The following is a 72,089-nucleotide window of genomic DNA, read 5'->3' as shown; positions in this document are numbered from 1 at the left end:
TGTGTGTGTGTATGCATTTGTGTTTGCATCGTTGGCCCTAGCAGTTTAAGATGATGGAGAAAGAAGGATGCAGCAAATTTAGTTCATGCAGTAAGAGATTGGTTGTTTCAGGGCAAAAGCTGCCAGGGCCCACCACCTCGGTGTTTTTGATCCCACTGTTCTTGGCTAAAAGAGAAACTGCTTATTGAATCAGGTCTTGACATTACAAGGCAACATATTTCCAGGTCCTGACATGCTGTGCAGCTTCCTGAGTGAAATTGCTGAACTGTATGTCAGATTGCATCACTAGACATAGGTTAATAAGTCCTAACATCTGCTGCATCCTTAAAAGATTAATTATGGGGGAAGGGGGGTAAATTAAACCTTAAAGCCTAATAGGTAGATATTCTGGCACCTTCAAATCAGTAATACTTGGGAACAATAGATTTTTAAAAACAAGATGTATTTTTGGTCAATATATGCACATACACACACCATTCTATAGCTCCATTATTAATAGGTTTAAGACTAATTTCTTAGTATAAACTCACCGTTTAAACTTATAAGGCTTGACAATTGACATAATTTATAAGTGCAAACCACAGTACACATATATGGCGTATATATTATGTAACTGACACTAAAATAATATTTATTCCTCTCCCTTAATTGCAAGTCTTTAAAATGATGGGTGACCCAACAGAAATAATTTAGGAGTAATGTCAGTAAGGTTCTGGCATCAGAAGAAAAATTGTATTGCCATTAAATCAAAGCTAAATTACAAATATGTAAGAGATACACATGAGGAGAAACCTCCCCAGCCTGGCTTTCAAGACTGTCCTCCAAGGCCGGGCACAGAGCCTTTCCCTCCCAACATGCACAGCCTACCCAAATTAAAAACATTACATAGATTTTGGCTGTTTTTTGTGGGCAAAGGCCAAAATAATGTTACTAGGCTATTATAAATCCTATTTCCTATTGAAGGGATTCACTTCCAATAAAAAAAATTAATCTCCAAAAGGCAGATCTTCTGTCACTTACACCCATAGGGATTAAATGTGGATAAAGGGCACAACCACTTCAGACAGAAACACTGATCTACCACAAAGACAAAAAGATGACAGACAATTCACTGTCCCTAATGCTTCTGTAGTAGGACTAGTTGGGATAGAGTTGTGGCGTAAAATTCTGGCCCCGTTGAAGTCTATGGGAATTTTTCTTAAAAACCTACCTCCATCTGCAAATGTAGAAATAAAGAGGTGTCTGCAGTGCCTTGAATAATATTTTCTTGTTTGGAAGTGCATATTAAATAACCTCTACCTTCTTCAGTTATTTAATATATAAACTGGATAGGAAAAAAAATCCAGCTGGCATTCTCAGTATTTAGGCACAAGGAAAGGAATATATTTTTGAAGTTTCTCAGTGCCAATTTGGCCTTTTTGTGTTCCCTTTAAAAATGTAGCCACAAAAGCTGACCACAAAATGATTTCCTAACTTGAAAGTTGCGGAGGTATGGGAAGAAGTTAGCACCAGCCAGCAAGAATATTGGAAACAAATAGTTACATATAAAACAAAATCATAACCCACTTTCCAGAGACTAATTAACTGACAGGTTAATCTGCTGCCTAAAGAAGCTTATCTCAACCAAAATTCTCTCTAGCATTTTCAACCAAGACTTGTTAAGACGCCTCTTTTCATGAAGCAAACACACTAGCCATTTACTTCCTTAAGATTACCAAGTATCTCCTTTGCACCTCAAGATAAGAGTCCCCACCCCCACCATTTGCTTCTTCCTCTTACTTTTTTCTCACTGCAAATTTTAAAAACCTTCATTAACATTCAGTTCAGGTTGATGATAGGAGACCCATTGCAAACTATACAATACTTAATTTACGTATAAACAGCCAGCTAGATAAACATTCTTTGACATTAAAACTGTTTTTCACCTTTGATGGTGACGCAGACCCACCTTAGACAGAGACCTTTAAGAAGATATTTTAGTATATATACATAACTCCTTACAAACATCCATACATGTGCTTCACAATGATATTGATGACCAGTGAGATACCAGTTTTTATTTGAGACCTCACATAATACTCTTTAGTGACCTAGAATGTCCATGCCAGACTCAAGAGATCCCTGTAACCCCTCCACACTCCCTTCGCAATTGGCATTAAGAGGTTCTTTTGGGTCACACCCACACTAATAAAATACCCAGATTGGCACTAAGCATCCAATACTTGTGGGAAAGGAGCAGAAGGGAAGTAGTATCAGTGTTTTCTGTAAATGGGGCTCTACGCTGCATTGTGCTGAGCTGACCTGAATGTAGGAATGAGCATGACCTCATTAGTGTCTCTTATCAGAGGTAAAGAGAGCCTCCTCTTTTGTAGTATTAGTGGTTTAGTGGTAGAATGAACACCTCCCTTGCTTGAGGCCCAGTCTGGACTCCCAACCACTGCATGGGGACTTACCTTGTTTTTCTCCTCAAAATTAGCAGATGGCTACTATTGAGTCCATTCTCGAAGGTCTTTTCGTTAAACCTCATGTCTCTGGAAATTTTCAGGACTTCAGGACAGGAAAGGAACAAACAACCTTATCAGGCTTTGCCAAATTTGCTTTTGTAATTTTCTGGTTTCCCAGCAGATATTTCCAAGGCCTAGGCTTTGAGCAAAAACACATGCTTTTCTGCCTGGGCTGCTCTTAAAAATGAATTCAGAAGAGTTTTTTTTTAAAAAAAGAGAACTGAAGGTGCTGTGCTGAAATGTTTCGGTTTAGCAGATTACCAGGGGAGCATTTTATATTGTTGAGTGGGCCAACAAAACTATTTTTTGCCTCCCTCTGCTTAAAAAAAAGGATACCTACCAAAAAAGAGGGATATTAGAGATTTCTGTCCACTATATGACATATGGCTGCTTAAAGATATGCTAGAAACTGGATATTTCCAGACCTGGATCTACATGTGTTTCAGACACTTAATATTTTGCTTCTCTTTAATACTGTTTTTCTACATGAGAAGTTGTCATAAACAGATAGCTAAGGGTTAATGTCTCTTTCACCTGAAGCACCTGACCAGAGGACCAATCAGGAAACCGGATTTTTTCAACTTTGGGTGGAGGGAACTGAGTGTTTTTGTCTTTGTTTTCTGGCTGCCTGCCTTCTCTGAGCTTTGGAGAAGTAGTTCTACTTTCTAGTCTTCTGTTTCTAAGTGTAAGGACAAAGAGATCAGATAGTAAGTTCTATGGTTTCTTTTCTTTGGTATTTGCATGAATATAAGTGCTGGAGTGCTTTGATTTGTATTCTTTTGGAATAAGGCTGTTTATTCAATATTCTTTTAAGAAATTGCCCTGTATTGTGTCATCTTAATACAGAGAGACTATTTGTATTTTTTCTTTCTTTTTTATATAAAGCTTTCTTTTAAGACCTGTTGGAGTTTTTCTTTACTGCAGGGAAATTGAGTCTGTACTCACCAGGGAATTGGTGGGAGGAAGAAATCAGGGGAGATCTGTGTGTGTTGAAGTGGCTAGCCTGATTTTGCATTCCCTCTGGGTGAAGAGGAAAGTACTTTTTGTTTCCAGGATTGGGAACAGAGAGGGAGATTCACTCTGTTTGGATTCACAGAGCTTGTGTCTGTGTATCTCTCCAGGAGCACCTGGAGGGGGGAAGGGAAAAAGGATTATTTCCCTTTGTTGTGAGACTCAAGGGATTTGGGTCTTGGGGTCCCCAGGGAAGGTTTTTCAGGGGGACCAGAGTGCCCCAAAACACTCTAATTTTTTGGGTGGTGGCAGCAGGTACCAGGTCCAAGCAGGTAACTAAGCTTGGAGGTTTTCATGCTAACCCCCATATTTTGGACGCTAAGGTCCAAATCTGGGACTAAGGTTATTACATGGTGTGCAGCTGGTGGGACTAGAATCCAGAAGCCAGTAGGAATATTATATTTTTCTTTTCTCTGCTAAGGGCTTTTTAGCAGAGAGAAACAGTTTGGTTTTAAAAGGGAACCAGAGAGAAATTTTTTTTTTCTGCTCTCTCTGGCAGTTTGTGGCTTGCATGTTAAGCAGAAGTCGTTAAGGACTATTAACAGTCTTTTGTCACACAATAGCACTCCCATTGAGAGTCGTACCAGCACTTATAGGCATGCAAATAAAGTGGTTTTTCTGGTTTCCCTTCATTGAACATTAGCTAGAGAGAGAAAGGGAAAAAAGCACTGTTGCTAGGCAGACTTCAGGAGGCAACAGAGAACCTGCAGTTCAGAAGATAAACACCGGAGGGCACCCCAACACAAGAAAACAGGAATCATGACTTCTAAGGCAAAAATTGAGGCCCAAGAGCAAGTCAGAGAAGCTGAACACAGGCGACAACTGGAAATAAAACAAACAGAGATGGAAATAAGAGAAAGAGAAAGAGAGGCGGCCCACCGCCGAGAAATGGAAAAGCACCAAAAAGAAATGGAAAAACAACAAAAAGAGAATGAAGAGAAGGAAAAACAGAGAAAACATGAACTGGAGTTGGCAAAAGCTGGGCTGCATGTGCCAGCCAACCCTAACAACCCGGCGCCAAATATTGCTCCACAGCACAGGAAATTTCCCACCTACAAGGCAGGTGATGACACCGAGGCCTTCTTGGAAAATTTTGAAAGAGCCTGTCTTGGGTACAGCATTCCCGAAGACCAGTACATGGTAGAATTGAGGTCACAGCTCAGTGGACCTTTAGCAGAGGTGGCAGCTGAAATGCCTAAGCACCAAATGAATGACTATAAACTTTTCTAACCAAGGCCAGATACAGGATGGGGATAACCCCAGATCATGCCCGTCGGCGTTTCAGAAACCAAAAGTGGAAACCAGAGGAGTCATTTCCCAAACACGCCTACTACATTGCAAAAAACTATGAGGCCTGGCTAACAGGAAACAACATTCAAACCTTGGAAGAACTGAACCTCCTCATACAAATGGAGCAGTTTTTGGATGGTGTTCCTGAAGACATCACACGGTACATACAAGATGGACACCCCAAGAATATCGCTGAGGCGGGGGAGATTGGAGCCAAATGGATGGAACTGGCAGAAAGCAAAAAAGCTACTGTCAAGGGGAACGATTACCCCAGGGGGCACACAGACCATAAACCCTACCACCGAGGACAGCCAAAGACCCCACATACCACCCAAGTAAAGCCACAGATACCCTACCCTTCAACCTCACCAGTCTCCAGTAACTCACCTCGGCCCAGTGACCCATCAGATGGAAGATGCTTTAAGTGTAATGAACTGGGACATATCAAGGCCAAGTGTCCCAAGAACACCATGCGAGTGCAATTCATTACACCACCATCACACCAAAGATCCCCAGGCCCGGATGCCTCTCAAATACCCTTGGAGCGAAGGGAAAATTTGAGAGTGGGCGGAAAGAAGGTTACTGCGTGGAGAGACACGGGGGCACAAGTGTCAGCTATCCACCAATCCTTCGTTGACCCCAAATTCATCAACCCAAAGGCCAAAGTTACAATTTACCCCTTCATGTCACAAGCTGTAGACTTGCCTACAGCTCAACTGCCTGTCCAGTACAAAGGCTGGTCAGGAATGTGGACTTTTGCAGTCTATGACAATTATCCGATCCCCATGCTACTGGGGGAAGACTTGGCCAACCAGGTGAGGCGGGCCAAGAGAGTGGGAATGGTTACACGTAGCCAAACCAGGCAAGCTTCCAGACCCATTCCTGTTCCTGAACCGTCCACAGAGGCCCCGTCTGTGTTACCAGAGACCCAGACAGAGGTAGTGGACCCGGATTCCATGCCTACCACTGAAACAGCCACAGCATCTCCAGTCCCAGGCCCGGAACTGGAACAGCAACCAGCACCAGCAAGTGCAACTACATCTTCAAACTCAACGCCAGAGGGCGCCAGCGAGCCAAAACTGGCAGAAGCACAAGACAGCCATACCCAAAAGGCTCAGCCAGAGCCTGAAATACCCTCAGGTGCACCAGCGGAGAGCGGTACACCAGCAACGGAAACAACCCCATCACCTACATCGCTTCCAGAGGGACCAAGCCCAAGTCCACAGTCTGAGGAAGAACTGGTGACCCCAGCCTCAAGGGAACAGTTCCAGGCTGAGCAGGAAGCGGATGACAGCCTTCAGAAAGCTTGGGCAGCGGCACGGAGCACCCCACCGCCTCTCAGCTCTTCTAATCGATCCCGGTTTGTTATAGACCAAGGACTTTTGTACAAGGAAATTCTTTCTGGTGGACACCGGGAAGAATGGCAGCCGCAAAAAGAGTTGGTGGTTCCAACTAAGTACCGGGGGAAGCTCTTAAGCTTAGCCCATGATCATCCCAGTGGCCATGCTGGGGTGAACAGAACCAAGGACCGGTTGGGGAAGTCCTTCCACTGGGAGGGGATGGGCAAGGACGTTGCCAAGTATGTCCGGTCTTGTGAGGTATGCCAAAGAGTGGGTAAGCCTCAAGACCAGGTCAAGGCCCCTCTCCAGCCACTCCCCATAATTGAGGTCCCATTTCAGCGAGTAGCTGTGGATATTCTGGGCCCTTTCCCAAAAAAGACGCCCAGAGGAAAGCAGTACGTACTGACTTTAGTGGACTTTGCTACCCGATGGCCAGAAGCAGTCGCTCTAGGCAACACCAGGGCTAACACTGTGTGCCTGGCCCTAACAGACATCTTTGCCAGGGTAGGTTGGCCCTCCGACATCCTTACAGATTCAGGGTCTAATTTCCTGGCAGGGACCATGGAAAAACTGTGGGAAACTCATGGGGTGAATCACTTGGTTGCCACCCCGTACCACCATCAAACCAATGGCCTGGTTGAAAGGTTCAATGGAACTTTGGGGGCCATGATACGAAAATTCATCAACGAATTCTCCAATAATTGGGACCTAGTGTTGCAGCAGTTGCTGTTTGCCTACAGGGCTGTACCACATCCCAGTTTAGGGTTTTCACCATTTGAACTTGTGTATGGTCACGAGGTTAAGGGGCCATTACAGTTGGTAAAGCAGCAATGGGAGGGGTTTACGCCTTCTCCAGGAACTAACATTCTGGACTTTGTAAGCAACCTACAAAGCACCCTCCGACACTCTTTAGCCCTTGCTAGAGAAAATCTAAAGGATGCTCAGGAAGAGCAAAAGGCCTGGTATGACAGACATGCCAGAGATCGGTCCTTCAAGGTAGGAGACCAGGTTATGGTCTTGAAGGCGCAACAGGCCCATAAGATGGAAGCATCATGGGAAGGGCCATTCACGGTCCAAGAGCGCCTGGGAGCTGTAAACTACCTCATAGCATTTCCCAATTCCTCACTAAAGCCTAAAGTGTACCATGTTAATTCTCTCAAGCCTTTCTATTCCAGAGATTTACAGGTTTGTCAGTTTACAGTCCAGGGAGATGATGCTGAGTGGCCTGACGGTGTCTACTACGACGGGAAAAAAAGACGGTGGCGTGGAAGAGGTGAACCTCTCAACCACCCTGGAACGTCTGCAGCGGCAACAAATCAAGGAGCTGTGCACTAGCTTCGCCCCATTGTTCTCAGCCACCCCAGGACGGACTGAACGGGCATACCACTCCATTGATACAGGTAATGCTCACCCAATCAGAACCCCACCCTACCGAGTGTCTCCTCATGCCCAAGCTGCTATAGAACGGGAGATCCAGAACATGCTACAGATGGGTATAATCCGCTCATCTACCAGTGCATGGGCATCTCCAGTGGTTCTGGTACCCAAACCAGATGGGGAAATACGCTTTTGCGTGGACTACCGTAAGCTCAATGCTGTAACTCGTCCGGACAACTATCCAATGCCACGTACCGATGAGCTATTGGAAAAGTTGGGACGTGCCCAGTTCATCTCTACAATAGACTTAACCAAGGGGTACTGGCAAGTACCGCTAGATGAACCTGCCAAGGAGAGGTCAGCATTCGTCACCCATGCGGGGGTGTATGAACTCAATGTCCTTCCTTTCGGCCTTCGAAATGCACCCGCCACCTTCCAGAGGCTGGTAGATGGTCTACTAGCTGGACTGGGAAAATTTGCAGTTGCCTACCTCGATGATGTGGCCATTTTTTCAGACTCCTGGCCCGAACACCTACTACACCTGGAAAAGGTCTTTGAGCGCATCAGGCAGGCAGGACTAACTGTTAAGGCCAAAAAGTGTCAAATAGGCCAAAACAGAGTGACTTACCTGGGGCACCAGGTGGGTCGAGGAACCATAAACCCCCTACAGGCCAAGGTAAATGCTATCCAAAAGTGGCCTGTCCCACGGTCCAAGAAGCAGGTCCAATCCTTCTTAGGCTTGGCCGGATACTACAGGCGATTTGTACCCCACTACAGCCAAATCGCTGCCCCACTGACCGACCTGACCAAAAAGACCCAGCCAAATGCAGTTAAGTGGACTGATGAGTGTCAAAAGGCCTTTACCCAACTTAAGGCAACGCTCATGTCTGACCCTGTGCTCAGGGCCCCGGACTTTGACAAGCCATTCCTAGTAACCACAGATGCATCTGAGCGTGGTATAGGAGCAGTGCTCATGCAGGAAGCAACAGATCACAACTTCCATCCTGTCGTGTTTCTCAGTAAGAAACTGTCTGAGAGGGAAAGTCACTGGTCAGTCAGTGAAAAGGAATGCTATGCCATTGTGTACGCCCTGGAAAAGCTACGCCCATATGTTTGGGGACGGCGGTTCCAACTACAAACTGACCATGCTGCACTAAAGTGGCTTCATACTGCCAAGGGGAACAACAAGAAACTTCTTCGTTGGAGTTTAGCTCTCCAAAATTTTAATTTTAAAATTCAACACATCACAGGAGCTTCTAATAAAGTTGCTTATGCACTCTCCCGTGAGAGTTTCCCATAATTCAGTAGTTAAAAAGTGTTCTTAAAATGTACAAGTCTGTTAGTTATATACTTAGGAGTATATGTAAAGGTGTATGTGTTGTATTAATCTGTTTATTTTCAAGTTCTAGAAGAAAATCGCCGCCAGTGAGCTTCCCCACTGTCTGCAATTTGGGGGGCGTGTCATAAACAGATAGCTAAGGGTTAATGTCTCTTTCACCTGAAGCACCTGACCAGAGGACCAATCAGGAAACCGGATTTTTTCAACTTTGGGTGGAGGGAACTGAGTGTTTTTGTCTTTGTTTTCTGGCTGCCTGCCTTCTCTGAGCTTTGGAGAAGTAGTTCTACTTTCTAGTCTTCTGTTTCTAAGTGTAAGGACAAAGAGATCAGATAGTAAGTTCTATGGTTTCTTTTCTTTGGTATTTGCATGAATATAAGTGCTGGAGTGCTTTGATTTGTATTCTTTTGGAATAAGGCTGTTTATTCAATATTCTTTTAAGAAATTGCCCTGTATTGTGTCATCTTAATACAGAGAGACTATTTGTATTTTTTCTTTCTTTTTTATATAAAGCTTTCTTTTAAGACCTGTTGGAGTTTTTCTTTACTGCAGGGAAATTGAGTCTGTACTCACCAGGGAATTGGTGGGAGGAAGAAATCAGGGGAGATCTGTGTGTGTTGAAGTGGCTAGCCTGATTTTGCATTCCCTCTGGGTGAAGAGGAAAGTACTTTTTGTTTCCAGGATTGGGAACAGAGAGGGAGATTCACTCTGTTTGGATTCACAGAGCTTGTGTCTGTGTATCTCTCCAGGAGCACCTGGAGGGGGGAAGGGAAAAAGGATTATTTCCCTTTGTTGTGAGACTCAAGGGATTTGGGTCTTGGGGTCCCCAGGGAAGGTTTTTCAGGGGGACCAGAGTGCCCCAAAACACTCTAATTTTTTGGGTGGTGGCAGCAGGTACCAGGTCCAAGCAGGTAACTAAGCTTGGAGGTTTTCATGCTAACCCCCATATTTTGGACGCTAAGGTCCAAATCTGGGACTAAGGTTATTACAGAAGTCTATCTGTGATTGGCTGTGTCCTGACTTAATGCTGACGTCCACTACATGACAAGAGAATGTTAAGACAATTTTTATGATGGAAAGTTGCAAAAGTATACCCTGGATCATTCCCAATCTAGTGTGCTTCAAAGAATCCCCAGACTGTAGCTCTACAGAAATCAAGTAATATGAGATAAACTCCAAACTTAATCAGTCCCTTAAGACAGATTTCATTGTAGTATTGTTCCGTAAATGCTCCCCCAGTCTAGACAAATTCACTAACACCATCAACTCTCAGAGAAGTCATCGGGCCAGTCTGTTCCATACTACTAACAAAAAATATTCACCCAGTTGAAAACTGATATCTGAGCACTTTCCTTGTGGATGGAGCTATGGGGGAGCACACCCTGGGAGTGGAGCAGCTCACCAGTGCTTTCACAGCCCCCATCAGGATGTGGATGGAGCATGTTGGAACACGAAGTTGGAGCATGTTGCCTCATCCTGCTCAGGAGATGGGGAGAAGATAGTGGAGCTACATCATATGGGAAGATATAGGTGAAGTGCACCCCAGTAACAGAGCAACTCATCATTCCTTTTTACTCCCTGCCTCAGTTAGCTAGGGTGTATTGTCTCTCCCTATTTGGGAAAGGGGGGAAGATGGCAAGTCTTTCTACCACTGGGAGAATGATGTGGGCGAGGGGAAGATATGCCCCTCTATCTAACTTAACTTGAGTTACCTTATACTTTGAAGCAATTGTTTCCTTAATGCCCTTGGCACCTTACATATATTATACATGATACGCTATACATAAACAGGTAATGGATTTGTAGGCCCCTTGAGATGACTGCATCCTCCTAGTTTCAAGTCTGATACCACCCTACTTGCACTGTAACTAATTTTTCCTATTGCAAAACTCTGTCCTATTAGCACAAGAAAGAAGTGTATTAGAGCGTCCCCTCTCTTCAGACAATTAACACTATCTCCAGTGCTGGCCACATCAACAAAATCTATAGCTCTGCTCAACTGTATGCCAAAGGCATGGCACATATTCTAAGAATGTAACAGGCAGCAGGTTTAAAACAAATAAAAGGAAGTTCTTCATGCAGCGCACAGTCAACTTGTGGAACTCCTTACCTGAGGAGGTTGTGAAGGCTAGGACTATAACAGCGTTTAAAAGAGAACTGGATAAATTCATGGTGGTTAAGTCCATAAATGGCTATTAGCTAGGATAGTAAGGAATGGTGTCCCTAGCCTCTGTTTGTCAGAGGATGTAGATGGATGGCAGGAGAGAGATCATTTGATCATTGCCTGTTAGATTCACTCCCTCTGGGACACCTGGCATTGGCTCCTGTCAGTAGACAGATACTGGGATAGATGGACCTTTGATCTGACCCGGTACGGCCATTCTTATGTTCTTATGAATCTAAGACCCTGGTTTATTTAATTACCAGAAATGGTTATTAAAACTGACCCTTGCAGTTTTTTAAGCCAGTTGAGGACACACCAATATTTGTTCTATATATAATTAGCATTTTATTACTAATTAAGTGAACAAAGCAGTCTTGTGCTCCATACAGAAGGAAAAGTGTAACACGGAATTCACTCTATGAAAATAAAGAAACGTGTAACTATTTATTTGAAAAGTGTCTTAGATCTGCTACACATAGAAACTGTAGGTAAAAAGAGTTCTGCTTGAACTTGAGTCTCCCATTTCAGACCCTAATTACCAGGCTGTAGAGTTATTCTCACTAGCTTTCTGCCCAGGGACTATCCATTGTCATTTGTAGCCATTCATGATGACAATGGAATGGATAGTCATTTGGCCATGGAGACCCAAGTTCAAATACCTTCTCATGAGACAGAGGGAGGAACTGAACCTGGGTCTCCCATCTCAGTGCCCAAACCACTTGGCTTCAGCCTGTAAGGGGGGAGGCAGCTCCACCACTTCCTCCTCCTCCTGCTGCTGTTTTGTGGCTTCTTTGCTTTTGTCAAAATTCTCAAAGTAAAAACAATTTTTTTTGACATTACCAAAAGATTTCAACTTTCAGCTGAAAGGTGTTCAGTGAACCTGACACAAATTCACTAATAATTTTGGTTGACCTGCAATGGACATTTTCAGTGAAAATGTATTTGTCCAAAAAATTTCACCTGGCTCTGATACTGAGTGCTTTTAGAAATGCATGACACTTAATTGCTGTACCTAGCAACTATGAGTCATCAAATCCCCTTTTTGCCTGGTGTTCCTATGCACCTGAGCTGTGCAGAATCACCTAAGGGTTTATACCGTTGGCCATCACTCTTCGTATCCAAGTGCTTTCCATTCAAAATCCATACCAATGGCAAAGTCCCAAGTGGACTGCATGGAGTGTCTGGCACTCTTCCTTTTGGAAGAAAAATCCCTGTTTGGGCTGGGGTTAGGTTTTTGGGGTTGAAGGTTGTTTGATTTGTTTTAGGATTTGGGATGGGTGGGGTTTTTTTGTTTGTTTTTCATGAGGGCAAGAAACCATATTTGGGTAGGTGGCAGTCTCAGGAATGAAGAACATAGCTTTCATTAAAGATGGCATTTAAACATGCTTCAGACACTTAACTATTGCTTTTGATGACAAAGATGGTATATTCCCATATCAAATTTCACTGTGTATAAACCTGATTCTCAACTCATTCTTTGAAAAGTTCACTCTTGAAATTAAGCAAATATTTAAATAGGGGAGTTTAAATAGAATGTAAACTAATTATTCATTCCTCCCCTTAAAACAGTGAGCTTATTCCAAGGAAAAGAGATAATCCTCTTAATATTGTGCTATAAGAAACTCTAGGAGCATTTAGATAAAATGTTATAAATAGGTAGCCATTGAGAATTAATTTGAGTTTCAGCATAAACAAGCATGGACAATGGAGTGTGGGGAGTGGGCTTTGACAATAAGCTTCTGAAGTATTTATAAAAAACAAACAAAAATAGATTGCTTCATAAATAGTAGCCTTTATCATTTCAAATGCTACCATGCAATCATTTAGCCACATCCTTATTGTAAGATGTGATATCCACTATTCAATTCCAATGGGTCCTTTTGTTCCATTCAAGATGATTTAAATGATTTGTAAGTTCAGTTTCTTGTTACACAAAAATCTCATTGCTCTTCAGCTGGCTTGCTTACATCAGATATTTTACTCTGCTCAAGAAGCTCAACTCCAACATGTTTCAAGGATTGGAGACTGCCAAGGTTTCTTCCCCCACTTTGAACTTTAGCGTTCAAAAAGTGGGGACCTGCATGATCACTTTTAAGCTTAATTACCAGCTTAAATTTGGTACGTTGCCACCAGCCAGAAGTCTGTACCTGGCACACTTCTGTTCCCCCCAAAATCTTCCCTGGGGAACCCAAGACCCAAACCCCTGGAGTCTTAAAACAAGGAGAAATTAACCATCCCCCTCTTTTTCCCCCCCAGACTCTCCCGTCCCTGGGTTGCCCTGAGAGGCTACACAGATCCAAACTCCTTAGATCTTAAAACAAAGAGGAATTAACCCTCCCCCTTCCTTTTCCCCCACCAATCCCTGGTGAGTTTAGACTCAAGCCCTTGGATTCTAAAACAAGGAAAAAATCAATCAGGTTCTTAAAAAGAAAGCTTTTAATTAAAGAAAGAAAAGGTAAAAATTATCTCTGTAAAATCAGGATGGAAAATGCTTTACAGGGTACTCAGATTCATATAGACTAGAGGGACTCCCCCCGCCCCTAGCCTAAGATTCAAAGTTACAGCAAACAGAGGTAAAAATCCTTCCAGCAAAAGACACATTTACAAGTTAAGAAAACAAACATAAGACTAATCTGCCTTGCCTGGCTCTACTTACAATTTTGAAACATGAAAGACTGATTTAGAAAGATTGGGAAAGTCTAGGTGTAGTCTGGTCCCTCTTAGCCCCAAGAGCGAACAACGAACAAAAAACAACACAAACAAAGACTTCCCTCCACCAAGATTTGAAAGTATCTTGTTCCCCCCATTGGTCCTCTGGTCAGGTGTCAGCCAGGTTCATTGAGCTTCTTAACCCTTTACAGGTAAAAGAGACATTAACCCTTAACCATCTGTTTATGACAGAGACAAAAAAATAGTTTGTAGGTGTATATTTTCCATTACCAACTGTGATGGGTAAAACTACTTAACAGCTAAAAACTGCATATACTCTTGCCTACATTTAGACATGTGTATGCTTACATATCCTGTCTCTTAATCCTGATTGCTAGCAAAAATCAACAGTTTATTACAGAAGGAATTTCTCTTCCATGTCACTTAAAAATTGTGCCTCATAGTACTGTAATTGTCCAATGACATTTCCTGTCACCTTCATTTATTAGTAAGTAGGTTTAAAAGTGAAAAAAATCAGTAAAGGAAAGCTCTCTCCTGGAACATCTGAACTTAATTTTTTTTTCAGCTGAATATCCTCCAGTATTTGTCAAGTGAATGAAAACTGATGTCTGTCTTACAGTCCACCTTAATCACTATTTGACTATTTTATTACATGCACAATTACAATATACATCCTATGTATTAATATCCATTGTGGCACTAACAAACATATCTTTCTCTCATTCCCTTCCCTGTGGATTTTGTGTTGCTAAAACAGTATCCAATTCTTAGTCTAGTCCTTTCTTACATTTACATTTTACACAGTGATAGGGAAGCCCAGTCCAATAACAGATATTCAGTTTTCCATACCAGTTTGCGTATAATATACTCTATCTCACTTCGTCCTTGACAGCTTGAGATCTGCAATGTAATATTTCTGTCTCATTTAAAGCACGATATTTTCTAATGTTCCCAGTGAGGAGCAGTGAAAAGCAGGACTTTACTGCTGGAGTATTTGGAGGGAGACACAGACTGACTAATAGAACGTGAAGAGTATGTCTACACTCTGAGCTGGAAGCATAAAATTCAGCTCAAGGAGACATACCCATGCTAGCTCTTGGGGAGACTAGTACCTTTCACCACTCACACTACCTATGCTCTGTTTTTCAGAGCCAGCATGGCTATTTCTCCTCCAGCTGAATTTATAGCCCCAGCTTGAAAGGTAAAAATAAGCTATTACACAGTCTGTTCTACGCAGACTAGAGTGTTTCAATCAGTCATGCTTCCCTTCTATCTCTGCTTAAAAATCTAAAACCATTTGGGTGAAGTCTGCTGAAACCGAAACATGTTCATGAGATGTTTCCAGTTTAAGAAAACGACATAATTTGACACACTGAAATTTCATTGAAAAATGTTCCAGCCAGCTCGGACATTCACGTTGTCCATCAGACCCATAAGATTGGTAGTATCTTCAGGGTTGGGGAGGGCAACAGATGAAACAAATCCCTGTGTCACTAATTCCTGTCAAGGTGATGATGTGTCAGCAATAGACTGGTCTAAGCAGGAACAATTTGCTCACACAGGGAACCTTGAGGAGGGTCTGTCCTATTGAAACAGAAAACCCAACAAAGCCCCGCACCTGTAAAGATCAAAGAAAGTCCTCCTCGGCCTACTTTAGCCAAAGTTCCATTAAAAATATTAAAAGAAAATAAGGCGGCTTACCAAGGATAACATGGTTTGTTTCAGCACAGTCCACCAAGTATAAGAGGGACTACATCCTTTAGCATTCTTTAGCCTTCATCCCAAACCATAGATTGACTCTCAACTACCTTTCTCTGGGATGTTGGAGGAATTCCTTCAATTACTCCCTCAGCTAGCCCCACTTCATATCCACAGACAGCTGTGGATTTTCTAAACGTAACCCTTTCCCTTCCAACCACAGCCCGGGGCCCACACGTACTTGTTAAAATGTCAGACAAGGTGTTGCAATTTATTGTGAAGCATCAGATGAACTGGTAAAGGGGTAAGATCCTTTTGCAAGTGAACATCCATAGCAATATTAAGAATATGGGGCAGAAAAGAACCAAGACTAGACAGACCAAATTGTCTCTAAAGAGAGTCCCCTTACCTCTCTGCATTTCTCTTTATCCACATGTAAAATGGGAGTGATGATATTTACCGCTCTGAAAAAAAGTTTTGAGATCCACAGATGAACACCATTATTTAAATGTTATGTATTGTTATTTTGAAAGGTTTTCCGGAGAAAGTTGGCCTTGTAAATTTGCCTCTGTAAAAGCCAGGAGTTTTTCTCTCATTGCTCACCCTGCTCCTTACTGTTCTGTCAATGACCGCTTTACTTAGTCCAGCTGTTGCCATATGTGAGCAAAACCTAAGAGGACGAGCAACAGTTAGTGGAATTGCTCATAGTTAAAGCTAATCATAATATTTACAATAAAAGTATTCTTATAATGTAGCCTTCTTTTGCTGTTCTCAGATCATTCATAAAAAAACACCAAAATATCATTTTGGCCACACTTTATATTAAGAGGATCCATTAATAAATAATCACTTATTCAAACATCTAATAATCAACTGTTAGAGTCCAATAGGCCAATAGGGTGTTTATAAGCATACATCCTACTTATGTCTGTAACACCTATTATTTATTACCCCTTTTAAAATAATTTATAAATGTATCATTAACAAAGTGTGACCCTCTTCTCTAGGGACATATTCAAAAGGGAAATGTAAGTTAGATAGGAAAAACTTTCTAACTATAAATCCTAAGGACTGTTAACTACTGGAAGAGGTTACCAAAGGAGGCTGTGGAATCCCCGTTGCTGGAAGTTTTTAAGAATACATTAGACCCGGGGTAGGCAACCTATGGCACGTGTGTCAAAGGTGGCACGCGAGCTGATTTTCAGTGGCACTCACACTGCCCGAGTCCTGGCCACTGGTCCGGGGAGATCTGCATTTTAATTTAATTTTAAATGAAGCTTCTTAAACATTTAAAAAACCTTATTTACTTTACATACAATAGTTTAGTTATATATTATAGACTTAGAGAAACAGATCTTCCAAAAACATTAAAAGGTATTACTGGCACGCGAAACCTTAAATTAGAGTGAATAAATGAAGACTCGGCACACCACTTCTGAAAGGTTGCCAAACTCTGCATTAGACAGAGGACTTGGTCATGCCTCCATGTGACGGGATGGAATAGATGACCTCTCAAAGCCTCTTCCAGCCCTATGACTATATGACCTGCCAAATGGCTTGCTTAGTGACAGCTAATCACTTCAACTCTTGTCCCTTTGTGGTGTCTTATCGGTCATCTAAGTTACATGATATTGTCTCTACTTCCTGTGTGGAAGCAGGAGAACAACAAGTGATGACTACAGGAAAAAAAGCATTTCAAGAAAGAATTTTCATCAATCACACAAGTCACTCATTCTAAAATTCTTGAAACTTTCAGTATTTGCAAAGATTGTCATGAATAAACTAGTGGTCGCTTCAATACTCACAAACAATGAATAATATGACCCCACAAATAACAGTAGAACTAACTTGTCATGCTTATCTGCAAAATTTATGGTCAAACACTGTGTTCCACAGGCTCCACTCAAAGAGACTGTAGTGACACTACATAAGGGAAAGAAAGGGAATGTGAATGAGCATGGGAACAACAGACAGGCACCTGGTAAAATTTACGGGCAATGATTCGCCTTCACAGTACAGTATTTATGTTATCTTTTCAATTTTTTTTTGTCTGGGCTCTTAAATGTTATTGGGAATGCATGCAGAACAATTATTGTGATAGGCAAAGTGAATAAATTGGAAAATAAATAAAGAGGGGGACATGTGATGAAGCTGGGCTATTTATTATTGAGAAAGATTCTGGAGTCAGAGGAAAAACAGAAACTTGGAGAGAAATCAACTTTAAAAACCACAGAGATTAATGGAGAATAGGTCACAGAGGGGAAAGAATGACAAGAGAAGAATTACAGTCCCAGAGGAAGCATCTGTAAAAAGGAGCCCCTCCAGTCAGAGGTGCAAAGCATGCTAATAAAGTCCACTGCCTTCCAGAAAAACTGCAAAGGATGGTGCATGCAGTACAAAAAGAAATATCAACTCAATGGTATAAAAATCTCTTTTTCTTCTTAGACCTAAGGGAAAGCAACTCTTAGATCATTATAATGCATATGTGACCCATGGCTAGAAAGGATTAAACAGCTTGCAGGACTAATGACCCAACACTCACCTTTAAAGTCATGTTAGAAAGGTCTGGGAATGACAATTAGGGCCATTCATGCTAAGTAGGCTAGAATTTTGAAATGCAAACCTATATTGCTAGAAGTAATACTAATTGTGTGTATCTTAGGGCTTGTCAATACTGGCACTTTACAGTGCTGCAACTTTCTCGCTCAGGAGTGTGAAAAAACACCCCCCCCAGAGCACAGCAAGTTTCAATGCTGTAAAGCGCCAGTGTAGACAGTGCACCAGCATTTAGAGCTATGCCCTTCATGGAGGTGGTTTTTTTAGCATGCTGGGAGAGCTCTCTCCCAGCGCTCTGCTGCAACTACACAAGCCACGTTAAAGTGCTGCCACGACAGTGCTTTAACATTGTCAGTGTAGACAAGCCCTTAGATGCTACCCTAAACAGACAGTTCCTGTCTCTCACTATAACTATTGATTCAGAGATCAAAAGGGAATATTAACATTTAGATGAATCTTGGGTAAAATAATATCATTGTCTATATGTCTTTTTAAAGATTATAATAGACTATCTAATGGATAAATTGCCCAGTGTTTGTGTAACTAATTACTGGTGATGTTTAGAAAGCAAAAGGTTACATCAAAAGCCTATTGTTTAACCAGGACTGCGTGGGGTCAAGTGGATGCTAGAACACTGTATAAAAAGACCCTTGGGTCCTAATCTTGTTCGTCTCAGATCTGCTTAAGCTTCATGGGGGGGAAGTCTGAGTTGCAAGACTGAGGTCTCAGTTATGCTGGTACACTCTGAATATGATATTTGGACATTGGACTATAACCTATGAATTATTTCTGAAAGAATTCTTTGCAACTGTAAAGCTCACAATCTCTGCTATGAATCTGGAACTCAATGAATTGAACTCATGTATGTATGTATATTGATCTTTTAACCATACTCTCTCTCTCTCCCTCATTTTTTAATAAACTGTAGTTTACTTAAGAATTGGCTGTAGAGTGTATTTGGGTAAGATCTGGAATATTCAATAACCTGGGAGGTAATGTGTCCAATCCTTTGGGATTGGTAGAACCTTTTCTTTTATATGATGAAATGAGATTTTCAGAAATCATCATATTTGACGTGGGTACTTGGATGGAGGCCTGAGGCTAGGTCACTTTGAGGGAACTGTGTTGTTTGGACTTCTGAGTAACCAGTGAGGTAATAAAGAAGCTGTTTTATGCTGGCTTGGTAAATCTAAGTATTGTAACATTCACCAGCTTTTGGGGGATTATCTGCCCCATTCTTTGCAGTTCACCCTAACTGAGTAACCACAGTTGGCCCCCACTAGGACCCTGGTCACAGCATATAATGTACATTGATACAACCAAAAGATTTGAGAACTCCTGTAGGGGAGTGGAACAAGTACACCTGTAGGGGAGTGGAACTAGAACACTCATCCCTACTGTTCCAAATACTCAGGCCTCTCTATCCCTGTAGCTAAAGAATGACACCTCTCTCTTTTCCCCAAGTGGGCAATAATTATCTGAAGCTTCTAAAGTTCACAGAAGTTAAAAAACAGCAGCTAGACATCAATCCATATTGTTTCTTCTCTGGGGGCCAGCCACTAGAGGGCAGCCTAACTGATTCATTGAGTCAGGATGTTACACCAGACTCAATTCACTAGCCAAAAGCAGGGTCTTTAAAAATGTCTAATGCATGTCTTCCTTTTCCCCCACCTTATTTTAATAGCACCTATCACCTCTCACACAGGTTATCAGTAACAAACTTTACCACAATCAGGTGAGCAACCACAGCAGCGCCAACACCATTGGGAGATAACATCTGTCTTTCTTCTGTGCTGCTTTCTCCAGGTGGTGTTGAGTAAGTAAGAAATGTGATTTATGATGTAAAAAGTTTTGTCAAAGCAATTGCTCTCAAGCAAAATGTATAACATAGGTAAAGAGTGCCATACAAAGAGGTGTCTCGTGTGTGTGTGTGTGTGTGTGTGTGTGTGTGGGATATCTTATCGTGTTAATATTCTAGCGCCATTAACTATAGATTCTGACTTTTCTTTCTGATTTATTAGATTTCCACTGTAATGCATATAATGTACTTTGATGTTCATACTTTCAATACCATTATGTACATTACCAGTCCCTGAATGTCAGATGTTAAGGGCAAAGTTCAGATTCTGTCTGAATACTGAGAGGTGTTTATCCTCCGAACAAAACAATCATCTGCATGATCTTCTGGACTGTGTATCCATCATGTTAACACTCTCCCAGCTCCCTTATCTCAGCCAGCGGGAAATTGTGTTTATGACAGTCTTTCATTATCCCAAAGTAACTGTGGTAAAAGGTGAAAGAGTTCTCAGTGAGACTGAACACACAATGAAGGGCATGTTGAACCAATATGCAGCCTGCTCTACAATTTGCTAAGTAGCTTCAAATGTCATAGAACAATTATACACTGAAAGCTGTTTGGAAACTGTAAAAATATTAATGGGTATGGTCTCACCACTTTGCATGAGGATTTAGCTAGAGAGGGCCCTTGCTTTGCATGTAGCTATGTAACTGTAAGGCTACCCCTGGCACGTCTGCTGCAGTATAGACTGCGAGTCCTTTCCCCTTTCCACAGGTGCAGCCCCCTGTGAATTAGCTCATGATGGACAATATCACAGAGTGAGTTATATAAGCAGGGACTGCACCTGCAAGAAATGATAAGTGAGTCTACTTTAAAACTTGATTGTGTAGAATAGAAAATCCATACAGCTAAACATCTGTTAACCTGCTCATATCAAAAAGCCTAGAGCAGCCTCCCTCAGTCATGCTGGGAGGGAGGGCAGAGGTAGGCACGGGAGGGACTCCCAGCACATGCCATTCTATTAGTGCAATGGGTCTTCTAGTCTGTAGAAGGAAATTACTGAGGGCTCAAGTGTACTGAATCAGCGTACGTTCACTCTGATAGTTCATTTGTGCTGTGGCTCGTACCACAGGTCAACTGTTTGCTTATCTCCATTTGATAGGAATACAATTTACTGGGGGATATGCAAATTTGGAGCATATTTCTCATTAGCCTACTAAAAACTCCATTTCCCACTAAACATTGCCAAACACTTGTACTTGTATATCCACCAATCAGTAGCCCTTTGGCCTCAATATGACTAACCCAAAAATAATCCAAGGAACAGCTTTATTGTGCTAGTCTAACTTGCACATCCATTTTCTTGGAGAATTCTATTGAATGGCCCACTTTACTGTAGTATCTCCTCATCTCACAATCTTTAGTATATTTATCTTCACTACACCCCTGTGCAGCTACTGTCCCCATGTTACAGAGGAGGAACTGAGAAAGGGAGAGGCTAAGTGCGCTGCTCAAGGTCACACTGAAAGTCTGTGCCTGAGAAAGGAACTGAACCTAAGTGCCTAGGCTAACCACAGAACCATCTTTCTTCATTCTGTTCGCTTTCCTGCATCAATACAACTTGCTTGAAAAATTCCTCAATGCTTCCTGAGTTTAGCAGGAATTAATGTCATTAGATTTCCAACACAGCACAAACCGATAAAGGAATTGCTTTTTGTTGCTACTAGAAACTGTACAGAAATACAATTGTCACTTATTAAAACCTATTTAAAAGATCCATCGATGTGAAATGAAGGAAACATTATTAAAACTCTTCCTGGCTGCAGAGTTAGAGGATGTTTGGATGTCAAGACTCACTCCATACATTATGCTTTAGAGGCACCCATTATAGTTAATCAACTATCAGTATTATCCCCATACTCAACCACTGTTTCATACTATGATGGAAAAAACCCAGCTTGATTATTCCTATGAAATTATGTAGACAATTTATCCATAGTGGGCCCATAAATCAGGTAGTTAGCACTCCAACGACTAATAGCACTTGCAATCAATTACAGAGGCTAGACTTTGGAAAACATAATCTTTCAGGTAAAAATTTTCTGATTAAATACTATTCCCGCTGCAAAAGAACTAAAAAATGATACCCAGGTCTTGCTTTAGATGGAAACTCCTACAAAATAGGAACCTGTACATTTGTAATATTGCCAGTCTCAAACTTTCAAAAATCCTGAGTTAGGCCCCAAAAGAATCACAAGATTTTTAAAAATAATACATCTGGAATTCTTTTCAAATGAAAATTGCCTTCTGTTGTTAGAACCTTTCAAGGTCATGTGTTCAAGATTTTCTTCACAGCCACAAGGGCTAGGAACTTTTTTTAAAATTGAATCTGGGATTCTCACATAATCACATAACTGCAGAATCTGGGGCCTGAAGAAAATCATCACATATTGAGAGACTTGTGAGAGCTGGCTATACTCATTCATTTATATATATATATATGGGCTATGGTCTTCTAAAACGATGTGCCTGCTCCATAATTGTCAGAACCCTCAGGATATATTCCTCTATGCTTTTAAACATCAGCTGCTCCATAACCCTCTTCTGGCTGAGGGAAACGACTCTTTCAGAACCTGTTAATTCCATTAATTCAGTCAGGTACTGCTGAGCAACAAGAGATTGTCCCTTTCCCCAGATATTAAGTGTGCTTCCCACATGACATTCACAGCCCCTGCTAGCATAGAAAATGAGCATCTGGGATCTGGAAATGATCCCCTGCTATTCTATGTGGCTGTGCAATGGATAGCTGAAATGTAATTGTATAATCAAGACGTGCTTGAGTTATAACGCTCCATTCCTGGTCTTTCAAAATTTCTCATTATTTGTGATAAACCAAGGGTTGGTTGACACTACAGACTGATGTCAATACAACTACGTCGCTCAGGGGTATGGAGTTCCACACACCCGAGCGACACAGTTATATCGAACTAACCCCCGGTGGACACCGTGCTATGTTGATGTGAGGGTTTTTCTCGCTGACATAGCTACCACCTCTCAGGGAGGCTGAGTACCTACACCAGTGGGAGAAGCTCTCCTGTCAGGGTAGTAGAGTTTTCACTAAGTGCTACAGCGCTGTATATATAGACAAGCCCCAATTAACATGCACAGTGTTTGCAACACAAAAGAGTAAGAAAGCCAACAGTGTTATGGGGCATTTATTCTGGAATCTGGAGAGTAAACAGAATTACTATTATTAGGAGTTAAGGTGCATGACAGACTATACTGAGACTAGTGCATTCGATTCTAGTTGCCGTATTATAGGAAGGAAGGACACTGGTGAGATTGAAAAGGTCAACCAAAATGATAGTAACTAATTCAAAAGCAAGATGTCAGGGACTGAAGTTATGAGAAAAGGATCAACCTATAAGCAATTCAGGCAGAATTTTTTTTAATACACAAAGGGTAGTTGAAATATAGCATGTAATAAATTGACAGGATCAGCACTGGCATCAAGTCATCTAAGAAATATCAAGAATGAACTGGAAATCATTTCCTGGAAAACAGAGAATTAAAATGTGCAACTATAAGCTAGAAGCATGTAGTGCCCTTGCTCCTGTGAGAAGTAGCATATAAAGCTACAGTGTCCAAATGGTGGGGCAGTGAGGTATTATTCTTACTCAGAGCAGAAAAGGCAGAATGTTTTACTGAGAACCAGTGGTCTCTGCACTATTTTGTACTGTAAAGTTGTCCATTCTTGCACTTGCTACAGAACTTAGCAAGTGCTCTCTTCTGTTCAGGCATTAAAACACATTGGGAGAAAATATGATGAGGGAAAACCATGGCCATGCCTTCATCCTCATCACGGACGTGGAGTGTTGCAGAATGTATTGCTCCCATGCTTGTGCTCAGGCAACAGTTAATCTGGATCCTTTGTGCGCCAGACACCAGGATGAGGTAGGGGCGGCTCTATTTTGTAGATCAGCCATCATTTTATTATATCTATTTGGCAGTAGAATAACAATATATAGGGTAATTTTTATATCCTAAGGTTGCAGGCCCAAATCCTGATGGACTTTATATATTATCTCTTAGGGCACGATCAAAAGCCCATTCAATACAATAGAGAAACTTTTGTTGACTTTAATGGGGTTTGGACCAAGTTTATATTGAGCCCTGAATATTCCTATTATATCACCATACAAAAAGTATTAGAAGAAAAAAATCTTATAAATGAGTTCCCAGAAAGTCTATAAAGAGCAAGTCAAAGTTACACTTGATTTATCAGCACCAACTGTTGCTTCTCCTGTTTACACTAATCTGATGGAAGCAACAGCTGCTGAATTTCTGGTGTATCTGATGGGTTTGTGTATTATCATCAAAAATACAAAGCCTAACTTACCTGAATAAAAGTTGCTGGTGATGAAGTACAAAGCACTTTCAAATGCTATTTGAGGAGGGGCAGGGCACTTTCAAGAGGTGCTAAACAGACCAACAGCACAACAAAACATTGATTTGGACAAAAAATTAAACACACAAAACCAGACATCAAAATATCTTGCACCGCAAACAAAGAATGAAAGATGCAATAAAAAAGGTTAAAACTGTGAAAGCTGCAGGTGAAAACCAAGTCACAGGTGAAAATGTTGAAAGCTTATGATGAGACCATCGAATTTTTCAAAAAATATGGTACAATGAAAAGCCTCCATAACACTGGAAAATGGCATCACTGTCAAACTTCCAGAGAAAGGTGATCTAAGCGACTGCAATAACTAACAGGGTGTTACACTCCTTTCAGTGATAGGCAAAGTCTTCTTTAGTATCTTAAGCAGAAAAAAAAGTGACTTGAGGTAAACTTAAGGGAAGAACCATCTAGTTTTTGATCTAGAAGATCACATCAACTAGATTTTCACCCTAAGAATAATCACTGAAGAGCACATTGAATGGAAAAATCACTCCTCAAACTTCACAGATTAAGAAAGCATCTGACAATATCCATCACGATTCAGTCTGGAACATCTTTAAATGTTATGGGATGCCAAAAGAAATAATTATCATCAAGGTGTGGCTTGCATAGTTACAATAAATGCACAGATGGATGGATGGTTTAAACAGAAAGTAGTGTCAAACAAGGATGCACTCTCATCTCTCCTGTTTGGCTTTGCCGTTGAGTTTGTTATGAGAAAGTGTAGTCAGATGCCACACAGGCATTGCATGGTTCAATGGCAGTACAATAGAAGGTTTTGATTTTTCTGACGGTATAGCTCACCAACATGCATGCAAAGACTAGTAAAGACTGTCCAGCATCACAAAAAAGACGGGGTTATTAATTATGAAAAACTGTAAGGAGAACCCCAGCAACTCCCAACTCAAGCATTATTGTTACAAGGCAAAAGAACGTGAGGGGTGAGTCAATTTACATACCTTGGCAGTCATGTGCTAGCCACTAGGCCTGTCCAGCAGGAAATAATGACATGGATTGGTAAGGCAGCAGCTGTATTCAGCAGCTTAGGCAAGATTTGGTCATCAAAAACCTTAAAATATGAATCTTCAGCAAAAATGTTATTTCCACCTTAACATATGGATGTGAAAGCTGGAAATCCACAAAAGGGATAGATGGATATCTAAATGCCTTTGAAAGGAAAGGCTTCAGAAAAATACTAAGTATTAAATGGAGTAAATTTATAACAAATGCTGAGATCTGTCAGAGAGTTCAGCAATCCCTTTTCTCCAAAGTTACCCAAAAAAGAAGATGAAAATATCTGGGACCTGGGTTAAGAATGAAGCCAGCATGGCTGCCATGGCAAGTGTGCCATTGCTTAGTTGGAGGATCATGTAAACGGGCATTGACTAAAAGAATCTCTCCACTGAACAGTACTCAAAGAGAAAATGTATGGGATTTTACAACCTGGGGGACATGCAAAGCACAGGCTGGGATAAACAGAGATGGTGGAACCTTATTTATGCCCTAAGTGACACTTGACATCACAGAAAGGATTCAGATTCAAATCAGAGAAGGAATTCTGCTAGGAAAATGTCTGTACAAGAAGTTTCTAAGCTAACTTGCTTCACCGAAAAGCGATCAGTCAGAACACAAATCCATATACCCATCATATGGTGGATGAATTAGAAATTCAGTGAAAAACAAAGATATAATCAAGTTGAAGCTTTGATGATCAGAAAATAGCTATTGCTACCCCGTGTTCCAACTCCAGTATGGTATTTGCCATAATGTGTGGTCATACAAGCAATTTAAAGGTGATTTTTACCTGACATAGTTATGTTAAATCTTCTGCTGGTGCTTCTCTTGGTATTAGTACAGTGCTGTAAGGGGAAAATAGATATGGGATGCATTCAGAATATCAGTTATGGGTTCTGTGAATAGTCAGAAAATATTTTTAAGTAAAGTTCTTACATGAATATTCTTATTAGAACTGGTCCAATGTGCCAATAAAATATTTTGACAGGAAATTACTTATTTTAAACACATTTTGGCAGAAAAATTCCCTTTTGGTCAAAGTTTCAGGGGCTTTTTTTAGTTTGTTTTTGCTTTTGAACTTTTGCCACTGGAAAGGGGGAGAAATATGTTTTGCACAAAACTGAAGTTTAAAAAAAATGTGTGAAAGACAATTTAAAATTTTCAACAAGCTCAGATTATTTATCTTCCTGTATGTCAGAGCCAGGGCATGAGCGGCTTGGCCTAGGGTTAGTATCACGTGCAGGCTGAAGATCTAGGGGCCAGAAGCCAGTTACACTAGCAATCAGGCTGAGTTAGAACACCAGGAGATCAGAATCAACTTACAAACCAGACGTCAAGGATAAAGAGTCAATTACCAATAGACAGATGAAGTCAAGATACCAGGTTCGGGTGGCAGAACCAGAGGGCAGTAAGCGGTAAGCAAGAGTAAAGCTGAGTCAGAATACCAGGCGGTCAGGGTCAGAAGGCGGGTAAACACCAGGTAAACACCGGATCAGCAACCTACAGTGGGATGAAGCCCACTAGTATCAAAAACTTTCTTTGCCTTTTCTGGCTTAAATAGGGGCTGCAGCCAATCAGCCAATTGGCTCTCTCCCAATCAGAGTGTAGGGGTGGGACTAGTGCATCCCTTGGGCTTCAGCAGTAGCAATTGCTGTCTATGAACTGCCGGGTGGAGGATTGGTGTGTGAGGACTCCCAAGGACCTGGGTTCTTCAAGACCTGTGGGGCCTGACATTGTAGCACCTAGATGCTGCTCCAGCTGAGATCAAGGCCCCATTATGCTAAGTGTTGTACCAACAGACAGTTCCTTCCCTAAAGAACATTCTAAATACTGAAGACAGTAAATTGAGTAAGAAAGTAGCAATTTTATGTGGCTATAACCACTTCAATGAAAGCAGCATGTACATGGAATACAGTGGAGATGAACAAACATCACAGTGGCACATATCCACAGTTGAAGACAGCAAGCATGCAGATGTTGTTTAATGTTAGTGGGAGTTGAAAGGCTAAACCCTGTGCACCTCTTGTATTTAGGTTCAAAATGAAGGTTTAGGCTGCAAATAAAAATAGGTTTGGTGATCTTACCTCATTCCTCAATGGGACTTCAGTCCTCTCAAGGAAGAGAAATCCAAAAAGAGAGGGTCAGATCCTGAAGTTGATGGAGATACACCAATGTACACCAGCTGGGGATCTGACTGAAACAGAGTAGTTTCTGAGGCAAAGGAAAGTCTTGATATGAGCAGAAAGGTGTGTAATTTTGCTACTTTCCCCAGGAATACTCTATACTAGTGATCTTACCTATTTAGCAATCACATACTCAGGTGTAGAGGTCAGAAAGCATTCACTGTACTCGCATATCTCCAAACAGTATAATGGTTTCCTAATTTATAGCCAAACTGTCTTAATCTAATTTTAACAGATACTGGAGAGAAAGGATGGTCTTGTGGTAGAAAATGAATTGGGACTAGAGAGATTTAGCTCTGCCATAACAGACAAGTTACTGTCATTCTGTGCTAAATTCTCTTACTATGGTTATTTTTTTCATATTTCTCAGTGTTTCAGTAAAGCGGAATGGGGGGAAATGCATACTGCATTCACTACAGAATGACATTATGAGGCAAATTAAAGTGATAAATTGCAAGTTAACAAGAAATATTTCATTGATTGGTACTATATATTTATTCAGAATAGCTTAATATGTTCCTGCATGTGGGATATTTGATTCTTCTGTAGCGTCAATCATTTACTAATGTTTTCAGCTTAATGTTTGCAATTAATGAGACATGAGTTCTGAATAAAAATGTTTAAGAATAAATGGTTGTTTTCAATGAGGCATATAAATCACAGCACTCAACCTTTTCAAAGGATGATTAGTGTCTGTTTTAGTTTTAAATATTGTTTTAGTGTTTAAAGCTTTAAAGTTGGTTTGCAATAACATCATAAATCACGTAGTCAAAGTAGAATGAAGCACACTGCAGATATTTACTCTGATGACTGAACTTGTTATGGTAAATACCAATGTCTCTTCAGCAACATTGCTCTAAATAAGGATTAAAAAAAAAAGAAAAAAGGACAAAGCCATCACCATGCATTTAGGTGGAGATTTCCATGAAGCCTCTGCCCAATTGAACATCACTGGAAACTGGGCATCTCTCTAATGCTCCTTTGAAAATCCCGGGCTTAACTCTTAAATATTTTTTTCTCAAAGAGAATTAAAGTGCCTGTAAATGGAGCTGGCTTGACTTTAGCTCTGACTGCAATACAGCTACAAACATAGCACAGCATATGCTGGAAAGTAAAGGTGCAGTATGGACAGTGTGCGAGCTTCTGACAGAATGCCTCACCCAGGTGTTCAACCTGGTTCAGGAGAGGCCTCCTCAATGATAATGAATTACTTCAGTTTCCAGGTCCATTTAGGCACTGGCTTCTGCTGAAATTGAAAATGAACAATGCCAACAGGGAGGATCCTTTCATGGCCTGGTGAAGTTGTTTCTCAGAACTGAATTCAGACCACCAACTAATGTCACTATGCCAAAGGTTGCCAAACAGATGGCAACTACTTACCCTAGACTTGATTTTTAAGAGGCAATTGTGAAGTAACTGTTAGGCCATATCGCAGCACCAATCAGATCCTTGCTGTATGTAATATTTTTTTAAATCGAAACATTCAGTTTGTATGGTAAAATAGAAAACATGCCTTCCAGACTACTCTTCTCTGGCTTTTTTACATCAGATAGGTGCAATCCTGACTTCTTCCTCATTCTCTACTCAGAGACAATAGTAGTTTGCTTAAGAAAAGACTGAGGACAAAAAATAGAGCTGGTCAAAGAAGGTGACCTTTTGTAGGAAATTTACAGTTCTTTTGATTTTTATTTTACGTTTTCTGAGAATTTTCCAATGAAAAACTGAAACAAACTGTTCAATTGTTTTTTTGTTTGTTTGTTTGTTTTTGTTTTCAGTAAAAATTGTTTCCAAAGACTTGAGTGTTTTAGTTTAGGCTTGTTAGAAAGGAGAGAGAAGCCAAAGTATGAGAGGGAAAAGCAATCAAAAGAAACTAGCCATTGATTCTACACCTTGCTTAAAAACCCTGTAACATGCCTATGAATGACTTAACTCATTTGCTGCATTGTAGTCCTTTAAGCAATGAGCTAGTGCAATCTCCTGACCTGTCCCGACTTACTATATTAAGACCTAAGCAACCCCTTAGTCAGACTGCATGTAGTTCATGAACTGTCACCTCCACCTCTTCTCCTAATGAATGAAAACTTCACTGAGAAACCTCATTCCTTTTATATCAATATCCAGACATCATCTATTCATCCTTTGTCCCAATTTCTTTCCCATTTGCAAATTTTTATTGTAAGCTTCCAGATTGGTTTAGGAATCTCCTGGATCTCATTTATACTTCACAGTGCATTGATGGGCTTTTTTTCCATTACATTTTTTAAAAGATCCAATCCCCAGAAAGCAGGGTCACAAGAACCACTAACTCGTGTGTTTAGTAACACAAAGGCAATGTTCTGCTCTTATAAAATTCAGCAAAGGTTTAGTCAGGCAGATTTACATACCAAAATCCCTAGGCAATACAATCCATCAGCCTCTGGAATTATTATAAATGAAGAAGGGCATGTGTTTATCAGGGCACACTACATCCTTTTTGCCCTGATACTGTAGTTCAGTAACAGTTTAATTTTAGCTTGTTGGAAAGCATGTATGACGCATGAAGTGTATAGCATTTAAACTACAGCTGGGCAGCAACAACAACAAAAATGAAGAGGAAAAAGATGTATGTCTCACACCGGGGAGTCATGTAAGTGACACACACTCTGCTTTAAATTCTGTATGCAGGCTATGTAGTTTATCATATGCATTAATATCTATTCACTTTGGTAGAGTTACTCCGAATTTATACCAGCTGAAGGATAAGAATCAGGCCTCAAGTTTTTAAGCTGTTACAAATCGAACACCATTTTAATTTAAAACCTTTGGCTCTTTTTGGGCTTTGCTTTGAATTCTTTTAAATTCAAGTAATGGGAGGACAATTGCACGATTTCTAAAATTAGTACTATTATCTTTAAGATCCTCAAATGGAAAATTTCTAGTAATTACTGAAAAATGCTCCCATAACGATCACTGCAACTATGACTCATTTGAGGTTCACTAATTACTTAAATCAACATCCTTATTTCAAGATTTTGCTTGCAGCAAACAGTATATTTTTCAAAAATTAATCGTTTCCTTTCTCAGTATAGTTATCTAATTGTGCTGCCCCTGGTTTAGCAAGGTACTTAAGCACAGGCATGAGTAGTAGTGCTCAAAGTTACACACACATTTAAGTACCTTTCTCAATCACAGTTACCATCCCTCTGATTATGGGGTTATTGTCATCAAGTATACCTTTTATAATCATATTAATTAACTGTTCTTCACCTACTGTACATAATAACTCCTCTGGGAAAAAGACACAAACTATAGATCAGGGGTTCTCAAACTGGGGTTCAGGACCCCTGAGGGGGTTGCGAGCTATCAGCCTCCACCCCAAACCTCACTTTGCCTCCAGCATTCATAATGGTGTTTGTCATAAACAGATGCTTAAGGGTTAATGTCTCTTTTACCTGTAAAGGGTTAAGAAGCTCAGTGAACCTGGCTGACACCTGACCAGAGGACCAAGGGGGAGACAAGAGACTTTCAGATCTTGGTGGAGGGAAGTCTTTGTTTGTGCTGTTTGTTTTGTTCATTGTTTGCTCTTGGGGCTAAGAGGGACTAGACGTACACCCAGGTTTTCTCCAATCTTTCTGAATCAGTCTCTCATGTTTCAAAATAGTAAACACTAGCCAGAAAAGGCGGATTAGTCTTTTGTTTGTTTTCTTAACTTTTAAATGTGTCTTTTGCTGGAAGGATTTTTACCTCTGTTTGCTGTAACTTTAAATCTCAGACTAAGTGCGGGGGGGGGGGGGGAGTCCCTCTAGGCTATATGACTCTGAATACCCTATAAAGCATTTTACATCCTGATTTCACAGAGATAATTTTTACTTTTTCTTTCTTTTATTAAAAGCTTTTTTTTTTAAGAACCTGAGTAATTTTTTTCCTTGTTTTAAGACCCAAGGGGATTGGGTCTGAACTCACCAGGGATTGGTGGGGGGAAAAGGAGGAAGGGAATGGTTAATTCCTCTTTGTTTTAAGATCTAAGGAGTTTGGATCTGTATAGCTTCCCAAGGCAACCCAGGGAGGGAAAGTCTGGGGAGGGGGGGGAAACGAGGGGGGGATGGTTTATTTCTCCTTGTTTTAAGACTCAAGGGGTTTGGGTCTTGGGTTCCCCAGGGAAGGTACTGGGGGAACAGGAAGTGTCCAAACACTATATTTTTGGCTGGTGGCAGCGTTATCAGATCTAAGCTAGGAATTAAGCTTAGAAGGGTCCATGCAGGTCCCCACATTTTGGACGCTAAAGTTCAAAGCGGGGAAAAAACCTCAACAGTGTTAAATATATAAAAATGTGTTTTTAATTTATAAGGGGGGGGGTCGCACTCAGAGGCTTGCTATGTGAAAGGGGTCACTAGTACAAAAATTTGAGAACCACTGCTATAGATAAACAAGAAAGCTAGCTCAGATTATAGCATTATCTTTGTGCAGCTTTTTCATTTCATAAAGTGAGATATTCCAATGATGTCATTTTGGGTGGTTATTAAATATCTTTGTGCTATATTAAGGCTCTATGGGCCTGAGTCTCCCATCATTTACAGCAGTTCCACACCGATGCAATTCCACTGGCTTCAGTAGTGTTACTATTGATTTTTACTTGGGTGACAGGAGAATCAGGCCCAAAATAACTTTCTAACAGCCCTGCTAATAAAAAATAAAACAGAGGATACACAACAAAAACAAAATCTTCATATTTCAGAATTTCAAAAATATTCTTTGTATTACAGTAGCACCTAGAGGCCCTAATCAAGATCAGATCCCTATTCAGCTGGGCATTTCTACAAACACATCATAAGAAACAGTCCCCTAGCCAACGATTGTCAATCTAAATTAATAAAGCAAAAGATGGGAGAATATACCATTATTCTCATTTTACAGATGGGGAACTGAGGTACAGAGAGATGAAGGTCCCATTTCAACAAAGCATTTAAGCACTAAGCAGGTATTAGGGGCTGTAAATGGCACCCTATCTGCACTGAACACTCCTCAGATACAATTCAGCATCAGGCTGCAAGATAAATATTAATCTGAAAATGGACTTAAGAGAATTAAAATCCTTACTTCCCTGAGCACTGTGGAACAACACTCCTCCACATCACCCCCACCTTCTTAGCTAGTGGATCTTAAGCTTCACTTTAAAAAAAAAGGGAGACAAAATATTTGAGCATTAATTTATAATCCAAACCTTGGCCTCTATGTATCATTTAATTCTTTGGGTGCACCATAAGCATCAACACAAGCTTAAATTAAAGCACTTGGTTTTCCTGCTCTATGTTATAAAACAGCATACAGGAATTAGTTTAAAATGGAAAAGGATGAAACTGGAAGTCAAAGTCCATGATGTTTTCATGCTTTGATATTTAGAGACCATATGTACTGTAAGGGAGAAAGTTACGTCACTCTGTGTTTAACCCTTTCTCTGATGTCAGTCTCTGATCTCTTTTTTATTAAGTAAAATTAGCCTATGAAATCTACACACAGAAGACACAAGTATAAAGAAAACAATGCACAACCCTACCAGCTCTACAAACACAAGTGTTGTGATTATCTTTGAATGATGATGAGAGGCAGATAATGTTGTAGAACTATTCTAAAAACAAAGGAACAAATCTTGAAAGGCCAATTATCCCATGGTTTAAGCTGTGCATTATGGGCTTAATAAACTAACTTCCTCCAAAATTTCAGTAGAAGTTAGGTCAATTGCTTGGTCTTGGATTTCATTAATGCAAGTGTGTTGACGACTCGATGAAATAAAGCGATCAGTATGCAGCACTCATAGCTTGTCCTGGGAGCTCCTCCTTGCAAAGTAGCCCACAGTTTGGAGGAAGAGTGATAAAAAACCGAGTGGGTTACAACAGCTAAACCTAAATAGCAAACATTCCAGGGTCATGTTGGCTTGGACACTAGGGACTGCCCACTTTCCGTGTCATTTAGAGATTGGCCCAGACCTTGAGGGAACTTGAGGAGAAGCCTGGTGCATCCTGCTCCTAACTCAGAAGCCGAGGCATTTCTCTAGTGTTCAACCATAATCTCATCACCATTACTAATGAACAGTAATGAAAGAGAAGAAAGTAAAAGAAGAATCAAAACTCTCTTGACAGACCATCAGGACCTGATCTCTGGGCAAGCCACGGCTCTGCTCTTTCAGACTGGCAACTCTCTCTCTCCACTCTTGGGAATGGAAGTGGTGGCTGCAATAGTGGTAAATTCACTAGTTAGCAGCAGTTTCTTCTTTCCCTGTGGTGCTTTTAGGATGTGGCAATACGTAACTGCACAAGCAGATGGCCTGGGATGAGCACTAATGTGACTAACAAGTGCTCTTTTTGGCAACGGAGTGGAGCAAGGCTCCTGCTTCTGCTCTGAACTGTACCTCTCCCACTCCTGCTCCATTTAGAGGAGATAATCTCACTTTGATGTCTATGTGTCCACATCTAGGAACCTTCTCTACCTATGCAAGTGTCCAACTGCCCCACACTCAGCCATTGGCAGGCACAGATATTAACAGCTTTTCTAATCTGAGTTGCAGAGCAAAGTAAATATTATGATATGGGTAGGTGTGCAGAGAGGCAAACTACTGTAACGTGCTGTAGACCACTGGATTGTAAACTTATGATTTTGAGCACTTACACTAGCAGCACAGAATTTGCAACTTATGCTTCCTTCAGACTTGCATCATGATGGATGAGAGATCATAAAAGCACCAACGGACAATATAACCCAACAATGTAAAGCATGAATTTAATAAAACTGTTGTTCTGAGCAACTTTTGGTGGAAAATGGGGATTTACAGGCATTAGGAATTATTTTGTTCTTTGTCATACTGAATGTTTAACGTAATAAGACTTTTTATTGCAGGATTTGTAATGGTGAGAATTTCTTACTGTTCGAAATACAGTTATCTTTATCTCTCAGACCCCTACTCTGATAAGTGCTCATTGAAAATGTGAGAAAAGCACATTTTGTGAAGGGGCAAAATGGGAATCTGTTTACCTCTAATCTCCTGGGGACAGAGGTGGATAGTGACATAAGTTTTATTAGACTAAAGTTTACATTTTAAAACATAGAATTTTAAGGCCTAAGAGGTCTTACATGTATTAAATGTAAGTATTAAGTAGGTAAAAATTGTCCAATTACCTGCTTTGTCCATTTTTTAAATTTAAATGGACCTATTTTCTTCATACTGTTCCCAAGGGGCCTAATTTTAATGGATGAAGGACTGAGACTTGTATCCCATTGAATCCAATGTTCAGACTCAGCATTAATTGTTATAAGTAGCTGCAGAAGAAGTCTCTGAGCATTTGCTAATATTAAAATGCTTCAGAGCAGGTAGCTGGATTTGTAATGCTTTGGAGCAGGTACATTGCTTTGTGGAGCCAAGTATCTTTAACAAATCTGGTAATGGCCAGCCAAGTACAAAAATGTCTTTGAGTGACACAGGTTATCTCCATGAGGTGATTTTTTGTTTGTTTGTTTGTGGTGCACTAAAAAACCCACAGCACTAAATCAACATAAACCATTTTATGCACATATAGTACAAGTGGAGTTCAATAGATGTTTGAGATGACTGAGGCTAGATCATCCAACCCCTATAAAAGTTATCCCTTTAAAACAACAGGGTAAAGGTGACAGCAGTGTAAAAATGGTACCTAGAGACCAGAAACAGGCAGAGCGCTATGCCTGTTTTACATCCACTCTGGGCTCTCTCTTTGTCCAGGCACTATATAAAGAGCCCAGAGATGCACTGTACTACGTGTCTTACTTCTGACTGTTACGGCTGTCATATAGGTTCATTTTTTAATAGATATCAAAACACAACAGCTGATAAGGAACTATGTCTCATTGATATCACGTGATCTGCTGTAATAGAATATAACATTCATTAAATTTGAATTTGTGGACATAAATAAACAAAATATTATGTACTTCTATCATGACTTTTTCACTATAATCTATTTGTAGTGTGGTAGAGCCTAGATGACCTAGCCCTACTGTACTCGGCCCTGTACAAACCCTAGGAATTTCCCCACAGTAAACCTCTTCACATCTACATGAGGTAGATAAATATTTCAATGTCCATTTTTCATGTAGTGACCCAAGAAAACACAATGAGTCTAGCAGAACCAAGTAAGGAGCCCAAGATTTCAGATTGCCATGCTCCTTCTATAACCACAGAAAGGACTGCCTCTTTGTCACACACAATGCCAGGCAATTCACAACAATCAACATCTTGTCTGAGAAAATGGGAGAATTTTCTGAGAAAAGAATTGGGTGCCTAGCCTAATTTTATAAAGTAAATATGTGGTTGAAAATAATAAATATTCAACACTTACAGACCATTTTGATGTTCAAAGTTATTTTTACTAATATCTAATTTAACTAAATATTGCAATTACTTTGTAATGGTTTTAAATACAAGTAAAATAAGAAAAGATAAAAGAAGCAAGAGGACATTGTAAACAATATCTAGAAACTTCACAGTCTTTCCTTGTGGTTTGGCTGAAATTCTTGGCTGTGGTTAATTTAGGGCAGGGAGCAGCACTAAGCTAGTTTTGGATAAGTGTAGTACTAACCACAGTGTACTTTAGTATTTTCATTTCCACTCTATACTCCAGCTTTCAGTGGTTTGTCAACTATGTGAAAATTCATGTGGGCTAAAATTCTGCATTTATCATAAGGTTAGAACCTTGGAAGAAAAAATGTTCTTGTTATTGTTGTTAAACCGATTTTGAACAGTGGATTATCATTTAATATTATGAGTTAAAAAACGCTAGATGTTTATGAATCTAAAATACTTACCATATATTGCTTGTACTGTACAGTATTATCTAGAGACTCCAACTGAGAATTGGGTGATGGTGTGCCAGGCCATGTTCAATCATATAGGGGCAGATCCTCAGCTGGTGTAAAATGTCACAGGCCTGCTGACTTTAATTGGACTACAACCGTTTATACCAGCTCTCTCTCAAAGTGCGAGATTCTCCACCCTGAAGAACTTACCATCCAAACAGCACCATTCAGAAACTGCAACATAGTGAAATCTACTGGATCCTAGGGAATCATAACAAGAACTTTGCCCAAGTTCACCCAGTACAGAGAGTTAAAGCTCTTCCCCACATTTAAGCACCATTTAGGGGCTGGGGTAGGGTCAGGTGTTTGAGCTGGCCTTGGCTTTCAAGCTGCAGAAGCATGCCATTAATCTCAACATTTCCCTAGTTACATCTTCTGCACTGAAGTGTGTAGGAGGATCACGCACATCTGAGAGAAGAATTGGTAACTGGAATTTCTGTTGTTAATGGTCTTATGCCGTCTACTGGAAATCCTTAGTACATACATTCATTGGTATAAAGATTGAGTAAATTAACCTCACTTACACGTACTGGACCATATTTGACCTGTGGCTATATAAAGAAATCTTGTTATTTAAATGGCAAATCCTTTAGCCTTTAAACAAACAGTATTATACTCACATTTCATGCACTAGGGAAAATGGAGGAAATTACTACAATCTAGTCATTATGCATGCTACTAAGGCTATTTTTTCAATGGTGTTAGATGATGAATTACCACTCTCAGGTTTTGCATACTAGTAACCATTACTAACTGAATACCTTGAGGTACCATAACCATGACAAGAAAATTACTATTTCTGATAGCCTTGCAACATAACATATAGCTGTATCTACCCACTGTGTGAACACCATGTATGGCGAGTCTAGACATAAAATGCCATTTCATTTTAAAATTGTTTCTGTAAATTCTAATTGTAATATAATTGTAGTCCTTGATTGGGAAAATTAAGATGAAATTAATTCTGTGATGGACATGGCGCTGAAGTGTAATAGTTTTATGAATACCATGTGTGACTTAATTATTGAGATAACTATATAACTAGATTAGAGTTAATGGAATGTTTATTATACAGGCTATATTGCTTAAATTCAAAGGGGGCTGTTGGAAGAACAGGCAGGAAGACGATATAATTGGCTTCAAAGGTAAGAATATCTTAGCACACACTTGAAAGACAACGGGAAAAGCCATTAGTTCGAGGACACTATATCCAGTCTCCGACAAAGATGCAAGGAACCTAGGAATCAAAAGGTCACTGAACAATTAGAAAGCCCCTCTGAGGAGAGAAGAGGTAGTGGGAGTCACCTGTCAGAGGCTATCCAGTGGGACAGGCTGATAGACAGAGGCTCTGGAAAAGGAAGTCTGAAAAAAGTTGGGCCCTTCCCAGAGCCAGGGAATAGTTAGCCTTAGGGAGAGGCAGGAGGGCGTATGGGCTGGTTTATTGTTTCAAGATTTCTTTAGTCCTCACTAAATAAAATTTTGCTTTAAGAAGGCTGTCTGGTCACTGTGGAATATGGTGAGGAGACAAAACTTTATATTGTTTTGGCCCAATAAATGACTCTGAGACAAAATAAAGAATTGTGAAACACAAACAAATACTGATACAAATATACTTGAACTCCAGATATGTACATTTGAATCCATGCACACAGTTACCAGCATCTCCAAGGTCCCTCAAGAACGTTCTGGTTGAACTCTCTCTACGACTGAGTTGGTAATTCAGTCCCCTTGGCATTCTATTGAGACTGCCAACAAAGATTCCTATTAGTCACAAATGGGATGGTTTTTTTTTTTTTTTTTATGATGTGGCTACTAAACTGTGACATGTTTTCATATATTTCACCAATATCCATGTTTTCAGTTAAATGGATCTGCCACATTTTTCTACACTGAGGCCCAATTCAAGTAAGCATTTAAGCACATGCTAAAGTATCTCTCTATTCAAGCATTTATGTGCTTTGCTGAATAAGGAGGTGCTGCTGAACTCAGCCAGGGATGTTTCTACACAGTTTAGATCCCTATTAAGATTAACAGACTGTTGTTGGTTAGAAGTACCTAGAATAAAGTAGTTTAACAAGCTGCATGCTATTGTTATTCTAAACTGTTCTGAGCATAAGAAAACCTATTAGAGACAGGAAATTTTGAGCTTCAAACTCAGATTTATGGTCCTGTAATATCTGGGTGTTGCTGTGGCTGAAAGCAGTGGGGGATAAGCATACAGAAACAACGCTTTAGACACACCAGGGCGCATTGCATATGAAAGTTGAGCTGGAACTCTGAATTTCTTCTCCTCTGCAGGTGTCCAATCACTAATGAATTTTATATGGTTTCTGTGATTTAATCTGGTGAAAAATGAGCACAAATCTGTGTTCGGAGATGTGGTTTGCCAAACCATAGTCAGATGCTACTACTAAATGGCATATATTCCAGGATTATATGTTGATGACTGCTGCACAGCCAACCCACCTGTCAAGAGGCAGAGAGAACTTACTTATAAAGAATGCCTACTGTAAATCACATATTGACGAAAGGACCCTTAATCCCCTCCTACCTATCTCCACTCCACAAGGCATTGTGATTGATAATTTCAGGCATATTTACTGAGTTCCTTTCACCTTTCTTCCCTTCATTAATTTGCTAGAAGAAGATAAATGGATAGATAGGAGCTCGTCTGAAGTATAGATTTTTTTATATATATACTGCAGATTCTGAATGGCATCTCTCATACCCCTCTACTTAAATTATATATATATATATATATATATATATATATATATATATATATATATATATATATGTACACACATATACAAACACACACATGCTGCATAGTGAAGTGAAATAGGTAGCTCACGAATGACATTACTTTTGCATTATATAATACCAGGATGTGTTGATTTACTGTTTTACCGGTTGTGTTTTAGACCAGCTGATAGGCCTGAGCTTCTCTTGCTCTACTTGTTCTTGGGAGATTCAAATTACAAGTAGAGTCACAAGGACTTTTTGTGCAAAGTCTCTCTCAAGCCAGATGTTTTTCTGATGGGAAATACATATATGAACTCACAGGGTTCTTTTCCTCTATTTTAGGGATCTGGCTACTGCCCAGACATACTATTTTGGCATTGTCCACAGTTATTTCTTTTAGTCTTGGAATACGACATATTCAAGGAGAGAGAGGGACTGTGAGGGACTGTGAGAGAGAAAGAGAATGGAATGAAAACAATGGTGTGTGTGTGGCGGGGGTTGTTAGGAATAACATGATCATGAAGCTGAGATAATAAACAGTGACCCATGGAGACTGACTGAACAGCTACAAAAGCACTGGGGAAAAAAGAAACAGCATTCAACTGCAGTGGAATCTCTTAGGACAGATAGGGGCCACCGGCGGCCAAGAGCTGCATCTAGTTTGCCAGATCATTTCATTGGTCCCACCACAGCCCAGCCCAGGGAAGGTAATCTGGGAGTGCCAGGAAGAGCGTGAAGTGGGATGGGACACTGCAGAGGGAGACCCCAGCCGTGCACATCATGTGATGCTGTGGTGACAGCCAACATGCTCGAATAGGGAGCTGAGCCCAGCCCTGCAGGACAGAAGCCACTGCTGTGGTGCAAGTGGGAGCTTGCTCTCCACTTGCCCCCAGGGCACCAGCCCCAACTCCCACATACTCCAAAGGAAGGACTAGACCCTGCCCACATCATGCACCACCAAGGGCAGGACCCAATCCTGCCGCCCACAAATCACATTCCCAGCCCGCCAAATAGTAGTAGTGGATTTTGCAGACCTTCACTACTTAAAGTTGCCCATGCCTGTAGGAGGAGGCAGTTCTATGAGGTGCTGAACACCCATCCAGATGGTTTGCAGATCAGGAGGGTGTGAGGGGGCTTGGCAGGGCACATGATTCTGCTATTTAAAAACAAGCCATCCTTCTTAATAGTGTATGTACAAACAGGCCAGAAGATAAATAGCATCAGTTCTGTTTCCTTATTTTAAAATCAAGTCTAGTCAGAGTACAGAAAACATGAACTGTTACACCCGCCCTGTGTGCTTCCTGACTGATACAGGATGCCGTCTCCCATAGCAATAAAGGAAATGATCGCCTCCCGTATATGTTCAAGTCCTATTAATAAAATAAGAAATACATAATTACAACCAGAGCCATATGAAATATGTACTTCCAAAATTAAGCTGGAGAAATGGCTAAGCATGAAAGGTCAGGGCTCATAAACTGAACATAATCTCTTGTGTTTTGCACACCCTCCTTCCCCGCAACAAATTAAATTCTAATGATTTTGGGAGCTCATACTACTGACTATTTAAAATGCGTTCTTCTAACCTTCCTTGTGAATGACAGTATAACCCTAATGTTGCCGAGCAAAGAGCCAAGGTCATATGCATCAGAATCTAAGGTGTTGGATCATTCCCTGAAGCTTCCTACCGTGTTAGAAATCTGATGGATTAATGTACTCATTTAGGTTGAAACACAGTTTTGGAACATACGGTCAGAACTCTGGAGGGTGATTCTCCACTGGGTTGTGCAGAGGTCAAAACAATAAGGTGCTGTGCTTACTTTGCATGGGTCAAAATAGCCACACTCTGGGCAAGGACTGGAGGATGAGGCCTAAGGTATTCAGTACAAAAGAAGTACAAATGTACACTGATCAACATATATCTTATTTTGAAATGTGTGTTTTTTAAATCTGCAGCAGGGTTGGCTGCCTCACCCTCCCCCCCCCCCAACGCATTACTTCATGGCCAGGGTTGCCTCTGCCTTGCCGTGCTAATAGTTTCTCCCTCAAAGGGAGAACAACAATAGTTTCTCCCTCCTTACTCAGACCCTACATGCTTTTTTCTGAGGTGAAAATACTCCTCTTTGGGGTCTGGTTTCATTTACAGAAAATAACTCAAAATACATCTCCAAGTCCCAAATGACAGTCTCACAAACAAATGTTTCTCTTCCTACGCCCAGGACTCCCTGCCGTGAGAGCTTTTGCCCTCTTTCCCTTGCCGGCTTTGGGTCTCTCCTGCATTAGTAGGCTGCTCCCGGCCCTTCTTGGCTGGTGTCTTAGATTCAAATCCCAGGAGTCTGCTGTAGCCTGCTCACCCCTACCAGCCTCAGTTCTCCCCACGCATCTCTCCCCACTTTAGCTTCCAGATGCTTTTTATAGAGGAATCACCTGATCCCTCTCAGGTAGGTCTCATCCTATAATCAGGGTTTGCTTAGCCATAGGCTCTCCAGTCCAAAGGCAAGCCACTTTGTTAAAAAAAAGTCATAGAATCATAGGGTTAGAAGGGACCTCAGGAGGTCATCTAGTCCAACCCCCTGCTCAAAGCAGGACCAATCCCCAGAAAGATTCTTGCCCTAGTTCCCTACATCCCTCAAGGATTGAACTCACTACCCTAGGTTTAGCAGGCCACTGCTCAAACCCCAATGAAGTGGCACTATAGAGCTCCTTAAATGTAGTATGTGTGGACAAGATACTGCAGTAATGGGAGCTGTATAACCAACTAGACAGACAGTAGGGTTATGTCCATCATTCAGACAAAGATTATAACCTTTTTACAGCTCTTGAACAATTATATGTATATAATTTGAAACTGACATGGACCAACGGTGACATGAAATTAAAGTTGACACTAGCAATACAAGGTTTGGGAGGCTTCATGGTCTAGTCAGGTTAGGATAAGGATTGGGAGAATGAACCCATCTTAGATCATAATACAGGCTGAGCTGCTGTACGACCCTGAGCAAGTCACTTGACCTCAATACAAAGTTAATATTTTTTTTATTGCTGGCATATAAAACATCTGAATTTCAGACAAAAAGCATCTTATGTCGGAGGACTTAAATATAGTTAAAAACATTCTACATGGATTCAGATTTACCAACTCAGTCTATACCAGAAAAGGCTGCTGCTGTTTTTTTAAATGACTAGTACAAATAGACAATGAACCCAGGCAGTTCAAATTCATGAAGTTCACATTAAAAGTCAACAAAATAGGCCTTTAGGATTCCACTGAACTAATAAATACTACTGTTATCGTACATCTGCATATCATCTTTCAAGCACTTAAAAATAACAATTATCCCAATTTTACAGATGGCAAAATTGAGGTAAAGAAATTAAGTGACTTGTCAATAGTCATGCACAGGCCGGGTGTACACTAGGAAATTACGTTTGTATAAGTATATTGCATACAAGTGTGAAAAACCCACACCCTGGAGCAACACAGTTCAACTAAACTAACCTCCAGTGTAGACAGTGCTAGGTCAATGGGAGAATTCTGTCAACATAGCTACTGCTTCTCCAATAGGTGGATTACCTACGACAATGCGAGAAGCCCTCCTGTCGGTGTAGGCAGCATCTTCGCTGAAGCACCACAGCAACACTGCTGCAGCATTTTAAGTGTAGACCTGCCCACAGTCAGAAGATTTTGGAGTATAATCTCACTTCCAAATCCCCTTGCTCTGCTTATTAGACATATTGGGTACATCTACGCTTCAAAACACACAGATATACCCCTGTAGCACCCAGCTGATTCAAACTTGTGGGACTCAGCTTGCTGGGCTAAAAACTGCAGTATAGATGTTCAGGCTCAGGCTGGAGCCTGGCTTCTGAGACCCTGTGAGGGGGAGGAGTGTCTCAGAGCCTAGGAATCTACCCTGCAATTTTATAGCCCCACAGCTGTGGCTGTGCTGGCCCAGCTAACCAGGACTGCTATGGCCGTGTTATGTGTCATTTATCACAATGAAGACATACCCATTGTCCCCCTCTCAGGCTTTAGCAAAAGTTTTTTCCACACAAGTTTATTAAGAAAGATGTCACAGAACAACAATTTCAATGGAGCACTAAAATATAGTTGCCAAATATATCATCATAAAAATCTTTCTGTTGATATTGGAACTAATTTAAACATATCAGGGATTAATGTCAACTTACAATATGAAATATTTCATGTGTCACTGTTACTAGAACCTGGGAAGTATAACTTGCAATGAAACAGAGGAAATTGGGATTTATACATTTAAAAAACAAGCTCTTTATAACGTGTGACTAAGTTAACAATGATTTGCAGAGCAAAATTTTCTTTATAAAATAAAGATCAACTTGAGGTCATATCCTATTAGCAAAATCACATGGGCTTTTGACTTTTCACCATTTATGGGCCGGCCCATCTGTTATTTAGTATGGGTGCTTCCTGTTCTCTCATGCACCAATTGCAATATAAAAGATTAGAAATTTGCAATATAATTAACATGCTTGAAGAATGGAATTCTAATGTATTCACTAGAGACACACAATACAGTAGAAGCATTCCTGTGCCTCCAAAAAGTATGGTTCACTGCTTAAGCCTCAACCATAAGCTTGGTGGATTATGGGCAAACATTTCTGAAGGATAAAGGGGTAGACAGAGCCTCATGCCTTTCAGAGAAATGTATTTTGTGCAAAAACTGGTCATCACTTAGCTTTCCCATCTAGACACAGACCAGGGGCCCTTCCAAATATACACACAGAACAAATAAGGAAACTTAATAATGAACACAAAAAAATGTGCCAGTACTGCTTTACCTGCTGTTTTCAGCTTCTTGAGGATGCTATGGAACTACTATACCTCTTCACATGTAAGCTGATCTATTTCCTTTTTAAAATGTTCCTCTGTACAGAAGTTATAGTGGCAGATTTTAGGTCTTGTTGAAGCTCACAAACACTTAGCCAACCCCCTGTGTCTCTACCTCTTACTTGGAAATAAATAGTAACACTCAAACAGGAACTTTTGGATCACTAACATGTCTGTTTACCCATAGCTCCCTTTCTGTAACACCTACAGATAATGGCAGAAAGCTTTCATCTATCTCCACTCTGGATTAATAATCTGTTGTGATCTGGGATAAAAAACTCTGCCTTGAATCTGGGACAGCAGGGACTTGAACTTGGGTATCCCACATCACAGACCAGTGCCCACAAGGACACACACACTTGGGGGGGGGGGGGAGAAGGGAACCTCATTGTTTTTCCTACTTCAAAATCAGGTATTTCAACACAATGCTGTGTCTGCAAAAACACTCTAAGCTGTTTTGTCCATGTTCCAGTGGGGAACAAAGGCAAATGTTAAAACCTCAAAAGTTACTGTGAATCGTCATCCTCCAGTCAGCTCTAATATGTATCCACAGATAAGAGTGCATCTTAAAGGAACCGGCCAGAGGAACTGGTACATCATTAACCTCAGATCATCATCCAAAGGATGGCACATCAGGTTCAAGTGCTCAAAGCCCTCCACTTCCCACCCATCCACACTGTCCCTGTTTCAGGAGTGTCTACTTTCTGCTAGGCCAAGTGTTTCCATTTCAGACAGATCATTAGTCACTGTGGAAGTACTGAAGATTTTAATCCTGCATTAACTTGTTGGTATCTTGCACTTCAAGCCTTCAGTCATGAAACCCAGCATCCCTTAATGCTTTTCATAACAACATTGCAGCCTGTGATCCTGATTCTCCACCACCTAGCATCCTGTGCAACCATTTACACCTGTGACACGGACACAGGTGTAAATACACAGTCTTCCTGACTCGGTACTGTAGCAGTTTATCACTTTGCACATAGCTAAATGTCCACACAAGGCGCAACACAATGGAGAATCTAGCCCATTACGTCCTACAGACTAGATTGCTGGTTTCCTGAGGTTGGAAGAGATGTGATGGAAAATCACTGTAGACCACATTATCATTTGTATCTCTAGGAAAAGTACCTTATCATTTACACTGATGCTATAGTTATGTTTGCTGCATTTGAACAGGGCATTGGAGCTGTGCTCTGGCTCTACTCCAGCTCCAGGCAAAAACCTGCGGCTCTGCCGCTCCGGAGCTGCTCCACGCTCCAGCTCCAGGCTCCACTCCAAAGCCCTGTATTTGAAGATTGTTTATAGAGTGGTTTGCTTTTGTTAGGGAGCTGCAATGGCAACTCCTTTTGAGCATCCAAGGAAGGTTGATCACCATCAGCCTGTGGTGTCTTTTAATTTGTAAAGCTACTAAAGATGGTTTGGAGATAAAGAGCTGGACCAGTTTCTCTAGAGTTATTCTGACCCTTGAAAAGCTTTCCTCTAAAGGAAGGCTCAGGTAATGTTGCTGCAGAAGCACAAAGGGTCTGTGATTTTCCTTGGGACTGGAAGCATGTCAGTGGTGCCTTTTTACCAGGATTGAGGAGGACAAGCTAGAGAAGGTTATGTGTGTGTTAGGCCCTGAGTGTGTCCCTAACACAGGTAGAATTATAAAAATGGTCATGAAGCATTGCAAAGTATTGGTGAGCAATGACCAACTAGAGAGAAATTGCTCCCAACTACTGCTTCTGTAGTCCTGGGAGCCTAGGATTACGCACAAGAATTAATTCCATGTAGCATTAATATGACAGTATTGCCCATGTTTTAACTCCTGTACAGGTATTTCATTCTCCCAATAAATTATTTTTCTTTAAAGAAAGAAAGTTAGGCCATCTCATTTGCCTTCAAACAAAATTACTGGCATATTCTCTCACACTGGGACTGTGGATGGTCTGGGTCTTGCAGCTTGTTCAGAATACAGTGGTTGCACATTGGTTTGAGCTATCCTATTATGTCCACTCTGCATTCTGTGCATTGGCTGTCTGAAAAGACTGGCTTTATAACAGCACTGATTGTTTTCTAAGCCCCTTCGTGGTGTTGTCTTGACCATGACTGGTTACTGTTTCCATCACCATTTGTGAAATGGAGCTGTTGGTCATAATGTCCAGTAATCCTGAGAGTCAGTGCATACTGTTCCATCATGTCACAGGCATAAATTCCTTCAGAACACTGACCTAGGTCACGTGCTTGGAGCCAAGAAATAAAGCTCAGTTTCTTGCTGGCATGGCTGTCAAATCCTTACCATGTAATTTTTCAGTTTAAGTGAAAATTTAAACTTTCTAGATCTTTGGGGTAACCTCAGCTCTGGTGTAAATGGGTGTGTCTCCAGTTGTAACCAGCAGTTGTTGTCAGTCCAGCATTGAAATCAGTCCTATGTCTGTAAAACAACTGACCATATATATAATAGCAGCAAAGAGTCCTGTGGCACCTTATAGACTAACAAAAGTATTGGAGCATGAGCTTTCGTGGGTGAATACCCACTTCAGATGACGTATCCGGTATTCACCAATGAAAGCTCATGTTCCAATATGTCTGTTAGTCTATAAGGTGCCACAGGATGCTTTGCTGCTTTTACAGATCCAGACTAACATGGCTACCCCTCTGATACTTGCCATACATATAATGGAATACTGTTAAGTGTCAATCCAGACCTAATTAGTGGCTGTGAAGGTACTTCCTGGCAATAATTGATTTCTTAATCCAGATCCTAATCTGCTCTACTGATATTGTATAATGACTTTTCTGAAGTCAGTGATAAATTGGATAAGAAAAGATGTTTTCATCAGTCTGGAAGATCCACAGGCGACCCGAAGACGGGGTTAACATGCAGGTATTGCCAAGAGTCACTGAGCAAACAGTGTTAGCAATTACAATTCACGGCTCTAACTCAGTTTCCAGCAAGAAGACAGCACTTTTAACTTTAATTACGGCTGCCTCAGTGTAAAGGAGGTGAAAACAATTGCCTTCCATTACTTACTTTATCTTTTGTCTCTCACACTCCTCAGCAATCTTGATCACTTAATTAAATTATAAAGCCTATTTGCTGACAATCTGTAGTCAAAATGTAAGGGAAAGAATGATTCTTAAATTAGGTTCCCTCCTTCCTGTAGTAGTAGTAGTAGTAGTATCTGCCAAAGTGCTTCCTTCGTTCACATTACCGTATGCCAGAATCAGATGATTTTGGAAAAGAGATGGGGGGAGATGTTGAAAGTATCCTTGTTAGAAAGAAATTTCATTATATCTTAACAGTCCATTTTTGATCATACCTTGCAAACAACCGAAGGCCAGAGTAAATTCTGTTACTGTAGTAAATTTAACGACATTGCTACTAAATGGGCTGACTGGTTTGCAATAGTCTGGTTACATATATATATTGCATCTCACTCCTTTCTCCTCTTTGGTCACCTTTCACTCAAAGCCGAAATCCTGTGCTGGGAAGAGAAGGCCTGATTCTCTTCTTGCACTGGTGAAAGCAATGTTGTTACAGTGGCGTAAAACACAGGAGTGGAGTGGAGACTGAGGCCTGGCCTACTGACGGTGAGAATGAGAGACATTGAAACTTTGGCACCTCCAGGCTTTATATTTAGTTAAGCATGCCAATGCCTAATGATTGACAATGCAATGAGGATGCCCTGGGATTTTTAATGTTGCCCCTGGTTTCACGTCCGAATATTTTAACATAGAAAAAGACACCTTGAGATTAAAAAGAAAATAAAGAAAGGCAAAATATTTGAATTCCTTCCCTCCACTAGACAAAGTTACCAAGTTTAGATTCCTTTGGAAAACTGTGACAAGGAGAAAGTTCCTTCTTGTGGGGTTGCATACTTCTGCAGGTTGTCTTCTCTCTGTAGTCATCGTCTTTATTCCCTCACAGCCGCCCAGCTTCTCTTTGCCTAAACTCTCTACCACAGTCTGCAATTCTCTGTCTATGTTGGGGTAGAACCCAGCAAAGGGACCCAGGAGGGATGCAATGCATCCAGTGTTGTTCCTGGGGTTGCCAGGGATACTTGTGGCCCCTGCACAGATTACAGCAGCCCAGATGGCTCTAACTTGCTCTCCCAAATATAATGGCTCTTACTAGCTCTTGTGCTACTAAAGAATAGCTAGGTCGTACAGGTGGGAGGAGGGGTGCGATTAATCTAGCCCTGCTCGAAACAAAGCATTTGGGGACCTTATGCACTATGGTAATTGGACACCACTACCTTCAAGTTTCCCTGCACCAAGGCAGTGGGAGTCCTTGGCATGGGAGTGGGAGGGGGCAGAGCTTGGCTGCCCCACACTCACTGCACAGTGACTCCTGTCCCGAGGGGCTGGCCTGACTCTTTGGCTCCAGCCTGTTGACTCTCACCACAACATGCAGGTGGAGCCCTCCTCTCAAGGCACCTTGTGCATGTGTGAGATTTTTTTCTCTCCCTCCCACAGGCAGGGGTCCCCAGAAATTAAATATTCCTTTGTGGCCACTTGACATTTGCTCCAATGCAAACAGGAATTTCCCTCCTTGCTCCTTACCTCACTTTACCTAGATTTCCCCCCTCCCAGTCCATATCCTAAGGTCTTTCCCTCTTGGCTCTGAATCACTTTCTCTGTCCCGAAGACCTATGACTACTTAACAGTTCCTAAAATTGTCTTTTCCCACCTTTTTATTTTAATTCTTAAGTATGGGTGAACCTCATGCTCACGAAAGGGACAGGAAAGGCCTTTCCTACAATAGTTCCATTCTTAATCTGGAGCATTATGCTATCCAGTCCTGGGCCTTTTGTGAGTATGTATTGCCAAGAGTGCCAAATTATACAGTGCTTTCAGGACTGTTGACAAAATGTGCCCTAGGGCCTTCCACGAAAACACCAAACTCATTTTCCCTTGTGACCTGAGACAGATAACTTGAGGCTAGGTTTCCAGAGGTGAAAGGCTTCTGTCACTAAGCCACTGCACCAACTTAATTGAATGTTTTCTCTCAGCACTTGCAGAAAAGATTGCTTTTACCATTTGATCTGGGTTGGGATTGGTCTGCAGTATTTGCCTGACTTGGCTCTGTACAAAAATTGGAAAAAGATAGTTTGCAATTGCTTATTGAGTGTCATTCTGCTTTTGACTTATCCAAAGGCCATTCACATAGACTTCCAATCACTCTGGGTCAAAACTCATTTCTGTTTTGGTAAATCATACTGTGTCGGCTTCACTGCATGTTACAACCTGTCTCATATCTACAGTTCATCAGGCACCTAAATTAAACAGCACAAACTCTGGTATTTTTATTTTATTTTCCTATGGAGTTATTTTCTGATTGAAGGAAAAACAAACAAACTAACTAAAACAAACAAACAAAAAAGCTTTCATTTGTAATTCTACATCTTCCACAGATTACAGCATTTCCAATTTTCCATTCAATTGCAGGGTGGGGAAAAAGTCATCAAGATTTTCTTTAATTTCCCAGTAGGGCTATGCTGATCAATTCACATCCTAATGGTGATAATGCTTGCTTTTCCTCCCCATCCCTTCACATACATAATGGAGATGGAGGAGAGATAATAAGGGAGAGAACAGGCAGCTCTTCACCATTTTTGTAAAGCTAATGAGCCTCTTCATTTGGTCTCATTGTACATGTGCCACCTCTGGCACTGGGCTTTGGTTCTGTTCCTGGTTACATCAACATCAATTTCCAGGCACACTGATGCATTACTAACATTCTCCGTGGCCAAATAGCTTCTTTTCAGCCCCCTTTTTTGTTGTACTATCTGAGACCTTCCCCTTTTCATTGCTCCCCCTTGGAGAGGCACACAAGCCTAGACTGAAAAGTAATGAGACTATTAATTAGAGTCTCTGGAAAGGACGGCTAGTCTGCCTGGGTGTTGTCTCTGTCTCTCTCTTTGTTCCAGGCATGTTCTGAGAGATTAATTCCTGTTTACACAGATTAAAACAAGAAATGAATATCTCCAGCTAGGAAATAAAATGCCAGTCTGAGTAAACAGCCTAATTCTTCTTGATGAGAACAGGCTAGATTCATATTAGGGAGACAATCCTTTTGTCTGACAGGTATTGTAAAAGCACCTGAGAAAAAGGGCCCCATTTCTTCTTTCAAAAAACAAAAATTATGGTAGGCACTGAATACAAAAAGACACAAATACCACAAATATGACACAAACAGTATGTGTCATCATGGGGTTCTCAGTTCAAATCTTGCCCAGGTGGGCATGGACAGAAAGTCAATAGCACCTGCTGGCTGCACAGATGTCTCTGTGAAATGAGTCTGTGGTCTCCTTCCAGTTCTCTAGAGATGTGTCCCTGTTGCACTAGTTGGTCATAGCAGAGAAACCCAGGACTGAGGGGGCATGGTGATTGGTTGAGGCAGATTAGCAGAGCAGCCTGAACTGTTGACCAGCAGTTCTATGGGCAATAGACTACCACAGAGTGCTTTTAATCAGTAGATGTCAAAGCACTTTGCAAAGGGAGTGAAGTATCATTATCCCCATTTTACAAATGGGTAAATGGAGGCAAAGTGAGTTGCCCAAGGTTGCCCTGCAGGCCAATGGCAGAGCCAGGAATAAAATCCAAGCCTCCTGAGTCCCAGTTCAGTGCTGTATCCACCAGGCTACATAGAGGCCTTCAATCTACAGGATGTTGAATCAATGCCTTCCATATACACTACATTCACTTAACTATCCCCCCATAAACTAAACAAGATACAATGGTGGGCACCACAGATATTTTATTAGAGCTAGTTGAACAACAGAAATATAATGTCAAGAAAAAAATTCAAAAAATTAAGTTGTTTCCATTTTGAAAAATGGACCAATTTTTCAGGAAACTTTCCAATATATTTTTGCCAACATTTTTATTTAAATCTTTTAAGCATTTTGTTTATTGAAAACCTGGTTTTCACTAAGGCTTGGTCTACACTATGGGGTAAGGTCGAATTTAGCCATGTTAGGTCAATTTAAAAATGAATGCATCCACACAACCAACCCTGTTCCGTCGACCTAAAGGGCTCTTAAAATCGACTTCTGTACTCCTCGCTGGCGAGGGGAGTAGTGCTAAAATCGACTTTGCTGGGTCAAATCTGAGGTAGTGTGGATGCAAATCAACAGTATTGGTCTCTGGGAGCTATCCCAGAGTGCTCCATTGTGACTACAATGGAGGCAAAGCTGCTTATGTAATGAGCCAGCCACTCCCAGTCCCTATTCAAGCCCAAATTAATGGTGTTAAATTTACAAATGAATTTTAGTTCTGCTGTTTCTCTTTGAAGTCTGTTTCTGAAGGTTTTTTGTTCAAGAATAGTTACTTTTAAATCTGTTATAGACTGTCCAGGGAGATTGAAGTGTTCTCCTACTCGCTTTTGTATGTTACCATTCCTGTCTGTTTTGTGTCCATTTATTCTTTTTACGTAGGGACTGTCCGGTTTGGCCAATGTACATAGCAGAGAGGCATTGCTGGCACATGATGGCATATATCACATTAGTAGATGTGCAGGTGAATGAGTCCCTAATGGTGTGGCTGATGTGGTTGGGTCCTCTGATAGTGTTGCCAGAGTAGATATGGGGACAGAGTAGGCAACGAGGTTTGCTACAGGGCTTGGTTCCTGGGTTGGTGTTTCTGTGGTGTGGTGTGTAGTTGTTGGTAAGTATTTGCTTCAGGTTGGGGAGTTGTCTGTAATCAAGGACTGGCCTGTCTCCCAAGGTCTGTGAGAGTGAGGGATCATTTTCCAGGATAGGTTTTAGATAATGCGCTGGAGAAGTTTTAGCTGGGGGCTGTACAAGATGGCCAGTGGTGTTCTGTTATTTTCCTTGTTGGGCCTGTCCTGTAGTAGGTGATTTCTGGGTACCCGTCTTGCTCTGTCAATCTGTTTCCTCACTTCTCCAGGTGGGTACTGTAGTTGTAAGAAAGCTTGATAGAGATCTTGTAGGTGTTTGTCTCTGTCTGAGGGATTGGAGCAAATTTGGTTGTATCTTAGGGCTTGGCTGTAGACAATGGATTACGTGATGTGTCCTGGATGGAAGCAGGAGGCATGTAGGTAAGTGTAGCGGTCAGTAGGTTTCCAGTATAGGGTGGTGTTTATGTGACCATCACTTATTTCCACTATAGTGTCCAGGAAGTGGATCTCTGGTGTGGACTGGTTCAGGCTGAGATTGATGGTGGGGTGCAAATTGTTGAAATCCAGGTGGAATTCTTCAAGGGCCTCCTTTCTCTGGGTCGATAGGATGAAGATGTCATCAATGTAGTGCAAATGGAGGAGGGGCAGTAGGGGACGAGAGCTGAGGAAGCGTTGTTCTAAGTCACCCATAAAAATGTTGGCATACTATGGGGCCACGCAGGTACCCATAGCAGTGTCACTGACTTGAAGGTATAAAGTTGTCCCCGAATCTGAAATGCTTGTGGGTGAGGACAAACTCACAAAGCTCAGCCACCAGGCGTGCTGTGGCCTCATCAGGGATACTGTTCCTGACAGTTTGTAGTCCATCCTCATGTGGAAAATTGGTGTAAAGCACTTCTACATCCATGGTGGCCAGAATGATGATTTCAGGAAGATCACCAATGCATTGTAGTTTCCTCAGGAAGTCAGTGGTGTCTCGAAGACAGCTGGGACTGCTGGTAGCATAGGGTCTGAGGATAGAGTCCAAATAGCCAGATAATCCTGCTGTAAGAGTGCCAATGCCTGAGATGATCAGGATTCCAGGGTTTACAGGATTATGGCTCTTGGGTTGCACATAGAATACCCCTTTTCGGGGCTCTGGGGCTGTGTTCGTGTAGATTTGTTCCCGTGCTGTAGCCGGAAGTTTCCTGAGCAGATGGTGTAGTTTCTTTTGGTATTCCTCAGTGGGATCAGAGGACAGTGGCCTGTAGAATGTGGTGTTGGAGAGTTGCCTGGCAGCCTCCTGTTCATAATCCAACCTGTTCATTATGACTACAGCACCTCCTTTGTCAGCCCCTTTGATTATAATGTTTCTGACGCTGTGAATGGCATTGCATTTTGTATGGCTGAAGTTATGGGGCAAGTGATGCTGTTTATTCACAATTTCAGCCTATGCATGTCTGTGGAAGCACTCTATGTCGAGGTCCAGTCTGTCCAGTGTGTCATTTCCACCACAATCCTACACCTGCTGAACATATAACTGAACCTTCTCCTGCCTGGTCCTTTGTGGCAAGGGTATGGTTTCATGAACTGTGGTAGGAGCGGGCAAGCAGTATAATAGTAAGCACCAAAACTCCATTAATAACTATATTATTAGGAGGAAATAAGGTTCCTGCTTCTCCCAACAGGTACTGTCCAAATCTCCTGAAAACCTTTGCACCCTGCATACTGGCAATGTGGGTAGTACTGGCATTCAGAGGCCCTTCCTCTGTGATTCACCAAGGTCTGAAGAATGGTGGAGCAGAACCCCTTCCAGTTTACATAATCACTTGCTCACTGGGGTGTGTGGGGGGGAATAAGGGGCATGTTTGCCATAAATGGCCTCAGAGCAGATGGGGAACCCATTCCCTAAAAGTCAACTATTATTTCTGGCACATTTTTAGTGCCAATCATATGTGGGTAAGTCACAGTAACATCCACCTAGTAAACCACCACCACCACCTCCCCCAAGACTGACAGAAGGTTTGCCAACACCAAACTACTGGTAGTTAGCCATAGACCTGTAGCACTCAGGAGTAGCCACCTTCTTTAGAGGGCAATACAACCCGCTTCTGTGCTGATACAGCATCCCTCAAATCAACTGGTCTAGTGCTGAAGGGTTGGGCAAGCTCTTCATGTAGCTCCAGGAAGATCTGCTTCCTCAGGCAGAATTCTGGAGCCACTGCTGGTCATCCCAGGTCAGCAGGATGATGTGGTCCCACCATGCTACGCTAGCTATCCTGCACCAGAAATGCTGCTCCACACATGGAAAGGAAGCACCAATTGTGGCATTAATTGGGAGGATGCAGAATGTTGTGAATGGACTCCCTTCCAACTCCCACCACCTTCATCTCTGAAATTGTTCCCATAATGCCATCCAGCATCTCGGCATATGTCTGCTCCACTGCATAAACCCTTCACCCACAGGAGCAGCTGATCAAATGGATCCATGGTTTGTCCCCGGGTCAGAATGGACAGAAGGGAGCTGCTTGCACAGCCAGAAGAGACTCCAAGAAAATGGCATTCACTAGGTGGTGGGCAGGAAGCACTTCTGCACAGGAGGTAAGCTCTCCCACAATACATTGCAAATCAAACACTGGAATGGCTCCAAGTGGTGAAGAGGCAGCTCAGGGCTATGGGACATGTACTCATGAATCCAAGCATCAAACAACATGTAGTTTCAGCATCAGAGTGGACGTGGCTATACGGGGCATGAGGCATATGCGGCTCTGCAGTGTGGACTCTGGCGGCAGGCTTAGCTAACATACAGACACATGCATGTGAGGCAGGACACAGGTACACACCCAACTAAGACAACCCCCTAAATACTGCTGCTTACATATGAAGGTATTGGCAATCTCTTAATATTACATATGGATAGATAAATAACCAGTAATTTTCATTGTACTCCACTATACAGACTGAAAAGTGATCCTCTGTTTCCTTCTCTACTGTCCCAAAAGACTACACATGCCTAAGGCAGTAACTTAAGGCATGGGGTTTATCCAAGTGTGGGCAGAGGGTTTTCCTCAGCCTGTGGCCTTTGGCCCATCATATGACCTTTCTTCCCTATTCCCCAGCTATTTTACTACAAAAACTGCCTGGGAACTAATATTCAAGTAGGAGACAGTGTTTCAGGATTCCTTAATTCTGTTCCTGGCAGCCACCATGCACGTGTTCCCATGCATCACAGCAAAATACATACACCTTCAACAAAATCACTTCACTTCTGTATCCCTCACATTATACAATGGAGATGATAATTCTTGCTGGTCTCGTCGGCAATATGCCTTATATCCTGCAAAAGTCAAGTATTAATATTACAGCATACGCTGCACTAACTTTGTAAAGAGCAACCTAGTGAACAAATCCACTAGAATCCTCTAACCTGAGCTCTCTGGCAGTCTGAGGTATAGCCCTGCTGCCCCACACTTCGGTCTCACACCCGGCAGTGCACTATGCTGACAGCTAAACCATTAGTTTAGTGCGTTAATAATTAATGGAAGATTACACATCCTAGAGACAGGAAATACTGAGCTGTTAGCCACTAATCTTTACACTTTTCCACTATTTCCTTCTTCCTGCTTTTAAATCTCATGCACACAGAATAAGGAAAACCTCAGACTCCAAGCAAATCATGAATAAGGAATTTAACTCGCTCATTAGCAAGTAGCACAAGGAATAGAGGTAAAAAAAACACACCTCATTTTGGTATTGGTAATTTTTATATTGTGTACTGCTTTCACTACAAGTTGTGACAAGTCCCCAGTCCACAATTTCTCACACACCTATTGAAGATTACAGTGCAGCCACATACAATAAACTCTATCAGGCAGGACAGTCAGAAAGAGGCAGTCAGGATGATATAAAAAGAGAGCAGAGAGGACTGAAAGAGGCCAAGTCAATTTTTTTTTAAAGGTTGTAAGAAGAGAATATTCTGTGGCCTGGCTGAAAAACATCAGTATTAAATGCCTTTGACATAATTGTACGTCACCAGTACTATAAATGACTGCACTGCAGTGCCACTATTACCTCTTTCCTTGAGAGAGGCAGTGTGGTCTAGTAGTTAGAGCACAGATGCAAGAGACTTGAGTTCTAAGCCCAGCTCTGTTGCTGGATGACTAGCATAAAATCATTTTTCCTAAGTTTCCTCATCATGTGTGGTTTCCATTCTGAACCAAAAATCAACCCAAGCTCATTAAGATATGGTTCAAGTCCACCCAAAGGTTTTTGACAAACATAAGCCTAAGTTTTCAACGCCTGTTTCATGCCACTCTGCTAAAGGCCTCACCTTGATGTTGTCCAATGTCCCAAACACATTTCAGTTGCAAATATTTGAAATGGTAACGATCATGAAAGCAAAAATGCCAGTCACATGACATCTTTCAAATCCATCTTCCTATCCAAGTACTTTGAATCTGAAATATCCCTTATTAGAACCAGATAACACAAATTATTACTATCAAGGTACAGGGACCTGTTTTCAGCTTTACTAGTTTCACACCAGGAATGCCTGGAGTTCAGTTTAGTGGATTTGGAGTTCTGTGACATCTGCTTGACCAGTTCTGCTAACTACATTCACCAATTAAAAAAAAAAATACACTAGTGACATTTATCTCAATTGCCGGGAGGAAACCTCTAAGCACTCAGGGCACTGAGCAAAACAATACTTCAAAATAGCAAAGCCATATCTGCACATGAAGTTAGCACAGCCAGTACTTTGCATGTAGTATAAATGTAAGGAGAAGAAACTATTGCAGCACGAAACACAGTTATGGATCATTTCTTGCATGGAAGAGGATAACCTGATCTGCAATACAGATTTCTATTTTTAGAATTATTTGAAAGATTCACTCATTGTGCTGGAACTTATCTGAAATGACTTTGGACTTCTGAATTTTATTCAATTCCCCAATAATTGCTTAGCTGTGTTATTCTACAGCTTAGAAATTCCATCTTCAAAAATGAAATGGGCAAAGCAGAACAGATTCACAGAAAAGAGAACAGATTTTCAGAACTATATGGGGAGGGGTAGTTTCCAGAAGTACATTGGCATTTTCCCCGTTCATTTAAAAATATGTAACTCAGGGAATGCATTTCAGGAATTACATAATACAGTGAACCATCTAAAGGGAGTCATGGAGGTTTTGGACTTCCTACTGGAAATTGACATATTACAGAGTTTGCATTGAGTTCACTTGCATTCAGCAGCACATAATTCCAGAATGACAAATTATAGGAAGAATTTAAATACTGTATCAGCAAATGATGACAAAACACAAGCAACTATGGGTGGACTGAGCCTAAACTACAATTGAAACCAAATGTTTTTACATTTATCCGTTCTATAATAAAATATACTTTTCACAACTAACCTCATAGCTGCAAATTCCCAGTGTGAAGCAGTGAAACAAGGGAACAGAAATGATCTACTACCAAACTAATGATCTACTCCCAATCTAATAATAAAATAATAATAATAATACCACAGTACTATTTGGTTTTAACTTTTTTAAGCTAATTGAAATGAGTGGAAAACTCAATTCTCTTCAGTGGGCTCTGGATCAGGCCCAATGTGCTGACAGTGAGAGACATGGTGAACAGTTGGAAAATAAATTCACTACATCAGTAATACATGGGACGATAGAGATACTATCACTTCATTCTCCTCCAGGTCACAAAATTAACTGTGTGCAGCCACTGCTGGTTTCTCATGTTGGTGTTCATTTTATACTTCTGGCATGTCTCCTTTTTACCATCTGATGTGATATGGTATGAAACAGATTTTCTTTTCTCATGTATAAAAACTGATTACTAATAAGATGAACCAATGCTGTAGAGTATGTGTGTGTGTAACCTGAGAATAAAAAGCCCAACACATTTTGCTACTTTCCATGAGCACATGTTCACAGGTGCTTGCTGAGCACATCTGCACATAGAATAATTCTAAGAAGCAGTTAATTGGCTTTCTTCCCCCCATCCTTTCCTTCTCTACTCCCAAGAGCAAAAGCAGAGTGGTTCCTACCAATGCTAGATCTTTATCAGTCTTATGTACTTCAATATTTTCTTATTCAATCTCAAGTTAGAAATCCTTTCCTTTCTCCTAAACTCCAATCCACCTTAAGAACAGCAGCCACATTCCAATCAATTCGGTGAGATGAACGTTATTTACACTTCAGTTTGCACCTTTTTGTAAGATTTCATAAGAGAATAAATCCACACTTCCAGGGATGGATGTGTGTGAGGAAGGCTGGGGCTGTTAAGCGGAGGTGTTAGACACGTATGGGAATGTATTAGTAAGGGTTGCACCTCCATCTCTAAGATTTCAAAGTGACAGTGAGAGCATAAGAGAGAGCAGGATGATGAGGAGAGATTAATTATATGCAACTTTTCCTTCTTTATCACTATATATTTGATACTGTCACCGTAAAAATATCACTATCCTGTCACCTAGACGAACAGGAGACTTGGAATTAAGGCTTCAATAAATTAAGTGCAGCTTACCGTATATAACATATGAATATGATACTCAACACAATAAGGCCAGAAAGTTTCCAGTGCCTAACTTTTTCCAAAGTTTATTAAAGATCTAGTTAAATAGGGACTTAGTAAAAATCTGCTGGGATTACGGGTGGCTGCTGGCAGCATTTCATACAATGTGTAATTTATTTGCATATGTCCCATACAAAAGGATTCAATAGAAATCTGCCCCAATACATGACAGCTAGGACATACAATAAAACACCTTATTAATCCTCTGACATTGGCTCTCGCTTACATTTTTAAGGGCCATATCCCTAAGAGATGCTGAACCCCTGCAGCTTTGATAAAAATTAATGAGTTAAAAGTACTCAATACCTCTATGGAATTACCTCATACAATTTGGCCAATGACCTCCATTAAAAAGTCAATGCTGGTTGTGTGAACACATCCTGTGCAGCCCACTGGAAATGTATGGGAAATAGAAATTTACTGTGCACAGGGCTGAGGCTGGAGACACATGAGGATCAGAGAAGGTCTGGTATAGGCACAGATAAATTCCAGATTTAAATTGTATCACCCTTATGCTGAGCAATAGCAGATTTCAGAACACTGAAGGTTCATTTTCCAGTGGAAGAGAAATCAGTAATGCTGAATCCGGATATATCCTAAATGCAACTTTTTTTTGGTTTACTCTGCACCAGGGATTGGCAACCTTTGGCATGCGGCCGGCCAGGGTAAGCTCCCTGGTGGGCTGGGCCGGTTTTTTAACCTGCCACATCCACAAGTTCGGCCGATCGCAGCTCCCACTGGCCGTGGTTCGCCGCTCCAGGCCAATGGGGGCTGCAGGAAGCGGTGCAGGCTGAGGGATGTTCTGGCTGCCGCTTCCCGCCACCCACATTGGCCCGGAGCGGCAAACTGCAGCCAGTGGGAGCCATGATCAGCCGAACCTGTGGATGCGGCAGGTAAGTAAACCGGCCCAGCCCGCCAGGGTGCTTACCCTGGTGGGCCGCGGGCCAAAGGTTATTGATCCCTGCTCTACACACAGTCCTGGAACAGAGGTGGTCAAACAACATGCAGGAAGAAAAGCCTTTTTTTCAGGAATCACTTCCAAAATACCAGCACAGGGAGCAACTGTCCCCAAAGTTGACTCTAGATAGAGAGATTAAGGCAGGGAGAATACTCACCTGTTTCTTGCAGCAAGTCTCCCCAAAATTGATTCCATCACAGAAATAATACAATGCAGCATTTCTTTCAAGCTGAACAATGGTGCTCTCATACTAAGAAAAAGAACCTTTAATACTATGTGGTGAAACAGTGTCACCTTGTGACTCCTGCCATAACAACAGTAATTGTATGGACACTGACAATGGGAGGAGAGAGAAAAGGACAGCCCTTCCATACCAGGATTCCATGATCTTGAAGCCTCCAACTTGATTTCTGGTGGGTTCTGCAAGTAAAACCAAAATTAAGGGCCAGATCCTTGTGTACAGTTGAATAGTGGTTGTTATAACACTTGAAAGACGTGAATTATGCCACCTTTCATTCCCATGGCCCTGGAGGAAGCTGGGAGTTAATTCATCCTCTAGTTTAAGAGTATGCTTTCACTTGGAAGTGTGATTGCAGCATCGGCTGGCATACAACATAGCGAACACAGCTAAAAATAGCAGTGAGGACTGCAGTGTTGGCTAGCAATACAAGTACATACAGAGCCCTCGGTGTGCTTGTACAACCCATGCATGCACTCATGCATCCATATCTACAGTGATATTTTTAGCCCTACTAGCTAGATTAAAGCTAGCACAGGTTTGCCAACCCAAGCTGCAATCACACCTCCGATTGCAGTGTAGTGCACATCCACTGTAACGTTCAGAGGGTTCAGAGAAGAGACACGAGAATGATTAAAGGATTAGGAAATCTGATTTATAGTGATAAACTCCAGGAGCTCAATCTATTTAGCTTAAGAAAAGGTTAAGGGTTGACTTCATTGCAGTCTGTAATGGGAAACATGTATTTAATGATGGGCTTTTCAATCTAGAAGAGAAGTAATAACACGATCCAATGGCTGGAAGTTGAAGCTAGAAATATTCAGACTGAAAATCAGGCCTAATTTTCCCCCCCTCACAACTTTTTATTAAATTTACACACACACCAGTTTGACGGCCTACGGCTGTCAGACTAGATAATCACAATGGTCTCTTCTTGCCTCTAGAATCTATGATGGCTACAATAATTCTCCAGTTGTGAAGGTCAAGGAGTGGTGGAATTGGGAGTCAGCTACATCCACTTTCTGCCAGCTTGGAACTCCTAAACAAGGGGAATATCCATCTAGCTGTTTAAGCCTGCTATCCCCACCCTTGCAATAGTAGAGCAGTGCAAAGGGCACAGATAGGAGCAGAGGATCTGGTCCTAATTATGAACCAAATAAGTGAAACTCCTGACTTTGAGACCACCACAAGGCCTACTAGTTATAAACTCAAGTACTTGGGCCTGATTCTGCTCTAGTTTACCAGAAGATAACTCCATGAAGCCTGATTCTCCTCTCACACCAGTTTTAAACACTGTCATGGTATAATTCCCCACTCTGAACCTTAGCGTCCAAAAGATAGGGTACCAGCATGAATTCCTCTAAGCTCAATTACCAGCTAAGTACTTATAGCATTGCCACCAACCAGGAATTCCAGTGCCTGGTACACTCTGGTCCCTCCACAAAACCTTGTCTGGGGACCCCCAAAACCCAGTCCCTCTGGATCTTACCACAAGGAAAGTAAACCCTTTCCCCCACCGTTGCCTCTCTCAGGCTTCCCCTCCCTGGGTTACCCTGGAAGATTACTGTGATTCAAACTCCTTGAATCTTAAAACAGAGAGGTAAATTCAGCTTCCCCCTTCCTTCTCTCTCCCCCTCCCAGACTCTCCCTGAGAGAGACAGTAATCCTAACACAGAGAGAAATTAGCCCCTCTCTTCCCCTTCCCTCCTTTCTCCCCGTCAATTCCCTGGTGAATCCAGACCCCATCCCCTGGGGTCTCACACCATAATAAAAAAACAATCAGGTTCTTAAACAAGAAACTTTTAATTAAAGAAAGAAAAAACAGTAAAAATTATCTTTGTAAATTTAAAATGGAATATATTACAGGGTCTTTCAGCTATAGACACTGGGAATACCCTCCCAGCCTAAGTATACAAGTACAAAGTAAAATCCTTTCAGCAAAATACAAATTTGAACTCCTTCCAGCCAAATACACATTTGCAAATAAAGAAAACAAACATAAGCCTAACTAGCTTTATCTACCTAGTACTTACTATTCTGGACATATAAGAGACTGTATTAGAGAGATTGGAGAGAAACCTGGTCGCATGTCTGGTCACTCTCAGAACCCAGAGAGAACAACCACCAAAAACTAACAGCACACACACAAACTTCCCTCCCTCAAGATTTGAAAGTATTCTGTCCCCTGATTGGTCCTCTGGTCAGGTGACAGCCAGGCTCACTGATCTTGTTAACCCTTTCCAGGCAAAAGAGATATGAAGTACTTCTGTTCTATTAACTCTTACTTATCTGTTTGTGACAAACACTAACTTCAGTGACAATCAGCGTAAGACTGGTGTAAGAGGAATATAGTTAGACAGTTCCCAGGGTTGAAACTAGCACAAACCTGACTGCAGCCCAAAAGCAAATGGTGGTTTTACTCTTGCTCCTCCACAGGCGTCGGACCTGATTCACCTTTGCAAACACAGGGGTTACAAATTCTGCCTCCCTGAACCATTGGTGGCTAATGGACCCAGGGTAGGATTCTTCTATGAAGAAAAATAAAGAAAATGTTCACTGCCACTCTCCCTGGGGATTTGTGCTTGGGGATGGCAGCTTTAATAGGCCAGGGATCCACAAAACCTCTACCCACAGAGGCTGCCTCGGGGAAGAAAAGGAGAGCAATGAAACAGCAAAAACCTGGCCAGCCAGGTTATGCCTCCACCTTCGCTCATGCTGCAACTTTTCCAAATCAGTAGCCAGGCCACAATCATATAATAACTTTAAAGGAAAGATGAGATGTTTTAAGCTGATGTAAAAAAAGTGAAGGAAAGCCAGGGAAGGGATTGAAAAAAGAAAATAGCATGGCCAGAATGGCAGGAGAGACTGACAATATTAGCATAGTATCAGAGGGGTAGCCGTGTTAGTCTGGATCTGTAAAAGCAGCATGCATCCGGCGAAGTGGGTATTCACCTACGAAAGATGATGCTCCAAAACATCTGTTGGTCCATAAGGTGCCACAGAATATTAGCATAAACATTTTGCATAGAAATGAAAGGGTAGAGATGAGATGAGGAGATTGTAAAAGTTGAGATCAATGAACAAAGCAAAACCACAGTTCTCTCTCTTTTCACACTGGTGCCATTTGAAAATAAGTTAGCAAGATACAGTGCCTGAACTAAAATTCCAAGAAGAGCATAAAACATACTCCACAAATTGCATAGACTGTATGCATAGCATAGGCCTGCCACCTGATCTATCCTGATGCCATGTGTCTCCTATTGATCTGCTAGGCTGCCAGAATTGGACACCTGGCTAGCTAGGGTGCTGAGGTAATCAATATCATGAAGATTGATCCACAGAACTTTGTCTGGGAAACTTACCATAAGAAACAGGAAATGAGCTGGTGCTTACTAAAGATGGAGGCATATAGGTCACTGACTGCTACACTTACCTACATGCCTCCAGCTTTCATTTAGACCACACCACACAATCCACTGTCTACAGCCAAGCTCTATGATACAGCCGCATTTGCTCCAACCCCTCAGACAGAGAAAATACCTACAAGATCTCTATCAGGCATTCTTAAAACTACAATATCCACCTGGTGAAGTGAAGAAACAGATTGACAGAGCCAGAAGAGTACCCAGAAGTCACCTACTACAGGACAGACCCAACAAAGAAAGTAACAGAACGCCAGTAGCTGTCACCTTCAGCCCCCAACTAAAACCTCTCCAGAGCATCATCAAGGATCTACAACCTATCCTGAAGGATGATCCATCACTCTCACAGATCTTGAGAGAGAGGCCAGTCCTTGCTTACAGACAGCCCCCCAACCTGAAGCAAATACTCACCAGCAACCACACACCACAAACACTAACCCAGGAACCTATCCTTGCAACAAAGCCCGTTGCCAATTCTGTCCACATATCTATTCAGGGGATACCATCACAGGACCTAATCACATCAGCCACGCTATCAGAGGCTCATTCACCTGCACATCTACCAATGTAATATATGCCATCATGAGCCAGCAATGTCCCTCTGCCATGTACATTGGCCAAACCGGACAACCTCTACATAAAAGAATAAATAGACACAAATCAGACGTCAAGAATTATAACATTCAAAAACCAGTTAGAGAACACTTCAATCTCCCTGGTCACTTGATAACAGACCTAAAAGTCACAATATTACAACAAAAAAACTTCAGAAACAGACTCCAACAAGAGACTGCTGAATTGGAATTAATTTGCAAAATGGACACCATTAAATTAGGCTTGAATAAAGATTGGGAGTGGATGGGCCATTACACAAAGTAAAACTATTTCCCCACGTTTATTTCCCCACTGCTTTCCCCACCCCGTTCCTCACAACTTCTTGTCAACTGCTGCAAATGGAGCATTTCGATTACCACTACAAAGTTTTTTTCTCTTCTGCTGGTAATAGCTCACCTTAACTGATCACTCTCGTTAGAGTGTGTATGGTAACACCCACTGTTTCATGTTCTGTGTGTGTGTGTATCTTCCTACTGTATTTTCCACTGCATGCATCTGATGAAGTGGGCTGTAGCTCACAAAAGCTTATGCTCACATAAATTTATTAGTCTCTAAGGTGCCACAAGTACTTCTGTTCTTCATATTTAGAGTTCATTCCTTCATTATTTGTCTGACACTTGGACTGCTGAACCAGATCACCAGGGACTGGATTATAATCTTACAGTCCAATCCCTGCAAGGGGCATGACAAGCACAGGGCCGGCTCTAGGCACCAGCAAAACAAGCAGGTACTTGGGGTGGCACATTTCCAGGGGGCGTCATTTTGGCCATCGTTTTGTTTGTTTTTTTTAAACTCACTTCCTCCCCTCTCACAACCCTGCAGAAGCAGAGCCATGGAGCAGCTGGGGATCCACATGAGAGCTGTAGTTCCTTGCCTAGCTCCCTGCCTATAGAGTCAGCCCTGGAGTAGGGAAATAACTACATTTCCCACCAATCCCTTGGCCGCTATCAACATGAAAGGGAGGGGTAGGGAGTGAGGTAGTTGAGCCATGCTGCAAGTTGAAAGGGGTGGCACTGTGAATGGGAAACAAGTGTGCCCAAGGAGTAGAAGACTTTGCCCCAGATGTCCCCTTCAGAAGACTTCCCCAGACTGCATTAGGGATACTGCTGAGACCTCACCTTGCAGCCCACAAAGAAGGAATTAGGTGGACTAAATGAATAGTGCCCCTCTCAATCAGAAGCCTAGCAAGGGAGGTACGTGGATCCGACTAGAATTTAAAATGTAAGGTAAGCGAGGGGAGGATCTGCTAGGGGACTTCGGCATCTTTAGATATAGTACCAGTCACGTAAGAGAATTTCCACTTCTGAGCCATGGAAGCAGAAATTGACTTTTCCTTTCCAGATTTAGCTAATATTCAGAAAGGGAATCCAGATTTCAACACCCTCAAAATTCAGGAGTGCTCAAGCTCAATTTGGGCAGCTGTTACTTCATTTCTCCCAAATCAAATATACTGATCCACTGTAACTTGCTGTGGAAAAAATAGGAAAAGAAATGAAGAAGCAAGAAATGCTTCCCAGTGGTTTTTAGGACTTGAATTGCTATTTTCAACAGCTATTGCCTTTTTTTTTTAATTTATTCATTTATTTAAGTTTTAGTTGTTTAAAAGGAAGACAGTGATATAGCACTGGCAAATTCCACATAGAAACAAAAAGTAGAATAAAAGAATAATAAAGGCATCTCAACTTTTCCTCATTTATGTAGGACAGTCTTATAATATGCATCCAGATATCCTCCAATCACACAAGCTGAAAACTGTTCCACTTTACTGCAGTTCTGTAACAATATGGGAACCAATCTTGTCTGTGTTCTGTGCACACCCAAAATTCCTACACAGCCCTTTCCAGGAGGGAATGCACTGCTTCTGGACCCTGGCGCCCAGCAAGAAGGCCTGGCACTCTTTTTCAGACAGATGGACCCCACTGACTTTCCTTTACCAACCACAAACTAAGGACCGGCCCATGGCTCTCTTGGCAAATGGACGCAATCAGGCTGAGCCATGAGGCCTGCTGCAGGAGAGCCCCTCCCCACCAAAAAGCAATGCTATAACCCGGATTTGAACCAATGTTGCTGCGGCCACAGGGCAGAGTACTAACCACTATACGATCACAACCAGGTGCTGGTGCAGGCAACAACCCAGTGGAAAATGCTCAGCTCTGTGCTCTCAGGGCGGCCCCCTACCTTGCCGGCGGCCACAGGTATTTCTCAAGTCTCCCCATTACAGTCACAGGTAAAATCCCGAGCAAAGGGAAAAAGACAGGAAGCCAATCCCATGCCTGTCTTCCTCCACCCCTTGACCAAGTCCCTCCCCGATTCTCTGGCCCATTCTCCTCATGCCCCTGGCCAGCCTATTTCCCTTTGCCACTCGGAAACGTGCCCCCACGTGCAGGCTCTGAAGCTGGGCCCGGTGGCAGAAGGCCAGGGAGAGGCTTTCGCTAGGGGAAGCGTGTCCTTGCGAGGTAATTGTGTCTCTGGAGGTGAAAGTCATGAGCGCGGGCTGCGAAAGGAAGTGGCCGTAGAAGGAGAATGCAAGGGCATGTGGTGGGCAGGCCGGGGATTTCTTTGTCCTCCCTTCAAAAGGGGTGATTCTCTCCGTCGGGGAATTGAATCCTGGTCTCCCGCGTGACAGGTGGGGATACTCACCACTATACTAACAAGGAAAGGGGCATGGTGAGGGGGCCCAACTCCCAGAGAGCAGCCATGGTCAGCGTACACCTCCACCGTCACATGGGCCCCAGCAGGCAACAAGAGCCCTGGCCCTCTTCTGCTTCCCAAAGGCTTTGGCCGCAGACACAGCCCTGGCCCTCCTCACCTGCCCTTGCCCAGCAGGCCGCCTTTTACGGCCTACACAGCTCCTCACACAACACCCGCCTGGGACCTTGCCCTCACCTACCAGCTCAGCAGCACCTTTTTCCTCTCAAAACCTCCTCCTGACACCTTCCTCCTTCCACACTTCACACTCACCTCACCACAAACTCACCCACGGACCCTTTGGCTTTTCAAGCGCCTCTGGAGGGTCGCAGCTTCCCAGGCATGCAGATCCTTCCGTTCAACGCGCGCTGGACGGACATTCGAAACACAGCCCTTTCCAGGAGGGAATGCGCTGCTTCTGGACCCTGGCGCCCAGCAAGAAGGCCTGGCACTCTTTTTCAGATGGATGGACCCCACTGACTTTCCTTTACCAAGCAGAAGCTAAGGACCAGCCCATGGCTCTCTTGGTAAATGGACGCAATCAGGCTGAGCCACGAGGCCTGCTGCAGGAGAGCCCTTCCCCCACCAAAAAGCAAGGCTGTGACCTGGATTCAAACCGAGGTTGCTGCAGCCACAGCGCAGAGTACTAACCACTATACGATTGCAGCCAGGCGCTGGTGCAGGCAACAGCCCAGTGGAAAATGCTCAACTCTGCGCTCTCAGGGCAGCCTCCTACCTTGCCGGTGGCCACAGGTATTTCTCAAGTCTCCCCAATACAGTCACAGGTAAAATCCTGAGCAAAGGGAAAAAGACAAGAAGCCAATCCCATGCCTGTCTTCCTCCACCCCTTGACCAAGTCCCTCCCCGCTTCTCTGGCCCATTCTCCTCATGCCCCTGGCCAGCCTATTTCCCTTTGCCACTCGGAAACGTGCCCCCACGTGCAAGCCCCAAAGCTGGGCCCGGTGGCAGAAGGCCAGGGAGAGGTTTTCGCTAGGGCATGCGTGTCCTTGCGAGGTAATTATGTCTCTGGAGGCGAAAGTCATGAGTGCGGGGTGCGAAGGGAAGTGGCCATAGAAAGAGAATGCATGGGCATGTGGTGGGCAGGCTGGGCATTTCTTTGTCCCCCCTTCAAAAGGGGTGACCCTCCCCGTTGGGGAATCAAGCCCCGGTCTCCCGCATGACAGGCAGGGATACTCACCACTATACTAATGAAGAAAGGGGCATGCTCAGTGGGCCCAGCTCCCAGGGAACAGCTATGGTCAGCGTACACCTCCACCGTCACATGGGCCCCAGCAGGCAACAAGAGCCCTGGCCCTCTTCTGCTTCCCAAAGGCTTTGGCCGCAGACACAGCCCTGGCCCTCCTCACCTGCCCTTGCCCAGCAGGCCGCCTTTTACGGCCTACACAGCTCCTCACACAACACCCGCCTGGGACCTTGCCCTCACCTACCAGCTCAGCAGCACCTTTTTCCTCTCAAAACCTCCTCTTGACACCCTCCCTCTTCCACACTTCACACTCACCTCACCACAAACTCACCCACGGACCCTTTGGCTTTTCAAGCGCCTCTGGAGGGTCGCAGCTTCCCAGGCACGCAGATCCTTCCGTTCAACGCGCACTGGACGGACATTTGAAACACAGCCCTTTCCAGGAGGGAATGCGCTGCTTCTGGACCCTGGCGCCCAGCAAGAAGGCCTGGCACTCTTTTTCAGACGGATGGACCCCACTGACTTTCCTTTACCAAGCACAGAATAAGCACTGCCCCAAGGCTCCCTTGGCAAATGGACACAATCAGGCTGAGCCACGAGGCGTGCTGCAGGAGAGCCTCTCCCCGCCCACACCCACCAAAAAGCAATGCCGTGACCCGGATTCGAACCGAGGTTGCTGCGGCCACAGTGCAGAGTACTAACCACTATACGATCACAGCATGGTGCTGGTGTAGGCAACAGCCCAGGGCTGCGCTCTCGGGGCGGCCCCCTACCTTGCCAGCAGCCACAGGTATTTCTCAAGTCTCCCCATTACAGTCACAGGTAAAATCCCGAGCTAAGGGAAAAAGATAGGAAGCCAATCCCATGCCTGTCTTCCTCCACCCCTTGACCAAGTCCCTCCCTGTTTCTCTGGCCCATTCTCTTCATGCCCCTGGCCAGCCTATTTCCCTTTGCCACTCGGAAACATGCCCCCACGTGCAAGCCCCAAAGCGGGGCCCGGTGGCAGGCCAGGGAGAGGCTTTCGCTAGGGCGAGCGTGTCCTTGCGAGGTAATTGTGTCTCTGAAAGTGAAAGTCATGAGCGCGGGGTGCGAAGGGAAGTGGCCGTAGAAGGAGAATGCATGGGCATGTGGTGGGCAGGCCGGGGATTTCTTTGTCCCTCCTTCAAAAGGGGTCATCCTCCCTCTTGGGGAATCGAACCGCAGTCTCTCGCATGACAGGAGGGATTACTTACTACCTTACTGACAAGGAAAGGGGTAGTATTATACAGTCACTAGAAGTGGGAGCATTTGTCTACACTACCTTCCTGAACTATGGGTAGCAATCTATGTATCGGTGATCGATTTATCATATGTAGCGTAGACACGATAAATCGATTCCTGATCACTCTTCCATCGACTGCTGAACTCCAGCTTTGCGAGAGGCGGAAGCAAATTCAATGGGGAAGCTGCGGCCATCGATCCTGCACAACGAGGACCCAAAGTAAGTGATTCTATATTAATCTAAGATATGTTGACTTCAGCAACGCCATTCTCGTAGCTGAAGTTGCATATCTTAGATCGATCCCCCCCAGTGTAGACCAGGCACAAGACACCAGCTGTGGTCAGTGTCAACCATAGCATGAGCCCTACCAGTGGCCTGGGCCAAACTATCATCAAGGAAATACCTCTGGTTATTGCTGAAAGTATTCTTTAAGTGAGAAAATGTTCATTGTACATCCACATTTATTTTTCAAAGCATTAAGAAAAAAGGAAATGTATTCGTTCTAATACTTAGCATTAGAGGAGCAGGGGAATACAAAATGAATATAAAAGTACCAAAAGTATTCTTTGTGAGAATATTATTTAAGTTACACAATCCTGTGCCTCCAAACAACATCAAGTACTATGAAAATTACAGGCGAGTCTCATCTTATGCTGGGGTTACGTTCCGCTGTCAGCGCGTAAAGCGAAAAACACGTATAGTCACAATTACATTGAGTGTAATGGCGGGCGGAATCGCTCGCACTAGAACAACAGTATTTAAATTGTTATTTTTCTCTTTTTTTGTTTGTTTTGTTTTTGCCGACCACACAAAGCTGAATTTGCGCATGTTAAATACGCGGAAGATGAGACTCGCCTGTATACAAAAATGCGTTAGCATTGGCCAACAGTGATTACAGTTAGTTTAGATTGTCCTCTTACTTCCATAAATCTACAGTCAGAATAGCTTCTTTGATTTTAAATGATGAAACCTTTTTTTAAAAAAAATATAGTAATTAGAGCCTGATTCTCCTTTTGTATCAGTGTAACTCCCTCAACTTCAGTGGAGTTACCTCCGATTTATTCCAGGGAATAGAAGAAATAAATGCTAAGAATATGTGCTTTTCTCTGCAGAAAAGTTTCAAACAGAGAGTGTATGTTGTTTTTTTAAAACACATTAATCACTAATATAAAGTACTGTTCTACACTAAAGGACTACTCTCATAGTAAACTGAAATTAAATATATAAGAGAACAAAACATTTGAAGTCTGATCAATATATTCATAAAATTTTCAGTATTAATTGAGGGAGGGGCCAGATGGAGAAGGGATATGAACATATACATGCTTTGTGCTAAATTCTGCTCTTAAGTTTGCGCTGATATAGCCACACTGACTTCCATGGATTTACAGCAGTGTTACACAAAATTTCCCCCTTTGTCTATAACAAGGGTGGACAAACTATAGCCTGCGGGCCAGATTCGGCCAGCCAGCCATTTTAATCCGGCCCTCGAGCTTCCGCTGGGGAGCGGGGTTTGGGGCTTGCCCTGCTCCGGCACTCCAGCTGGGGATCAGGATCAGGGGCTGCTCCACGCGGCTCTAGGAAGCAGCGGCTTGGCCCTGCTCTGGCTCCTATGTGTATGGGCAGCCAGGGGGTTCCACTCTGGATGCTGCCCCTTCCCCAAGCGCTGCCACCGCAGCTCCCATTGGCCAGGAACTGCAAATGGGAGCTGCAGGGGCAGCACCTGAGGATAGGGCAACATGCACAGCCGCCTGGCCACAGCTCCTGTAGGAGCTGGGCGGGGGGCATGGCCGCTGCTTCCAGGAGCTGCTTGAGGTAAGTGCTGCCCAGAGCCTGCACCCCTGAGCCTCTTCCCACGCCCCAACCCTCTGCCCCAGCCGAGATCTCCCTCCTGCCCTCTGAATCCCTCGATCTCAGCCTGGAGCACCTTCCTGCACCCCACAACCCTCATCCCCAGCCCCACTCCAGAGCGCACACCCCCAGCCAAAGTCTGTACCCCTTCCCGCACCCCAAACCTCTGCCCTGATTCCAGGGCCAGCTTTAGGAAGTGCGGGGCCCAATTCGAACAGTTTCAATGGGGCCCTGGCAGGGATGACAAAAAAAACCCAACAACACATGGAGCTTGTACTGACTGGGCGGTGCTCCGAGTCTTCAGCGGCACTTTGGCGGTGGGTCCTTCACTCGCTCCAGGTCTTCGGTGGCACTGAAGGACCTGCCACTGAAGTGCCGCCGAAGACCCAGAGCAAGTGAAGGACCCACCGCCTAAGTGCCGCCGAACATCCAGAGCACTGCCAGGTGAGTAAAAATTAAAAAGGCACCTCTAGCCAGGGAAGAGATTCTCACTGGGCGCGGGGCCCTCTTAGGCGCGGGGCCTGATTAAGGGGAATTGGTGGAATTGGCCTAAAGCTGGCCCTGCCTGATTCCCCTCCTGACCTCCGAACTCCTCGATTCCACCCCAGAGCCCACACACCTCATTTCTGGACCCACCCTGGAGCCCGCAGCCCCTACCGCACCCCAACCCCAATTTTGTGAGCATTCATGGCTCGCCATACAATTTCTATTCCCAGATGTGGCCCTCGGGCCAAAAGGTTTGCCCACCCCTGGTCTATAGTAATGGATGAAAACACATGCCTAACAAGACACACCTAATTTGTTCCTGGCTGATTTGTATTATTTCAGGAATGAGAGGAGGAGGAAAAGATGTCATATTTTTATGGAAATGACGACTCAAACTTGAAAGTTATTGGGTTAGATTCTGATCCCACTAACACTGGTGCAAATCTGCATTAACTCTATTGAAACCAATCAAGTTTCTTGACAAGGAATTAACTAAAAGTAGAGTCTGTACCACTTGGTCTTTTTTTTTTTTTAAAGTTAGAAAACATATTTCATAAAAGGTTGTAAAACATGGTCTCAGGAAAACATATCTGTAGGGCATCAGACATTTCAATTTATACAAAGTAAGGACTTTCTGAGGCCCTGATCCAGACAGGTACTTAAGCACATGAGTAGTCCCATGAAGTAAATGGGAGTACTCCCATACTTAAAGGCATATGCTTAAGTGTCTTCCTATAGGGGGGCATTAGAGATTTTGAAAAGTTTTATTTGCCTAATTAAATACCACTTTGTATAAGGATGAACTACATGCATTTTGATTTGATAGCTGGCCATGATATTTGGAGCCATGCAGGGCCCTCCTTAAGTATACACAGCTGCGTAGGGCACCATGAAATTCGGGGCACCAAATTGCCCCAAATTTCACGGTGCCCTAGGCATCTGCGTGTTGCATATGCAGCAGCCCCAGCCCCGGCGACCAGCCATATCCTCGGTCGGCCCCCACTGCAAGGGGCAGGGCCATCCCTAGGGGGGAGTGGGGCCCCGGACAATTCCCCGCACCCTGCCTCTTACCCTTCGCCCCTGCTCCTCTCCCGGCCAACCCCAATTCCACCTCTTCCCCCAGCGACTCCACACTCACTGGCAGCAGCGGGAAGCAGAGTAATGTGGCTCCAGCCCGCTCTACTCCGCCAGCTCCCAGCCGCTGTGCTCTGCTTCCTGCCACCAGTGAGTGCAGGGAAAGAATCGCCCCCTGCACTCTCCGGTGTTGGGAAATGGAGAGACGCGGCCCCAGC

The sequence above is a fragment of the Gopherus flavomarginatus genome, chromosome 1 (assembly GCF_025201925.1).
Source record: "Gopherus flavomarginatus isolate rGopFla2 chromosome 1, rGopFla2.mat.asm, whole genome shotgun sequence".
NCBI lineage: Eukaryota > Metazoa > Chordata > Testudines > Testudinidae > Gopherus > Gopherus flavomarginatus.
The sequence above is the reverse complement of the archived record's forward strand: the minus strand, read 5'-3'. Positions refer to the sequence as shown.